This window comes from Coregonus lavaretus (genome assembly GCF_964263955.1).
Source record: "Coregonus lavaretus genome assembly, chromosome: 34".
In the NCBI taxonomy this organism is placed as follows: Eukaryota; Metazoa; Chordata; class Actinopteri; order Salmoniformes; family Salmonidae; genus Coregonus; species Coregonus lavaretus.
In genome coordinates this window covers 8,110,074-8,182,162 of record NC_140021.1, presented here as the reverse complement: position 1 = coordinate 8,182,162, position 72,089 = coordinate 8,110,074, and the positions used below count along the sequence as shown (strand labels likewise).

Sequence of the window (72,089 nt, the reverse complement as noted above, 5' to 3'; positions counted from 1 at the left end):
TGTTGTTGTAATATTTGTCGATACATTTCTCTAGCCTTATAATTTGTTTTGTGTTATTATCCAGATTTAATGTTATTACCCTTGAATATATGAAATGAGGTGATTTGTACCGCTGTGTATTCAATACGCCATCTTGTATACCTATGTTAGTAAAACATATTGTACAACGGTAATATATTGTAATGTATGTTTAGTGACAAAATCAGAATCAAAATGTCAATTCTAATACTATGTCTTGCTTGACTAGTCTCAGAACTATGGTCCACATTTTAGGAAGACTGGGATGTTTTATATGAAATCATTTTTATAAGAAAGGACTAGACCAGGGGTGTCAAACTCATTTTAGCTCAGGGGCCACATGGAGGAAAATCTATTCCCAAGTGGGCCGGACCGGTAAAATCATGGTATATATAACTTAAAAACAACAACTTCAGATTGTTTTCTTTGTTTTAATACGATCAACATAAAACATAAAGCTGGAGCCTGAGGACAGTGTGTCCAGAATAGTACAAGCACAACATCACTATTAATCATAAAACACCTCAAGTTTATTTGAAAATTCTAAAGAAAAACAATGCCTCAGTGATTCACAGAAGTATATCACAGATCACAGAACTATATCAGGGTGTCTCATGCAGCACTTTAAGTGGGGTTGCATAGTTTATTTGACTCCTGATACCTGACATCTTTTAGCTTTCACCAGCGCATCAATATCAGGCGTCACATCCTGAGTGGCAGCCAACTTCAGGATGTGATTCAAGTGCTTGTGCGTGAGCCTTGAGCGCAGCTTTGTTTTATTTATGCTCATTACAGAGAAAACTTGCTCACAAAGATATGTGGTTCTAAACATGCACAACAGTTTTGCAGCGAGGGCTGTCAAGTTGGGGTAACCTGGCAAGAGATTCTGATAAAATGTGTCCAAGCCAGCTGCGGCAAATTTGCCCTTCAAATCCGAGTCACACTGCAAGTCTATTATTTCAAGTTGGATGCTGACGGGCAGATCAGAGGCATTCACGGTGAATGGCGAGCAAAAAACTTTGAAGTCTTTCTCCTGTTCACCAAAAATCTGAAAGCGTTGCTCAAACTCCCGTAACAGTCCCGTTATTTTATCTTTGAACCCCTTCATGTCTGCCACATGTTGGGTCGCGCACACATTTTTCAGACAGGGGAAGTGAGCTGCATCACCACCGGCGAGTTGCGTCTCCCACAATGACAGCTTCAACTTGAAAGAACGTATGCTGTCATAATACTGCGTGACAACTTTGTTGCGCCCTTGCAGCTGTTTGTTCAAGTTATTCAGGTGCTCTGTAACATCCACCATAAATGCAAGGTCCTGCATCCATTCTGCGGAATGAAATTCTAACACTGGTTTGCCCTTTTCTTCCATGAACTGTTCAACTTCTTCTCGTAAATCAAAGAAACGCCTCAGCACAGCACCTCGGCTTAACCATCTTACCTCAGTGTGGTATGGCAGGCCATAGATGTGGTCTTTCTCTCTGAGAAGGCTGTCAAACTGATGGTGATTCAGGCTTCTGGATCGGATTAAATTAACAGTTTGGATGACCACCTTCATGACGTTATCCATCTTTAATGACTTGCAACACAAAGCCTCCTGGTGCAAAATACAGTGAAAAGTCCAAAAATCACATCCTCCATTTGCAGATTGCACTTTCTCTCTGAACTTTGTCACAACGCCTGCTTTTTTCCCGATCATTGAGGGTGCACCATCTGTAGCCAGGCTGACAGCGCGGGACCAGTCCACTCTGACCCTGTCCAGCGCGCCGACGAGTGCGGTGAAAATATCAGCTGCTGTCGTTGTATCTGTCATCGGCACCAACTCCACAAACTCCTCGGTGATGGTCAATGTGCCATCAACTCCGCGGATGAAAATGGCCAGTTGTGCAACATCTGTAATGTCCTGCTTTCATCAATTGCAACCGAAAACGCAATAAATGACTTTACTTTTTGCTTCAACTGGCTGTCCAAATCCACTGAAAGATCGGAAATCTTGTCTGCAACTGTGTTTCTTGTCAGGCTGATATTTGCAAAAGCCTTGCGCTTTTCAGGGCACACAATCTCCGCTGCCTTCATCATGCATGTTTTTACAAATTCACCCTCACTAAATGGTTTTGAAGCCACTGCGGTTTCATTAGCAATGAGGTAGCTAGCTTTCACTGCAGCGTCACTGATGTCTTGGCTGTGAGTAAACACAGACTGCTGTTTCTTCAGACCCGCCAACAGTTCATTCACCTTCTCTCTTCTCCGCTGTCCTTGAAAGTTGTTATATTTGTCGGCATGAAGACTCACATAGTGGCAACGAAGGTTATATTCTTTCAGCACTGCAACATGCTGTGAACACACCAAACATACAGCTTTCCCATTCAATTCCGTGAATAAATAGGAGGATGACCATTTTTCTTGGAACACTCTGCACTCTGCGTCCACTTTTCTCTTTTTTGACAGAGACATATTGGGGCAATGAGGGTGCCAAAGCACATAATGTTAAAAGTAGAAGCCGTAATAAATATCGCGGGCAAAACAAAGTATGCGGGCCTGATCCGGCCCGCGGGCCGGACGTTTGACACCCCTGGACTAGACAGTAAGGATCATTCATGTACACATGTATTTAAACTTGGTAATATTTTCTAACCATGTGCTGCAGTGATTTTAAAATCTTACTTGAACATGTCATATACTGTATAGCATGTCTGTATTGTTATCAAAGTTAATAATTGTATCGGTGTCAGTATCTTCACAAATCCATGAAAGACAACAAAAAAACAGGATAGAGGGGCTGAGTGAATGAGGTCTGGACTCTGTGGAGGAGGGTCATTGTGTCAGAGATGCTGTAGAAAGACAGAGTTCCTGCCCTGTGGTCCAGGTACACTCCTACTCCGGTGGAGCAGGGGACAGGTATGGCAGTCTGTTTATCATTTTGATAGAAGGAGCAACTAGAGACACCACACTCCAAACACTAGGCCTGATTACTGTTTCTTAACCGCTCACCAGGTCCTCTCCTGTTGATCCCTTTATATGAGACAACTATATCAACCCACCCACTCCACTCTACCTCCCAGTAGCAGGCCCCAGACAGACCCTCTCTACACAACACCTGGAGGTAGATGGTAAATCTGTCTGTATGGTCAGGATAGGACTGGACCTCATTACTCCATGTCACCTTTCTGTTCCCCTCAGACAGACACAGGTCTTTATGTGCTGTGTTGGGATCCAATGTGAACTGACAGGAATCTGAGGATGAAGAAAAAACAACTGGTGAAATGTATGTGTGCATCCAGGTGTGTGTGTGTGTGTGTGTGTGTGTGTGTGCATGTGCGTGTATGTGTGTGTGTGTGCGATTGTCTGTGTACATGCGTATGCACAGTATGTCCTTTACTCACATTCCAAGAACTCCTCTCTGGTCTTGGGTTCAGGCCTTGTCTCCTGACAGGTGGTGTCATTCCTACGTGATGGTAGTCCTCCAACTGACAGTACAGACTGAGTCCTCCCAAATGATGGAGGATAATGGGGCTCAGAAGGTGGAACAATGTGGACTTTGGTCACTATGGAGACACAGGAAATCAAATATCACTGTTCAATACTGATCATGACATAAACATAACAGAAAGTCAAAGGGCTCAGTGGTTGATTGTGTTAGTCATTCTAACTCAGATACCATATTAACATGGCATAAGTCATTACGGAATGTGTAGAATTGCAGGAAATTAGCTTTAAAACGGCAAAAAAATATCTCCTCCCTATTGCAAAATGGGTAGAATTGCAGGGAATCAGCTGTACAATCTTGCTTAAGGCCCCCAAAAATCTAGAGCCAGCCCTGCATACAACCATTTAACTGATGGGGTGCAGGTACAGTGTCTTCAGAAAGAATTCACACCCCTTGACTTTTACCACATTTTGTTGTGTTACAGCCTGAATTTAAAATTAATTAAATGTGTGTCACTGGCCTACACACAATACCCCATAATATCAAAGTGGAATTATGTTTTTCAAATTTTCAACAAATTAAGAAACAATTTAAAGATTAAATGTCTTGAGTCAATAAGTATTCAACCCTTTGTTATGGCAAGCCTAAATACGTTCAGGAGTAAAACTTTGCTAAACAAATCACATAATAAGTTACATGGCTCTGTGTCCACTAATATTGTTTAACATGATTTTTGAATGACTGCCTCATCTCTGTACCCCACACATCCAATTATCTGTAAGGTCCCTCAGTTGAGCAGTGAATTTAAATACAGATTCAACCACAAAGACCAGGGAGGTTAACCAATGCCTCGAAAAGAAGGGCACCTATTGGTAGATGGGTAAAAAAACAAACAGACATTGAATATCCCTTTGATCATGGTGAAGTTATTAATTACACTTTGGAGGGTGTATCAATACACCCAGCCACTACAAAGATACAGGCGTCCTTCCTAACTCAGTTGCCGGTGAGGAAGGAAACCGCTCAGGGATTTCACCATGAGGCCAATGGTGACTTTAAAACAGTTACAAAGTTTAATGGCTGTGATAGGATAAAACTGGGGATGGATCAACAACATTGTAGTTACTCCACAATACTAACCTAATTGACAGAGTGAAACGAAGGAACCCTGTACATAATTAAAATATTCCAAAACATGCATCCTGTTTGCAACAAGGCACTAAAGTAATCCTGGAAAACATGTGGCAAAGCAATTACCTTTTTGTCCTGAATACAAAGCGTTATGTTTGTGGCAAATAAAATATAGCACATTGCTGAGTATCACTCTCCATATTTTCAAGCATAGTGGTGGCAGCATCATGTTATGGTTATGCTTGTAATCGTTAAGGACTGGGGAGTTTATCAGAATAAAAAATTTACGGAATGGAGTTAAGCACAGGCAAAATCCTAGAGGAAAACCTGGTTCAGTTTGCTTTCCACCACACTGGGAGATGAAATCACCTATCAGAAGGAAAATATTCAATTCAGTTTCAAATCATTAAATACAAGTTAAATTAATTGATTAAAATGTTGCATTACAAATTCAAAAATATTGAATTCAAATACAATTTCTGTTGGCACTGAAATCACTCCATAGCCAAACAGTACTATTATGCACTTATAAATTACAATTTAACCAAATTCATAAGAGCAATGCAATTATGTTTTTTCAAATACACAATGTCATATACAGTTTTAGCCCATAAAGTTTGAGTGGGTGCAATTCCTGGCATATACAGTGGGGAGAACAAGTAGTTGATACACTGCCGATTTTGCAGGTTTTCCTACTTACCAAGCATGTAGAGGTCTGTCATTTTTATCATAGGTACACTTCAACTGTGAGAGACGGAATCTAAAACAAAAATCCAGAAAATCACATTGTATGATTTTTAAGTAATTAATTAGCATTTTATTGTATGACATAAGTATTTTATACATCAGAAAAGTAGAACTTAATATTTCGTACAGAAATCTTTGTTTGCAATTACAGAGATCATACGTTTCCTGTAGGTCTTGACCAGGTTTTAACACACTGCAGCAGGGATTTTGGCCCACTCCTCCATACAGACCTTCTCCAGATCCTTCAGGTTTCGGGGCTGTCGCTGGGCAATACGGACTTTCAGCTCCCTCCAAAGATGTTCTATTGGGTTCAGGTCTGGAGACAGGCTAGGCCACTCCAGGACCTTGATATGCTTCTTATGGAGCCACTCCTTAGTTGCCCTGGCTGTGTGTTTCGGGTCGTTGTCATACTGGAAGACCCAGCCATCCCCAAAGAATGATGTTTCCACCTCCATGCTTCATGGTTGGGATGGTGTTCTTGGGGTTGTACTCAACCTTCTTCTTCCTCCAAACACGGCGAGTAGAGTTTAGACCAAAAAGCTCTCTTTTTGTCTCATCAGACCACACGATCTTCTCCCATTCCTCCTCTGGATCATCCAGAAGGTCATTGGCAAACTTCAGACGGGCCTGGACATGCGCTGGCTTGAGCAGGGGGACCTTGCGTGCGCTGCAGGATTTTAATCCATGACGGCGTAGTGTGTTACTAATGGTTTTCTTTGAGACTGTGGTCCCAGCTCTCTTCAGGTCATTGACCAGGACCTGCCGTGTAGTTCTGGGCTGATCCCTCACCTTCCTCATGATCATTGATGCCCCACGAGGTGATATCTTGCATGGAGCCCCAGACCGAGGGTGATTGACCGTCATCTTGAATTTCTTCCATTTTCTAATAATTGCGCCAACAGTTGTTGCCTTCTCACCAAGCTGCTTGCTTATTGTCCTGTAGCCCATCCCAGCCTTGTGCAGGTCTACAATTTTATCCCTGATGTCCTTACACAGCTCTCTGGTCTTGGCCATTGTGGAGAGGTTGGAGTCTGTTTGATTGAGTGTGTGGACAGGTGTCTTTTATACAGGTAATGAGTTCAAACAGGTGCAGTTAATACAGGTAATGAGTGGAGAACAGGAGGGCTTCTTAAAGAAAACCTAACAGGTCTGTGAGAGCCGGAATTCTTACTGGTTGGTAGGTGATCAAATATTTATGTCATGCAATAAAATGCAAATTAATTACTTAAAAATCATACAATGTGACTTTCAGGATTTTTGTTTTAGATTCCGTCTCTCACTGTTGAAGTGTACCTATGATAAAAATGACAGACCTCTACATGCTTTGTTAGTAGGAAAACCTGCAAAATCGGCAGTGTATCAAATACTTGTTCTCCCCACTGTATGTCCGTAGTCATCTTTTCAGTTTTTCAGTAATCTGTATATTGGAGAGCCATTTAATAAGATTGGTGATTGGTATTGTCACTTCTAAACATCCATTTGAAAACACAATCTTTATTATCTTCAAGTGTCATTGGTAATACGTTCAAGATTTTATAAAAAATCTTTCCAGCCACCCTCAAGTATGTATCAAATACAACTACGCATTTAAGTGGACTGATACAAGCATGCGTTACTTGGGTGTTAATGTTACGTCATACTATGGAAAACTACATGCTTTGAACTACCCACCTGTGATTAGTAAAATCACTCAAGATCTAGACCGTTGGATGCCCCTCCCTATTTCTCTTGCAGGTCGGGTTGCTTAAGTGAAAATGAATGTCTTACAAAGATGATAGATTCATTTGTATTTTAAGAATAATGACTAAAGGATTTCACCCCAAATACAGTATAAATGTGTGAACGGTGTTAGAGTTATAATGTAGTGGCAACCCACTAACAGAGGGGGGCGGGACTAAACATTCCAGGGTGAAGGGGACTGAGAAAACGGGTTAAAAAAAGCATCCTAAAGGTGGGCGGAGCAAAGTGCCTTTGTGTGTCAAGGGGTATAAAACTGTATGTATGTTTTTTGGCGGCAGAGCTCTCCATGATTAAAAATACAGATCATTCTTGCTGGTTGTGGACCTTGAATCATTTATGATTAAAACCAGAGCCTTAAAACCCCTGGTAATGATTCAAGCTTAGGTTGAATTAGAGATATAAATTCTCATGACAAAAGACTACTTTGTCTGTTTTCAATGTTTCCTGTTCAAATTCCTGATAAAACCTTTACTCAACCTAAATACAGCAATAGGCACATTTTTATGGCAACATGAGAAGGCTTGTGTAAGTTATACAATTACTACAGCTGTCCAAAGAATTGGGTGGGCTTGGCCTTCCTAACTTTAAATCGTATTACTGGGTGGCGCAACTTCACCACATGGCATCATGGATTCAACAACCAAAGGATTTGTCAAGCTTAAAATTGAGAGTCAATATTGTGATATATAATGCCTTTACATTTTCTTCTCTTTATAGCATACCCTATTTCTATTGACAGAATTAAACAAAACCCAATTATTACTCTTACATTGAAGACATGGAGGGAAGTTCAACGCCAATATAAACTGAATAATTACATTTCTAGACACTGGCCTATATTCCACAACCCAGCCTTTCTTCCTGCTTCTGTCCCAATGATTTGGGAATGGGAAGAGAGAGGGCTTTGTAGAATCTCTCAACTATTCAAAGGCTCAATTCGTAAATCATTTCAAGAAATCCAGGAGGAATTCATTATATCCCAAACAAATATCTATAGGTACCTTCAAGTAAGGCAATTCATTGTTAAAAAAAGGATTGTTACGAAAAATGTCTGAGCCAGTTACTCCTATTGATGAGATTATTGAATTACTTTATCAAGGGGAGAACATTGGGACTGTCACAGAGCATATGAGCGGAGTGGAGCGGGAGCGAGCGTGGAGCGTGAGCGGACGGATTTTGAACAGAGCGCAGAGCGGCATTTTTAAAAGGACGGAGCGTCGCCCTATGTCCCGCTCCAATTTCGCTCGCTCACACCACGAGTCTGAAGCATGCTCAAGCCTGACCCAGAATCCATCTGTTTAATTTAATTTGTGTCGTCCATGAATTTGTATTTTATAGAGCGAGAGGAGCAGCAGCAGCAACAAGAGAAAAGGGTTGAGGAATTCAAAAGTGTATTCACTGCACGCAAAGGCCCAACCATAACAAGGGAGAGAAAAAGAGAGCTGAATGTAGCATTTTTTGAAATGATTTTCATGGACTATGAACTGCTGAGTAAAGGAGAACGCGAAGGGATGCAACACTTCGCCAGCGCAGCTCAACCGGGCTACACCCCCCCAAGAAACTATGATAAATCAGTACTTTACTTTGTCAAATTTACATCTGAGATGCCCCATTCACATGCTTCAGCTGGCGATCAAAAACGCCTTTAACGAGCACGACAACATTAATAGGCTGTTAGTGAAAGTCGGGCACCTGGTGAAAAGTGTACGCAAGAGCACAGAGGAAACCGACCAATTAGGTGTCCGCCCCACAAATGCCTGCGCCATTCGATGGAGCAGCCAGCTGCGGATGATTCAGTCGTTCATCCGGTTGTTCCAAAAAGACCCGTTATGGCAAAACAAACTCAAGTCTAATGTTGCTAACATCACCCTGAATCAAGTACGGCAGTTGACGCACCTTGTCAGTGTGCTGACACCACTAGCAGATCTCACAGACAAAATGCAGAAGGAGCTGGGGAACCTGGGGATGATCCTCCCTGCTGTCACAGAAATCAAATCCCTGCTCACCGATTACACTCACGCTGCACTTCCAATGGGCATCGCTGCTTTTGCAGAAACATTGGCAAACAACGTGTCAATTCGCTATGGAATATACTATACTGATTAACATCTCATTTTAGCGTCAGTGTTAGATCCCCGTTTCAAGACAGAATGGATAATCCGAGATGAGTCTGTATGCAACAAATTCGGGGAGATAAAGTAAGGCTGTGGTTTAAGCTAAAAGTGAAATACATGCAGATTTTGTTCCTTTTTTGGAGTGAGCGGGGGACGATTTGAGTGGAGCGTGATGCAAACTGCGTTGAGCGCTGAGCGATAATGAGCGGACTGGCCTGATGTGGCTTTGAGCGGGGGGAGCGGAGGGGTGAACAGCTCCGTGAGCGAGGAGCTGAGATTCTCACCGCTCCACTCCGCTCATATGCTCTGGACTGTCACAATATACTTAACATGCAAATATTATTTAGATAATCTTAGGAACTCATGGCAGGGTGAAGTACAGGTGCAGATATCAGAGGAGAGTATATGGAGAACACTGTATAAAGCCACTATATGTAAACGAACAAGGGAGTTTCAATTCAAAGCACTACATAGTTTTTTTTACGAGCACTGATAAACTAAATAAAATGAACAAAGGAATATCCACTATGTGTTGGAGGCAGTGTGGACAAATAGGTACTTTATCACACATGTTTTGGCAATGTCCAAAAATCCAGTATTTTTGTCCTGAAATTCTCCATGTTATAAAGGACATCATAGGTATTATTATTCAACCAGACCCATGTCATCTCCTTCTAGGTATTGTTCCTGTGGATACACTGCACTCCTCTCCACTTAAATTGATAGATTATCTTTTAGCAGCAGCAAGGAAATGTGTAACAAAATGCTGGAAAAATGAACATCCACCCTCTAAAGATATGTGGATAGGTCTATGCGGGGAACTTGCTGACATATTTAGAATTACATCAATCTTGCAACATACTGTAGGTATGAAGGTGTCTGGTCAGAGTTCCTGACACATCGTACTGGTCTTATTCTGTCATTGCCGGGGTTTTGTTGGTTTGTTTCTGTTGCTTTATCCAAATTGAATTCTTATTCAGACTCTGAAATGTTCGCTTTATACTGCCCTTAACATGTGAATCTCATTAAGCTCCCTTGTAAAGACTGCAAAGATACAGTGGGGGAAAAAAGTAATTAGTCAGCCACCAATTGTGCAAGTTCTCCCACTTAAAAAGATGAGAGAGGCCTGTAATTTTCATCATAGGTACACGTCAACCATGACAGACAAATTGAAAAAAAGAAATCCAGAAAAAACATTGTAGGATTTTTTATGAATTTATTTGCAAATTATGGTGGAAAATAAGTATTTGGTCACCTACAAACAAGCAAGATTTCTGGCTCTCACAGACCTGTAACTTCTTCTTTAAGAGGCTCCTCTGTCCTCCACTCGTTACCTGTATTAATGTCACCTGTTTGAACTTGTTACCAGTATAAAAGACACCTGTCCACAACCTCAAACAGTCACACTCCAAACTCCACTATGGCCAAGACCAAAGAGCTGTCAAAGGACACCAGAAACAAAATTGTAGACCTGCACCAGGCTGGGAAGACTGAATCTGCAATAGGTAAGCAGCTTGGTTTGAAGAAATCAACTGTGGGAGCAATTATTAGGAAATGGAAGACATACAAGACCACTGATAATCTCCCTCGATCTGGGGCTCCACGCAAGATCTCACCCCGTGGGGTCAAAATGATCACAAGAACGGTGAGCAAAAATCCCAGAACCACACGGGGGACCTAGTGAATGACCTGCAGAGAGCTGGGACCAAAGTAACAAAGCCTACCATCAGTAACACACTACACCGCCAGGGACTCAAATCCTGCAGTGCCAGACGTGTCCCCCTGCTTAAGCCAGTACATGTCCAGGCCCGTCTGAAGTTTGCTAGAGTACATTTGGATGATCCAGAAGAGGATTGGGAGAATGTCATATGGTCAGATGAAACCAAAATATAACTTTTTGGTAAAAACTCAACTTGTCGTGTTTGGAGGACAAAGAATGCTGAGTTGCATCCAAAGAACACCATACCTACTGTGAAGCATGGGGGTGGAAACATCATGCTTTGGGGCTGTTTTTCTGCAAAGGGACCAGGACGACTGATCCGTGTAAAGGAAAGAATGAATGGGGCCATGTATCGTGAGATCTTGAGTGAAAACCTCCTTCCATCAGCAAGGGCATTGAATATGAAACGTGGCTGGGTCTTTCAGCATGACAATGATCCCAAACACACCGCCCGGGCAACGAAGGAGTGGCTTCGTAAGAAGCATTTCAAGGTCCTGGAGTGGCCTAGCCAGTCTCCAGATCTCAACCCCATAGAAAATCTTTGGAGGGAGTTGAAAGTCCGTGTTGCCCAGCGACAGCCCCAAAACATCACTGCTCTAGAGGAGATCTGCATGGAGGAATGGGCCAAAAAACCAGCAACAGTGTGTGAAAACCTTGTGAAGACTTACAGAAAACGTTTGACCTGTGTCATTGCCAACAAAGGGTATACAGTAATCCCTCGTTTATCGCGGGGGTTACGTTCCGAAAATGACCCGCGATAAGTGAAATCCGCGAAATAGAAAACTTTTTTTTTTTACAATTAGCAACTATTACATGTATACAAATACAGTGACTCACGTGTAGGCCGTTTCACTGCTCTTCAGACTGGGCCGCTGCATCCTGACTGCGCTCTGCAGTGTTCTCTTCTTCTGAAGCCCGCGGTGCAGGTGTGTTTGTTCGGGAGAAGAACATAGTGATAGGCAGCTGTTGTCGCTCTTTTTTCTTCTTTGCAAAAAGATCCTTGTACACCGACATGCCACCATCGATTACGTTGGAGAACTGTAATGAACGGCTCATCAAAGGGTCCCATTCCTCACGGCTGCATAGCTTTTACCTTCCCTTAGCATGTCCAGAAGTTTAACTTTATCTGAGATAGGTAGCATCTTCCGCCGTTTGGGCCCATCCGCAGGTGCTTTTGTCGGTCCAGGCCGTTTCGTCGACATTATGGGTTTAGGAGATGTTCGAAATTACAAGATAATTTGGCCAACTTAATGTAAATTTGCCAAGCTGTTTTATGTACGTACACATAACTGCACGAGACGACAAAATGATAGCACAATTCGTAGCATGTTTTGATACAAGAAGCGGGAGTGAGTTTTTAGCGAATCAGAATGCAGAGCACAATGCACCAAAAAAAAAAAAATGCATTATGAAAATCCGCGAAATAGCGAATCCGCGATAAGTGAACCGCGAAGTGGCGAGGGATCACTGTATAACAGAGTATTGAGAAACTTTTGTTATTGACCAAATACTTATTTTCCACCATAATTTGCAAATAAATTCATAAAAAATCCTACAATGTGATTTTCTGGATTTCTTTTTCTCATTTTGTCTGTCATAGTTGACGTGTACCTATGGTGAAAATTACAGGCCTCTCTCATCTTTTTAAGTGGGAGAACTTGCACAATTGGTGGCTGACTAAATACTTTTTTTCCCCACTTTATGTATGTATTGTACATGTTATTTATGTGCTCTTTAATAAAGTGATGTACATAAAAAAAACAATGCAGCACTTAGCATTTTTTTCAAATGATCACTTTATCAACCTTAATAATAGTTTAAACCACTTATCTTTTAAAAATTAGGCTACCGGTATCTACTGTATATTACTGTTCTCAATTTATAGCAGCAATCTACTCTGCATGTTGTTTGCATGTCCCTAACTGATAATCCAATGTAGTAAATGTATATCATTACCTTTAAAATGATGAGAGATCAGATCGGGATTAGGTTTAAATCCTAGATCGGCACTTCAAAGACATTGTAACTAGGGCGCTCTCCTTACTATATTCTCGTAAACTATGCATAGTTTACCACCTGGCGGACTAAACATTCAACACAAATCTGAACTGAAATATAGGTGCAAGCAGCAACATCTTTTGAATTTAAATGACACCCTTATTGGGTGTTCTACATATATTCAATTTCTAATACATTTTTGACAACCTGGGCTTGAGATATTGGCCCCATGAGATATTGGCCCAAAATATTAGCATACATGCTAATAGTTTATGTTCACAACAGAATTGCATTCGGTTTCCATGTTTTTGAAAATATCAACATGTTTCAGAGTAAACCTTCCTTGTAGTGTCCTTAAGCCCCACAAGCAGTATCAATTGGATGGATAAAAGAGAAGTTGAGTAGTTTGGGTATAGGGTGGGGACATGTACTTTTGATGAAATTATTAGCTTTTCACAAACACAGTGGAGACTTTACTGTATCTACAGTGCATTAGGAAAGTATTCAGACCCCTTAACTCTTTCCACATTGTGTTACGTTACAGCCTTATTCTAAAATTGATTAAATGTTTGTTTTTTCCCCTCATCAATCTACACACAATACCCTATAATGAGAAAGCAAAAACAGGTTTTTGTGAATGTAGCAAATGTATATAAAAAACCCGGAAATATCACATTTACATAAGGATTCAGACCCTTTATTCAGTACTTTGTTGAAGCACCTTTTGGCAGCGATTACAGCCTCGAGTCTTCTTGGGTATGACGCTACAAGCTTGGCACACCTGTTTTGGGGGAGTTTCTCCCATTCTTCTCTGCAGATGGGGAGTGTCACTGCGCAGCTATTTTCAGGTCTCTCCAGAGATGTCAGATCGGGTTCAAATCCGGGCTCTGGCTGGGCCACTCAAGGACATTCAGAGACTTGTCCCGAAGCCACTCCTGTGTTGTCTTGGCTGTGTGCTTAGGGTCGTTGTCCTTGGAAGGTGAACCTTCACCCCAGTCTGAGGTCCTGAGTGCTCTGGAGCAGGTTTTCATCAAGGATCTCTCTGTACTTTGCCTCGTTCATCTTACCCTCGATCCTGACTAGTCTCCCAGTCCCTGCCGCTTAAAAACATACCCACAGCATGATGCTGCCAACACCATGCTTCACCGTAGGAATGGCATTGGCCAGGTGATGACCGGTGCCTGGTTTCCTCCAGACGTGACGCTTTGCATTCAGGTCAAATAGTTCAATCTTGGTTTCATCAGACCAGAGAATCATGTTTCTCATGGTCTGAGAGTCCTTTAGGTGCCTTTTGGCAAACTCCAAGTGGCCTGTCATGTGCCTTTTATTGAGGAGTGGCTTCCGTCTGGCCACTCTACCATAAAGGCCTGATTGGTGGAGTGCTGCAGCGATGGTTCTCCCATCTCCACAGAGGAACTCTGGAGCTCTGTCACAGTGACCATCGGGTTCTTGGTCACCTCCCTGACCAAGGCCCTTCTAACCGATTGCTCAGTTGAACCGGGCGGCCAGATCTAGGAATAGTCTTCGTGGTTTCAAACTTCTTCCATTTAAGAATGATGGAGGCCACTGTGTTCTTGGGGACCTTCAATGCTGCAGAAATGTTTTGGTACCCTTCTTTAAATCTCTGCCTCGACACAATCCTGTCTCGGAGCTCTACGGACAATTCCTTTGACTTCATTGGCTTGTTTTTTCGCTGACATGCACTGTCAAATGTGGGACCTTATATAGACAGGTGTGTGCCTTTCCAAATCATGTCCAATCAATTGAATTTACCACAGGTAGAATCTAAGTTGTAGAAACATCTCAAGGATGATTAGTGGAAACAGGATGCACCTGAGCTCAATTTCGAGTCTCATAGCAAACAGTCTTAGTACTTATGTAAATAAGGTATTTGTGTTTTAGTTTTTTTTCTACATTTGCACAAATGCTAAAAACCTGTTATCACTGTGTCATTATGGGGTATTGCGTGTAGACTGATGAGGGATTTTATTTTATTTAATCCATTTTAGAATAAGGCTGTAACGTAACAAAATGTGGAAAAAGGGAAGGGGTCTGAATACTTTCTGAATGCACTGTATACGTCAAACGGGGTGGCGGGGCTGAGCGTTTGAATTTAAGTGCTTATTATAGCGCCACCTATGGGCCATTCAGTTCAGGGTTTGTCCCCATAATTACTCCATTGGTGTTCTGCTTGTATGCCCATTTCTATAACTTTGACAATCTGGGCTTGAGATATTGGCCCCATGCACGGAGACTGTAACCTAAACCATAAGGTTAACAGCCACTATGTGTCTAGGGGCCTTACTTTTACAGCTCAGATTCATTGTTGCTTGTTTAAATACATTATTGTGTAAAAATCTATATTAGTAAAATATACAACAGTAATATATTGTAATGTATGTTTAGTGACAAAATCAGAATCAAAATGTCAATTCTACTACTGTCACGGTTCAGACAGACGACCAGAGGACCACAATTGCGTCACACCAGAAAGTTTATTAAAACTTAAGGGAAAAGGGAAGTAGGGAGTGAGTGAAGGCTCCAGGGGTAACAGGGATCCCGTCCAATGTGCTGGGTCTGTGCCCCCCCCCCAGTGGCAGCGATGCGTCCTATGAAGCCGGTGGTGGGTGGTCCAGAAGTCCGGGATCGAAGAGTAGTCAGGAGTCGTTATGGCAAAAAGCAGGTCTGGATCTCCTGGGGCAGAAGAGTATCCTAACATCAGGCAGGTCCGGGAACACAAAACCAGGGTGAGCCAGAAGCGCGAGCAAACAGGTTCCAGGTGTGAGCTTTGCAGACGATCTGACAAAGGAGAGCTGAAAGACAGGGCTTTAAATACTGGGAGAGGTAGTGGGTAATGCAGCGCAGCTGGCAGAGTAATTAGAGCAGAGCAGAGCAGGGACAGGTGGAGCTAGTTAGGCTGAGTAGAGAGAGTGGTGAGCAGAGTGGAAGAAAATTAAGGTGGTAACCCGGTGGAGTGAGAGGCTCATGACAGAACCCCCCCCCCAAGGGACGGCCCCAGAAGTCCCAAGAGCAACACCACGCCGGGCGGGAGGAGGGGAGCCGGAGGAGGGCTAGAACTCCTCCGAACGGTCCGAGTGAACGTCCTCATCCTCGGAGGAAGCCGGAGGGCCGTGGTCGGGAGATGGGACAGGTCCCGAGACAGGATCAGGCACAGGACAGGAAGCCGAGCGGGCAGGACGGTTAGGGACCCCTCTGGGGCGGCCCCTACGGATTGCAGGTTGATCAGGATGCCGTTGGTGGAAGGCGGTGATGAGAGTCCTATCCACAATCCGACTAGCTGGCACCCAGGTCCTTTCCTCAGGTCCATAGCCCTCCCAGTCAATGAGGTACTGGAGACCCCTACCCCTCCGTCTGGACCGAAGCAGGCGGCGGACGGTGTAAACCAGACCACCATCGACGAGCCGTGGAGGAGGAGGACAAGGCGCAGCAGGGACCAGCGGACTCTCATGAATGGGCTTAATCTTAGACACATGGAAAGTGGGGTGCACCCTCAGGGAATTAGGCAGTTGGAGCCGGACAGCAGTTGGGCTAATCACTCTTATGATAGGGAATGGGCCAATGAACCGAGGTGCCAGCTTCTGCGACTCCACCCTGAGTGGCAGGTTCTTCGATGACAACCACACCCTTTGACCAACATGGTAGGTGGGAGCAGGAATTCTCCGACGGTTGGCCCCGGTAGTGTAGCTGGCAACGGATCTGAGGAGTGTGGCTCGGGCTTGTGACCAGGTGCGGCGACATCGACGGGCAAAAGCAAGTGCAGATGGGCAAGTAACCTCCTCTTCCTGGCTGGCAAATAGAGGAGGCTGGTATCCATAAACACATTGGAAAGGGGACATACCGATGGCAGAGCAGGTCAGAGAATTGTGTGCGTACTCCACCCATGTCAATTGCTGCGACCAGGAGTGGGGGTTGCGTGAAGTCATGCATCGCAGTGCCTTCTCGAGCTCCTGATTTGCCCGCTCTGACTGCCCATTGGATTGGGGATGGAATCCGGAAGTCAGACTGACTGTGGCTCCCAGCAGGTGACAGAACTCCTTCCAAAAAGCGGAGGAGAATTGTGGACCACGGTCAGAAACTACATCCCTTGGCAGTCCGTGGATCCGGAAGACGTGTTCCAGGACCACCTGGGCGGTCTCCTTGGCGGTTGGGAGCTTGGGGAGGGGAATGAAGTGTGCCATCTTGCTGAATCGGTCAACTATGGTGAGAATGACGGTCATGCCACTTGAAGGGGGCAGCCCCGTGACAAAGTCAAGGGCGATGTGAGACCAGGGACGTCTGGGCACAGGCAGGGGCTGCAGCAATCCGGCTGGGGGCTGGCAGGACGACTTGTGTTGGTTGCAGATGGGGCAGGCTTGGACGAATTCCCGTACATCCTTTCTCAGAGAGGGCCACCAGAACCTCTGGGCGAGCAGGTTGTAAGTGCGGGTGGAGCCAGGGTGACAAGCTAGGCGGGAGTCATGTCCCCACTGAACGACCTGGGACCTCAGGTTTTCGGGGACAAAAAGGCGGTCAGCTGGGCAAGTGCTGGGACCTGGCTGGTTACGGAGAGCTTCCAGCACCTGTTCCTCAACAGCCCAGGTCAGAGCTGCTACGATGCAGGGACTTGGCAGAATCGACACAGGGTCCTTGGAGGGGGTGTCATCCTTCTGGAATTGACGGGAGAGGGCGTCTGGCTTGGTGTTGCGTGATCCAGGCCGGTATGACAGAGTGAAATTAAACCTGGTGAAGAACAGGGCCCAGCGGGACTGCCTGGAGTTCAACCGTTTGGCCGTGCGGATGTACTCCAAGTTCTTATGATCGGTCCAAACGAGAAATGGAATGGTGGACCCCTCCAGCCAGTGACGCCACTCCTCCAAGGCAAGCTTCACAGCCAGCAGCTCACGGTTCCCTATGTCGTAATTGCACTCAGAGGGGGACAACCGACGTGAGAAAAAGGCACAGGGATGGAGCTTCCTATCCTCCGCAGCCCACTGAGAAATCACAGCACCAACTCCCACATCCGAGGCGTCCACCTCCACAATGAATTGCCGGTCCACATCAGGCATCTGGAGGATGGGAGCGGAAGTGAACCTCACCTTGAGGGTACTGAAGGCTTTGTCGGCTGCTGGGGTCCAGGTGAAGGGTTGCTTGGTGCTGGTTAGAGCAGTGAGAGGGGCAGCAACGGTACTGTAGTTCCGGATAAACTTTCTATAGAAGTTAGCAAACCCCAGAAACTGTTGCAGCTTCTTTCTGTTCTCCGGAACTGGCCATGAAGTGACTGCTGATACTTTGGCAGGATCCATTTGGATACTTCCCTCTGCCACTATGTACCCCAGGAAGGCCACTGTCTTGACGTGAAACTCACATTTCTCTGCCTTGGCGTAGAGGGAATTCTCCAGAAGACGGTGAAGGACTTGCTGGACATGGCGGGTGTGTTCAGACAGGTTTCTGGAGTAGATTAAGATGTCATCCAGGTAAACGAAGACAAACTTGTTTAACATGTCCCGCAGTACATCATTCACTAGAGCCTGGAACACAGCAGGAGCATTGGTGAGGCCAAAAGGCATAACCAGATACTCGTAGTGGCCTGTTGGTGTATTGAATGCGGTTTTCCATTCATCTCCCTCCCGGATCCGCACTAGGTGGTAAGCGTTTCTGAGATCCAACTTGGTAAAAACAGTGGCTCCCTGGAGCAACTCAAAAGCAGAGGTGAGCAGAGGCAGAGGGTAACGGTTTTTCACTGTGATGTCGTTGAGTCCCCTGTAGTCGATGCAGGGGCGAAGAGATCCGTCCTTCTTCCCCACAAAGAAGAAGCCAGCACCAGCAGGAGATGAAGATGAACGGATTAATCCTGCGGACAGAGAGCCATTGATGTAGTCCTCCATGGACTTTCTTTCAGGAGCAGACAACGAATAAAGACGGCCCTTTGGAGGGGCTGTTCCAGGGAGGAGGTCGATGGCACAGTCGTACGGTCGGTGAGGGGGCAGAGATGTGGCTCTTGCTTTGTTAAACACTTCTCTGAGACCATGGTAGCATTCTGGGACATTGGAGAGGTCAGGAGCGGAGTTAGTAGGTACTGGCCGAGGGGGTAGTGCGGCAGCAAGCAGGCAGGTTCGGTGGCAGTCCTCTCCCCACTCCCTGATCACCCCGGTCACCCAGTCGAGCTGAGGGTTGTGCCGGCGGAGCCATGGGTAACCCAGGATGAGGGGTTGGCCTGGAGAGGGGAGCAGGTGAAACTGGATAGTTTCTTGATGGTTTCCGGACAGACCCATCGAGACCGGGGCCGTGACATGAGTGACCGATCCGAGTAAGTGTCCGTCCAGTGCCCGGGCAGGAATAGGAGGTGTCAAACGGAGGTTCTCCAGTCCCAGTTGGCGTGCCAGCTTGATGTCCATTATGTTGGCTTCGGCGCCAGAATCCACCAGAGCAGCCAGGGTGTGAGTTGAGTCAGAGAGGCGGAGGTGAACTTGCAGCAGGGGTTTGCGGTCGGAGGACTGGATGGTCATTGAACTCAACCGGACTCCCCCTATGCCCGGTGAGCTTCGGCCCTTTAAAGGGCAGGTTACCACACGATGTCCATCACCTCCACAATAGAGGCAGAGGTTTGAGGTGAAGCGGCGCTGGCGCTCTGCAGGAGTGAGAGAGGCTCGCCCAATCTCCATAGGCTCAGACTGATCAAGCTGACCTGGGTGAGTGGCAGTAGATGACAGGAGCCCAGTCGGATCTCTCCGAATGCCGGTAGTAGGTGGACCTTGGCGCCCCCTCTCACGACGACGGGTCTGTATCCTTCTGTCGATCCTGACAGTCAGTGCGATGGCTTCATCAAGAGTGGAAGGCAGTTCATGGGAGACCAACTCGTCCTTGATATAGTCAGCCAAACTATGGAAGAACGCGTCCACCAACGATGGTGTGTTCCAAGAACTTCGTCTAGCCAGGGTTCGGAAGTCGATGGAATGGTCTGCGACTGTACGTCTGCCTTGTCGAATACTGAACAGTTCACGAGACGCCTCTGCGGTTGGTGAATCCAGGTCAAACACCTTCAGCATCTCCTCAGCAAACAGGTCGAAGGTTGCACATGCGGGGGTTTGACGTTCGAACTCTGCTGTTCCCCAGAGTCGAGCTCGGCCCGTCAGGTGAGTGATGGCATACCCAACTTTAGCCCCCTCCGTGGCAAAGGTCCTTGGCTGCAAGGAGAACTGAAGTCGGCAGCTAGTCAGGAATGGCCGGACCTGGGTTGAATCGCCGTTGAACCGCTCGGGGTTTCCAATCTTGGGTTCCGGAGCAGCGGCTGCAATGACCGGGGCAGGTAACTCGGGGGCAGGGCTGGTGGGCAGACTGGCTGGGGTAAGGTTGGTGAGGAGTTGAATGATCATGGCGAGTTGTTGTTGCTGCTGCTGGAACTGCTGCTCATGCTCGTCGGTTTCCATGTCGGGGGAAGTGTGCGCTGAGTCCATAATGGTCAGATCGTACTGTCACGGTTCAGACAGACGACCAGAGGACCACAATTGCGTCACACCAGAAAGTTTATTAAAACTTAAGGGAAAAGGGAAGTAGGGAGTGAGTGAAGGCTCCAGGGGTAACAGGGATCCCGTCCAATGTGCTGGGTCTGTGCCCCCCCCCAGTGGCAGCGATGCGTCCTATGAAGCCGGTGGTGGGTGGTCCAGAAGTCCGGGATCGAAGAGTAGTCAGGAGTCGTTATGGCAAAAAGCAGGTCTGGATCTCCTGGGGCAGAAGAGTATCCTAACATCAGGCAGGTCCGGGAACACAAAACCAGGGTGAGCCAGAAGCGCGAGCAAACAGGTTCCAGGTGTGAGCTTTGCAGACGATCTGACAAAGGAGAGCTGAAAGACAGGGCTTTAAATACTGGGAGAGGTAGTGGGTAATGCAGCGCAGCTGGCAGAGTAATTAGAGCAGAGCAGAGCAGGGACAGGTGGAGCTAGTTAGGCTGAGTAGAGAGAGTGGTGAGCAGAGTGGAAGAAAATTAAGGTGGTAACCCGGTGGAGTGAGAGGCTCATGACAACTACTATGTCTTGCTTGACTAGTCTCAGACTATGGTCCACATTTTAGGAAGACTGGGATGTTTTATATGAAATATTTTTTATAAGAAAGTAATAGACAGTAAGGATCATTCATGTACACATTTATTTAAACTTTGTAACATTTTCTAACCATGTGCTGCAGTGATTTTAAAATCTTTCTTGAACATGACATATATAGCATGTCTATATTCTTATCAAAATTAATTTTACATTTTTAGCGGACGCTCTTATCCAGAGCGACTTACATTTAGTGAGTGCATACATTATTTTTTTATACTCGAACCCCATGGGAATCGAACCCACAACCCTGGCGTTGCAAACGCCATGCTCTACCAACTGAGCTACATCCCTGCCGGCCATTCCCTCCCCTACCCTGGACCAATTGTGCGCCGCCCCATGGGTCTCCCGGTCGCGGCCAGCTACGACAGAGCCTGGATTCGAACCAGGATCTCTAGTGGCACAGCTAGCACTGCGATGCGGTACCTTAGACCACTGTGCCACTCGGGAGGTGTATCGCTGTCATTATGTTCACAAACCCATCATCTACACTGAACCCAGGATAGAGGGGCTGAGTGAATGAGGTCTGGACTCTGTGGAGGAGGGTCATTGTGTCAGAGACACTGTAGAAAGACAGAGTTCCTGCCCTGTGGTCCAGGTACACTCCTACTCTGCTGGAGCAGGGGACAGGTATGGCAGTCTTTTTACTATCGTGATAGAAGGAACAGCTAGAGCGACAACACCTCAAACACCAGGCCTGATTACTGTTTCCAAACCATTCACAAAGTCCTTTCCTGCGGATCCCTTTATATGAGACAGCTATATTAACCTCCCACCCACTCCATTCTACCTCCCAGTAGCAGGCCCCAGACAGACCCTCTCTACACAACACCTGGGGGTAGATGGTAAACCTTTCTGCATGGTCAGGATAGGACTGGACCTCATTACTCCATGTCACCTTTCTGTTCCTCTTAGACAGACAAAGGTCTTTATTTGCTGTGTTGGGATCAAATGTGATCTGACAGGAATCTGAGGATGAAGAAAAAACAACTGGTGAAATGTATGTGTGCATCCAGGTGTGTGTGTGTGTGTGCACGTGCGTGTATGTGTGTGTGTGCGATTGTCTGTGTAAATGCGTATGCACAGTATGTCCTTTACTCACATTCCAAGAACTCCTCTCTAATCTTGGGTTCAGGCCTTGTCTCCTGACAGGTGGTGTCATTCCTACGTGATGGTAGTCCTCCAACTGACAGTACAGACTGAGTCCTCCCAAATGATGGAGGATAATGGGGCTCAGAAGGTGGAACAATGTGGACTTTGGTCACTATGGAGACACAGGAAATCAAATATCACTGTTCAATACTGATCATGACATAAACATAACAGAAAGTCAAAGGGCTCAGTGGTTGAAAGAGGTTTAGGTAATTTGTTTTAGTAATTAGTTATATCAATTACCAGATACACTCCCCTCTGTATTTATTTGGACAGTGAAGTTAAAAAGTGTGAATTTGGCTCTGTATTCCATCATTTTGGATTTGAGATAGAATGTTTTATATAAGAGGACAGTATATAATGTCACCTTTCATTTGAGGGTATTTTCATGCATATCTGTTTTACCATTTAGAAATGGAATATACATTTTTGAATACGCTTTCGGAAAAATTCACTTATAGTGCATTCAAATAGTCAAACGTTTAGTAATTGGTCCCGTATTCCCATAGCACTCAATTACAACATCAACCTAATGACTTCAAACTTGTTGGATGGTTTGTTTTGGTTGTGTTTCAGATTATGTTTTGCCCAATAGAAACTGAATGGAGAATAATGTATTGTGTCATTTTGGAATCACTTGTTTCTGAACACATTTTTAAGGGTGTTATGATCTTTGTGTAACATTTTACTTGACACGCAGTGTCATAACACATTATGACACGGTCATAAACATGTCATAACAGCTGACATAGCTTGTCATAGCCTGTCATTATCCATATATTACGTTATTTTATGGCTGGTTATGACACCTACACATTCTCTTCCTGATTCCTGCTTATAGGCAAAAACTAAAGCAGGAAGCACCAGTGACTCGGTTAATAAAAAAGTGGTCAGATGATGCAGATGCTAAGCTACAGGACTGTTTTGCTAGCACAGACTGGAATATGTTCTGGGATTCTTCCGATAGCATTGAGGAGTACACCACATCAGTCACTGGCTTCATCAATAAGTGCATCGATGACGTCGTCCCCACAGTGACCGTACGTACATACCCCAACCAGAAGCTATGGATTACAGGCAACATCCGCACTGAGCTAAAGGGTAGAGCTGCCACTTTCAAGGAGCGGGACTCTAACCCGGACGCTTATAAGAAATCCCGCTATGCCCTCCGACTAACCATCAAACAGGAAAAGAGTACAGGACTAAGATTGAATCGTACTACACCGGCTCTGACGCTCGTTGGATGTGGCAGGGCTTGAAAATTATTACAGACTACAAAGGGAAGCACAGCCGCGAGCTGCCCAGTGACACAAGCCTACCAGACGAGCTAGATCACTTCTATGCTCGCTTCGAGGCAAACAACACTGAAGCATGCATGAGAGCATCAGCTGTTCCGGATGACTATGTGATCACGCTCTCCGTAGCCGATGTGATTAAGACTTTTAAGCAGGTCAACATTCACAAGGCTGCAGGGCCAGATGGATTACCAGGACGTGTACTCCGAGCATGCGCTGACCAACTGGCAAGTGTCTTCACTGACATTTTCAACATGTCCCTGACTGAGTCTGTAATACCAACATGTTTCAAGCAGACCACCATAGTCCCTGTGCCCAAGGACACTAAGATAACCTGCCTAAATGACTACCGACCCGTAGCACTGACGTCTGTAGCATGAAGTGCTTTGAAAGGCTGGTCATGGCTCACATCAACACCATTATCCCAGAAACGCTAGACCCACTCAATTTGCATACCGCCCCAACAGATCCACAGATGATGCAATCTCTATTGCACTCCACACTGCCCTTTCCCACCTGGACAAGAGGAACACCTACGTGAGAATGCTATTCATTGACTACAGCTCAGCATTCAACACCATAGTGCCCTCAAAGCTCATCACTAAGCTAAGGACCCTGGGACTAAACACCTCCCTCTGCAACTGGATCCTGGACTTCCTGATGGGCCACCCCCAGGTGGTAAGGGTAGGTAACAACTTCATCTGCCACGCTGATCCTCAACACAGGGGCCCCTCAGGGGTGCATGCTCAGTCCACTCCTGTACTCCCTGTTCACCCATGACTACATGGCCAGACACGACTCCAACACCATCATTAAGTTTGCCGACAACACAACAGTGGTAGGCCTGATCACCGACAATGATGAGACATCCTATAGGGAGGACGTCAGAGACCTGGCCGTGTGGTGCCAGGATAACAACCTCTCCCTCAACGTGATCAAGACAAAGGAGATGATTGTGGACTACAGGAAGAAAAGGAGGACTGAGCACGCCCCCCTTCTCATCGACGGGGCTGTAGTGGAACAGGTTGAGAGCTTCTAGTTCCTTGGTGTCCACATCACCAACAAACTATCATGGTCCAAACACACCTAGACAGTCGTGAAGAGGGCACGACAAAGCCTATTCTCCCTCAGGAGACTGAAAATATATGGCATGGGTCCTCAGATCCTCAAAAGGTTATACAGCTGCACCATCGAGATCATCCTGACTGGTTGCATCACCACCTGGTATGGCAACTGCTTGGCCTCCGACCGCAAGGCACTACAGAGGGTAGTGCGTACGGCCCAGTACATCACTGGGGCAAAGCTTCCTGCCATCCAGGACCTCTATACCAGGCGGTGTCAGAGGAAGGCCCTAAGAATTGTCAAAGACTCCAGCCACCCTAGTCATAGACTGTTCTCTCTGCTACCGCACGGCAAGCGGTACCGGAGCGCCAAGTCTAAGTCCAAAAGGCTTCTCAACAGCTTCTACCCCCAAGCCATAAGACTCCTGAACAGCTAATCATGGCTACCTGGACAATTTGCACTGCACCCCCCCACCCCACCCCATCCCCCTCTTTTACGCTGCTGCTACTCTGTTTATTATTTATGCATAGTCACCTTAATTGTACATATTGCCGGTGCCCCCACACATTGACTCTGTACCGTTACCCCCCTGTATATAGCCTCCCTACTGTTATTTTATTTTACTGCTGCTCTTTAGTTATTTAAAAAAAAAAACATTACATAACACATTTTTATTTATTTTACTTTTTTCACAAAAAAAAAAAAAACTGCATTGTTGGTTAAGGGCTTGTAAGTAAGCATGTAATGTCTACACCTGTTGTATTCGGCGCATGTGGCAAATAACATTTGATTTGATTTGATTCAAATTAGTTTTTTTCCCTGCCAAGAAGTTTCCTTTCGCTTGAAAATTTGTTTCTTAAATCCTTTGTTGTTGTTATGAAATATTTACAGTAATTAGTTTTCATCAAATTACTGAGTGGTCCTCTGTAGCTCAGCTGGTAGAGCACGGCGCTTGTAACGCCAGGGTAGTGGGTTCGATACCCGGGACCACCCAAACGTACAAATGTATGCACGCATGACTGTAAGTCGCTTTGGATAAAAGCGTCTGCTAAATGGCATATTATATATTATTATCATATTTTAAATAACTTGTAGAAAATACACTTTATGACACTGCCAAGAAGCATTATGACCATATAAACCAGATAGGCCTATCACGTACAGGCCCTTATATCAGTCATCAGTCAAAAAGAGGGTGTCTTGTTGTGAGCAAAGTCCATGGTGTAAGAGAATGTTTTGCCTTAAGTGGCACGTTTTGTGGGTTTTGACACTCTTATGTAGGTGACATAACCAGCCATAAAATAACGCAATATATGTCACAACAGGTCTAACTATAAGTGTCATGACAGCGTTATGACCATATTATAACAGGTTATGACAAGTTATGTCAGCTGTTATTACATATTATGGCATGGTTATGATCATGTCATAACGTGTCATGAAACTTGGTCAGGTGTCAAGTAAAGTGTTACCGATCTTTGTTCCTCTGTGACTTTCTCACTCATCATTGTCCAGAATTCCTTCCTGATTATCCGTAAAAATCGTAGCTTCCACATTAATGTAGAAATGAAAAAATAAAAATATTCTATTCTTATTTACAATAAAAGTGACTCCAAAATGACACAATACATTATTCACCATTAATTTCTATTGGGCAAAACATAATATGAAACACAACCAAAACAAACTGCAAATGCATCCAACAAGTTTGTAGAGTCACAAGCTTGATGTAGTCATTGTGTGCTAGGAATATGGGATCAAATACTAACCTTTTGACTACTCTAAAACACTATAAGTGAATTTGTCCAAATACCTATGGAAAAAAAACGGGGGACTATATACATAAAGTGCTTGAATTTCTAATACAGATAAGTATAAAAATATTCTGAAATAAATGGTGACATTCTGAACTGTCGCCTCATAAAACATTAAATCTCAAACCCAAAATGCTGGAGTATAGAGCCAAATGTACAAATGTTAGCTTCCCTGTCCAAATAGTGTTTGTTACCAACCTTGTACAGAGATTTTGGCAATTTCCTCAGAGCAGATGTTTTCAACTTGACTTTTCAGCCCAGTGACTGATTTAACATCCTCAAATGAGATGTGTTGGTTGACAGTGATGCGGGGTAAGGCCTCAGATCCAGGAGAGACACAGAGAGACTGGAAACTCTACAGTGACAGATCAGAAAATAGGGAAAATATGTTTGTTGAGAAAGACAAATATTTCACTTTCATCAGAAACACCTGATGCTGTGGACAAAGATCCAGTGATGTCACCTGGAGGAATTGGATGTTATCCTCTGTGTGTAAGAGCTGCTCCAGCTCAGCTTCTCTCCTCCTCAGCTCAGATATCTCCTGCTCCAGTTGCTCCAGGAGTCCTTCAGCTCTGCTCACTTCAGCCTTCTCCTGGGCTCTGATCAACTCCTTCACCTCAGAGCGCCTTCTCTCAATGGAGCGGATCAGCTCAGTAAAGATCCTCTCACTGTCCTTCACTGCTGCTTGTGCAGAGTTCTGTTAAGACAAACAGAAAGGAACATGGCCCACTTCCAGTTTTACTGCAGTTTAGTTTAAGTAGAGTAAGTCACTTTAGAAAGGACTATCTCCTAAGTGAATACATATAAATGGTCAACACTCACCTTGAGAGACTTCACAGCCTGTCTCAACTCCTGTATCTCTTTCTCTCTCGTCTGGATTCTCTGTTTGGATTTCTGTTGTTTCTCCCCCAGCTGGCTCTGCAGTTAAACACATGTCGTTCCATGGTTCATTTGTACAAGTGATTCTGTCTTAGGGTTTGATCCCAGGTCTCTTTCATACCAGAAAAGTGCATTAGCCTGCTAACCCAAAGCCTACGCATTAACTGAAGGAGCCAATGCAACTCTTCATCTCTCAGTACATGTTACATGACGTGAGTGTGTATATTAGCACAGCTAGATTATTGGGTGTTAGCTGACTTCCAGGCTTTGTTTTACAGTAGTCACTAATATTCAGTAATTAATGGTATTTTCACAGTGATACTCTGAATGAGTAGCAATTACAGATTGTCCTTACCTGTCTCTCAGTCATTTCTGATTCAGATGAGACTGTATCATGGCCTTTATGTTCACCCACCACACACAGCAGACAGATAAACTGCTGATCGGTACGGCAGTACATCTCCAGTAGTTTGTCATGACGAGAGCAGATCTTCTCCTCTAGTTGTATTGAGGCTTTGACCAGCTTGTGCTTCTTAAAGGCAGGAGATTCATAGTGAGGCTGGAGGTGAGTCTCACAGTACGAGACCAGACACACCAGACAGGACTTGACAGCTTTGAGTTTTCTCTCAGTGCAGAAGTCACATGCCACATCTCCAGGTCCAGCATAACAGTGAGCAGGAGTAGCATCTTGGAGTCCTGCCTTCTTCAGATTTTCCACCAATTCAGCTAGCATGGTGCTTTTCTTCAGAACAGGCCTCGGGATGAAGGTCTGTCTACACTGGGGACAGCTGATCAGGACACCCTTCACATCATCCTGATCCCAGCTGTCCTTAATACAGCCCATACAGTAGCTGTGTCCACAGGGAATAGTCACCGGATCCTTCAGTAGATTTAGACATATTGAACAACTGATTGAATCCATGGCTGCCGCCATTTTGGTGCACACACTCACAGACTGAGATCACTTTTGTTTCTCTAGAATTGTTTGTGCTTATAAGTGGGAACATTTCCTGGTTGTGTGTGTACTCTTTCCCTGTACAGGGTGTGGCGTTGGACAGAGACCAGGAAGAGAGTGGTTGTGATTGGACAGAGGTGGTAGAGGAAGTTCCATTTATGGTATGTGTTCCATGCAAAAATGTACACTCCCCAATGGACAATTCAATAGACACAAACCACACCTCCAAGTACATAGTTATTACAAGATTTATTGAGGAAGATTGAAGTGACAATTCAGGAGAACAAAGTCAGTAGGCGGTATAATGGTAGATCAGGGGGAGACTCTGGAGTATGTGAACTGGTGTACCGGGCTGCCATTTCACTTGAAATCAGTGGTAATCCTGCATGGTCATAGACTTACTTATAGTGTGTTCAAGGGGATCGCTGTAAGCAAGGTGCTGTGAGAACATAATGTGTAGTTATTCGGGATGCAACATGATTTGTAGATCAGTGATTCTGTGCAGGGCCTTGTTCAGCCAATCCTGTCAAACGGGTTAGTTAGAAGATAGAGGGTGGAGAAAGGAGGGATGCTTCCAAGCACTGGAGACATGGGCAAAACCCTAACCTCCATACTGTAGTGTAGTGGTAATATTTATCATATAAGCATATTATATATACCTCACATGCCACCCATAATAAGACTATGCAATTAGCTAACAAAAGTGTTTATGATCAGAAAGCGAGAGCGAGAGAGAGAAGTCATAGCCTGAAAGGCCATGCCCTAAGAGTCCCTGAGGTGGAGAGAGAAAGAAAGAAAGAAAGAAAGAGAGAAAGAAAGAAAGAGAGAAAGAAAGAGAGAAAGAAAGAAAGAGAGAAAGAAAGAAAGAAAGAAAGAAAGAAGGAAAGAGAGAAAGAAAGAAAGAAAGAAAGAAAGAGAGAGAGAAAAAGAGAAAGAAAGAAAGAGAGAAAAAAAGAAAGATAGAGAGAAAGAAAGAAGGAAAGAGAAAGAAAGAAGGAAAGAGAGGGAGAGAAAGAAAGAAAGAGAGAGAGAGAGAAAGTAAGAAAGAAAGAAGGAAAGAGAAAGAAAGAAGGAAAGAGAGAGAGAAAGAGAGAGAGAGTATTTCACCAGCGCAGGTCAGGAACAAAAAAGAGAGATAACAATGAATCTAAAACCCTTTTATAATCATCTGAGTTGTTTGGATTCAAAATCTGACTTGTTGACCAATAGTATTACTGTTGAATTAACTTCCAATCAGACATCAGCCCCACATAACCATTGTTTTAAAGAGGTGACAGAATGGGGGTTGGAGAGATCAACACAGAGAAGGCTGAATTCCTGAGTAGACAGTAAACCCTCTTGCAATGTGTTGATAAGAGTCACTTCGGGGGCCGGGCCGCCCTACAGTAGTAAGTTATTTGTTGAATTTTGGTTTTGCCATCACAACACTGTGGCAATACAAATTGTGTGGGAAAGATTTGACATGTAGCTTCTTGAATGGGGCACATAACCACAAAACTGATTGGGTTCTAATCAATTACAAACCAACAGCCAGCAAATTGTTATGAATTCCCTGCTGATGACTGTTAACACCATCTCACAGCCCTCTCAAACCTCTGCAGTAGGAGCCCTCCCCCAGCTGGAGTCTGGCTGTTGATCTCTGCCCCCATTGTGTCCTGGGGCTCTGACCACTGGTTGGTTGCTAGGGGCCAGTTGTTAGGGGGCCGGACATTGCATTTACATTTTAGTCATTTAGCAGACGCGACTTACAGTTAGTGAGTGCATACATTTTTCATACTGGCCCCCCCGTGGGAATCGAACCAACAACCCTGGCGTTGCAAGCGCCATGCTCTACCAACTGAACTACAGGAGGCTACATCTGACCATCCTCCTGACTCTGCAGGTGACACACTTCTCACATTCTTCTTCAAGACGTGGCAGAGAGCAACAACACCTCTGCCCTGAACATCAACAACAGGACTTTCTTTCAATTTTTGCCTAAAATTACGTACCCATTTCTAACTTCCTGTAGCTCAGGACCTGAAGCAAGGATATGCATATTCTTAATATCATTTGAAAGGAAACACTTTGAAGTTTGTGGAAGTGTGAAATTAATGTAGGAGAATATAACACAGTGTCTGTCTGATCCCCTCAGACAGACACAGGTCTTTATTTGCTGTTTTGGGATCCGATGTGAGCTGACAGGAATCTGAGGATGAAGAAAAACCAACAGTAAGATGTGTGTGTGCATCCAGGTGTGTGTGTGTGTGTGCATCCAGGTGTGTGTGTGAGTGTGTGTGCATCCAGGTGTGTGTGTGTGTGTGTGTGTGTGTGTGTGTGTGCATCCAGGTGTGTGTGTGTGAGTGTGTGTGTGTGTGTGTGTGATTGTCTGTGTACATGCGTATGCACAGTATGTCCTTTACTCACATTCCAAGAACTCCTCTCTGGTCTTGGGTTCAGGCCTTGTCTCCTGACAGGTGGTGTCATTCCTACGTGATGGTAGTCCTCAAACTGACAGTACAGACTGAGTCCTCCCAAATGATGGAGGATAATGGGGCTCAGAAGGTGGAACAATGTGGACTTTGGTCACTATGGAGACACAGGAAATCAAATATCACTGTTCAATACTGATCATGACATAAACATAACATCATTTGTTTTAGTAATTCGTTATATTAATCACCAGATACACTCCCCCTCCATATTAATTTGGACAGTGAAGCTAAAATGTATAAATTTGGCTCTATACTCTATGAGACGACTACAGAATGTCACCTTTTATTTAAAGGTATATTCAAACATACTGTATCTCTTTTACCATTTAGAAATGAAAGCACTTTATGTATCTAGCCCCAACGTGAAAATATATATATATGTTTATAAGTATTTGGAAAAAATCTGTTATAGTATATTCAAATAGTCAAACGTTTAGTAATTGGTCCCATATTCCTAGCACGCAATGACTACATCAAGCTTGTGACTCTACAAACTTGTTGGATGAATTTGCAGTTTGTTTTGGTTGTGTTTCAGATTATGTTATGTCCAATAGGAACTCAATGGACAATAATGTGTTGTGTCCTTAATACAGCCCATACAGTAGCTGTGTCCACAGGGAATACTCACCGGATCCTTCAGTAGATTTAGACATTCCATGACTGCTGCCATTTTGGTGTCTCACACTTTGGTGCAGACTGAGAATCACTTTCATTTCTATAGAATTGTTTGTGCTTCTCAGTGGTACATGTCCTGGTTGTGTGTGTGTATTGCAGGAAGAGGGTTGTGGTTGGACAGAGATGCTTGTAGAAGTTGCATTCATGGTATGTTTGCCATGCGCTGGAGTCTTTTTTTACAAAACACTTTTATAGAAGAATCCAGCCACCAAAGTCATAGACTGTTCTATCTGCTATCGCACGGCAAGCAGTACCGATGCACCATTTTTGGAACCAAAAGGACCCTGAACAGCTTCTACTCCCAAACAATAAGTTAAATAGTTAACTTTAATAGCTACCTGCATTGACCCTTTTTGCAAGAACTTTTTTTTTACTCATCACTTACGCTGCTGCTACTGTTAATTATCTATCCTGTTGCCTAGTCACTTTATCCCTACCTACAGTATATGTACATATCTACCTAAATTACATGTACCCCTGCACATGGACTAGGTACTGGTACCCCGTGTGTATAGCCAAGTTACCGTTACTCATTGTGTATTTATTATTACTTTTATTATTACCTGTTATTACTTTTCTATAATTGCTCTATTTTCTTTCACTCCGAATTGTTGGGAAGGCCCCATAAGAAAATATTTCACTGTTAGTCTAAACCTGTTGCACAAATAACATTTGATTTGATTCGATGCAACACTCCCCAATGGACAATTCATTAGACACAGACCACACTTCCAATTACATACTGTAGTTATTACAAGATTTATTAATGTGACGATTCAGTAGGACAAAGTCACAAGATGGCACAGGATGGATGAACAGGAGGAGACTCTGGAGTATGTGAACCAGAGTCCTGTGAACATAATGAGTATGCAAAAGGACAAGATTAGTACAGTGCCTTGCTCAGCTGATCGTGTCCAACATGCTGTTACGTTTAAAGCGCAACTGAAGGCAATTAACACCTCTCTGAAAACGGCCTATGTGGCATCGATATTTGTCAGAAACATTTATTCTAGTGTCAAAATTTACTACGAAATGGAAATAGGATAATTTTGTTCATGAAGTCAGTCTCGTCCAAAACGGTTCGTCATGACTTACTTGTCAAATCAAATTGTATTTGTCACCGGCACGTGTTTAGCAGATGTTATTGCGGATGTAGCGAAATGCTTGTGGTTCTAGTTCCGACAGTGCAGTAATATCTAACAAGTAATATCTAACAATTTCACAACATACACCCAATACACACAAATCTAAATAAGGAATGGAATTTAAGAATGTATACATATATGGACAAGCAATGACAGAGCTGCATGGACTAAGATACAGTAGAATATTATAGAATACAGTATATACATATGAGATGAGTAGTGCAAGTAATGTAAACATGATTAAAGTGACTAGTGTTCCATTTCTTAAAGTGTCCAGTGATTTCAATAGGCAGCAGCAGCCTCTAATGTTCTAGTGATGGGTGTTTAACAGTCTGATGGCCTTGAGATAGAAGCTGTTTTTAATTCTCTTGGTCCCAGCTTTGATGCACCAGTACTGACCTCGCCTTCTGGATGATAGCGGGGTGAACAGGCAGTGGCTCGGGTGGTTGATGTCCTTGATGATATTTTTGGCCTTCCTGTGACATCGGGTGCTGTAGGTGTCCTGGAGGGTGGTTAGTTTGCCCCTGGTAATGCATTCGGCAGAGTGCACCACACTCTTGAGAGCCCTGCGGATGCGGGCGGTGCAGTTCCCGTACCAGGCGGTGATACAGCCCGACAGGATGCTCTCAATTGTGCATCTGTAAAGGTTTGTGAGGGTTTTAGGTACCAAGCCAAATTTCTTCAGCCTCTTGAGGTTGAAGAGACTTTGTTGTGCCTTCTTCACCACACTGTCTGCATGGGTGGACCATTTCAGTTTGTCAGTGATGTGTGCGCCAAGGAACTTGAAGCTTTCCACCTTCTCCATTGCGGTCCTGTCGATGTGGATAGGGGGGTGCACCCTCTGCTGTTTCCTGAAGTCCACGATCATCTCCTTTGTTTTGTTGACGTTGATTGAGAGGTTATTATCCTGGCACCATACTACCAGAGCCCTCACCTCCTCCCTGTAGGCTGTCTCATCATTGTTTGTAATCAAGCCTACTACTGTTGTGTCATCTGCAAACTTGATGATTGAGTTGGAGGAGTGCTTGGCCATGCAGTCATGGGTGAACAGGGTGTTCAGGAGGGTGCTGAGCATGCACCCTTTTGGAGCCCCAATGTTGAGGATCAGTGAAGTGGAGATGTTGTTTCCTGTCTTCACCACCTGGGGGCGGCTCATCAGGAAGTCCAGGACCCAGTTGCATAGGGCGGGGTTCAGACCCAGGGCCTCGAGCTTAATGATGAGCTTGGAGGGTACTAAGGTGTTGAATGTCTTACTCACGTTGGCCATGGAGAAGGAGAGGCCACAGTCCTTGGCAGTGGTGGCACTGTGTTATCCTTAAAGCGGCCGAAGAAGGTGTTTAGCTTGCATGGAAGCAAGACGTCGGTTTAGGCGACGAGGCTGGTTTTCCTATTGTAGTCCGTGATTGTCTGTAGACCCTGCCACATACGTCTTGTGTCTGAACAGTTGAATTACGACTCCACTTTGTCTCTATACTGATGTTTTGCCAGTTTAATTGCCTTGCGGAGTGAATAGCTACACTGTTTGTATTCTGCCATATTCCCAGGCACCTTGCCATGGTTAAATGCGGTGGTTCGTGCTTTCAGTTTTGTTCGAATGCTGCCATCTATCCATGGTTTCTGGTTAGTGTAGGTTTTAATAGTCTTGGTGGGCACAACATCACCTATACACTTCCTGATAAACTCAGTCACCGTTTCAGTTTATTCGTCTAAATTATTTTCGCAAGCTACCCAAAACATATCCCAAACCGCATGATCAAAACAATCTTGAAGCGTGGATTCCGATTGGTCAGACCAGCGTTGAATATTCCGTAGCACGAGCACTTCCTGTTTGAGTTTCTGCCTATAGGAAGGGAGGAGCAAAATTGATTCGTGGTCAGATTTGCCGAAAGGAGGCAGGGGATGGCCTTATCACCATCCCGGAAGTTCGAATAGCAATGGTCAAGGATTTTAGCAACCCGAGGATAACAGTCGATATGTTGATAGAACTTCGGCAGCCTAGTCCTCAAATTTGCTTTGTTAAAATCCCCGGCTACAATAAATGCAGGCTCAGGATATGTGGTTTTCAGTTTGCATAAAGTCCAATGAAGTTCTATGAGTGCCTTCGTAGTATCAACTTGAGGGGGGATTTACACATCCGTGACTATAACCGAAGAAAATTATCTTGGGAGATAATACGGTCGACATTTGATTGTGAGGTTTTCTAGGGTGAACAAAAGGACTTGAGTTCCTGTATGTTACTACAATTACACCATGAGTCGTTAATCATGAAACACACAGCTCTGCCCTTCTGCTTCCCGGAGAGATATTTATTTCTGCCTGCGCGATGAACTGAGAACCCATCTGGCTGGACTGATATCGACAGAATATCCTTGCCCTGAGCTTGTCGACCTTGTTATCCAAAGACTGAATATTAGCGAGTAGTATACTTGGAAGCGGTGGGTGGTGTCCACGCCTCCTAAGTCGAACCAGCAGGCCACTCTGAGAGCCTCTCCTCCGCCAGCGATGTTTTCGGTCAGCCGCTGGAATCAGTTCAATTGCCCTGGGGAGAGCAAACAAAGGATCTGTTTCGGGAAAGTCGTATTCCTGGTCGTAATGCTGGTGAGTTACCGCCACTCTGATACCAATCAATTTTCAAGGCTGTATGTAATGATACAAAACACTTTCTGAGCTAATAATGTAAAACATTCTACATAAAAAAAACAAAATACCTCAAAGTTTCCTAAGAGCCCATCTTTGTCGGCGCCAAGATCACGTGTAGGTAGGGTTGTGAGTTCCACAATGCTCACTTGCCCACTAACACAGGATACACATCTGCGGTGATGGGGCTCTATCCAATCCTACCGCAGAACACACAGACAGTGAGACAGACCTGCCCAGCAGCGCAGTGGATCTGACTGTTTACATAAAACACCACATCTCATATTTTTTACTTGAGAAATACTGCATCAAACACCTTAGCTAGATGTAAAATTGCGCGACTAAAACCTCCTCTGGAAAAATGTCAAAATTAACTACAGATTTTTTGGAGTTATCTTAGATTCATTCTGATTATTTTGAGGAAGTAATACTAGCTTTGTTCCTATGGTGTCTCATGGGGGACAAACATCAGTAACTCCCACATTGAACCACACCCTCAAGACTAAAATCTTGTTTTTCTTAATGCTACAATATGTAACTTTTTGGGCTACCAAATTCACATACTGTAGGAATGTAAGATATAGATCTGTTATTCTCATTAAAAGCAAGTCTAAGAAGTGGTAGAGCTATTCTATGTGCGCTATTTCTATGTTTCCCGGTCTTAAGATTTGTTTTTGCACTTCACCCTCATTGTCATTGTATCCTTTCAAACTCAAAGTGCTAGAGTACAGAACAAAAATAACAAAAAAATGGTCACTGTCCAATGAATTATGGAGCTCACTGTATAAAATTAAATCAGCCTGTATATAGTAGGCATATATAACATTAAACCAGCCTGTATATAGCAGGCATATATAACATTAAACCAGCCTGTATATAGTAGGCATATATAACATTAAACCAGCCTGTATATAGTAGGCATATATAACATTAAACCAGCCTGTATATAGTAGGCATATATAACATTAAACCAGCCTATATATAGTAGGCATATATAACATTAAACCAGCCTGTATATAGTAGGCATATATAACATTAAACCAGCCTGTATATAGTAGGCATATATAACATTAAACCAGCCTGTATACAGTAGGCATATACAGTGGGGAAAAAAAGTATTTAGTCAGCCACCAATTGTGCAAGTTCTCCCACTTAAAAAGATGAGAGAGGCCTGTCATTTTCATCATAGGTACACGTCAACTATGACAGACAAATTGAGAAAAAAAATTCCAGAAAATCACATTGTAGGATTTTTAATGAATTTATTTGCAAATTATGGTGGAAAATAAGTATTTGGTCACCTACAAACAAGCAAGATTTCTGGCTCTCACAGACCTGTAACTTCTTCTTTAAGAGGCTCCTCTGTCCTCCACTCGTTACCTGTATTAATGGCACCTGTTTGAACTTGTTATCAGTATAAAAGACACCTGTCCACAACCTCAAACAGTCACACTCCAAACTCCACTATGGTCAAGACCAAAGAGCTGTCAAAGGACACCAGAAACAAAATTGTAGACCTGCACCAGGCTGGGAAGACTGAATCTGCAATAGGTAAGCAGCTTGGTTTGAAGAAATCAACTGTGGGAGCAATTATTAGGAAATGGAAGACATACAAGACCACTGATAATCTCCCTCGATCTGGGGCTCCACGCAAGATCTCACCCCGTGGGGTCAAAATGATCACAAGAACGGTGAGCAAAAATCCCAGAACCACACGGGGGGACCTAGTGAATGACCTGCAGAGAGCTGGGACCAAAGTAACAAAGCCTACCATCAGTAACACACTACTCCGCCAGGGACTCAAATCCTGCATTGCCAGACTGCTTAAGCCAGTACATGTCCAGGCCCGTCTGAAGTTTGCTAGAGTGCATTTGGATGATCCAGAAGAGGATTGGGAGAATGTCATATGTGTCAGGACCCGGTGCGAGAAACAGTCACTAATAATTGTCAGAACCCAGAAGATGAGGCAGACACAGCAGTACTAGAGATGGTGGTTTAATAAAGAACAAAATCCTCAGGCAAAGAAACTAAATCCACAATGTCCAAAAATAAAGCCAAGAGGCACAAAGAGGAAAACCTCCAAAAAAACAAAGAAACTCCAAAAAGTGGTAAAAATCCCACCAGAGAAATATCCATATAACACAAGGCTTGGGCTGGGGCTGGGTGCTAACTTACAAACACTGAGCAAGGAACTGAGGAACACACAGGGTTTAAATACTAACAAGGGAATGACCTACAGGTGCAAACAATAATTAGATCAAGAAAAAACAAAAAGGTACAAAAAAGGTGCAATGGGGACATCTAGTGACCAAAACCCGAACAGTCATGGCCAAAACCTGACAGAATCCCCCTCCTAGGAACGGCTCCTGACGTTCCTACCAGCCTTCTCAGGGTGGAGGGCCCTGAACTGACGAATGAGGTCAGGGTCCAGTATGTCCTTGGCAGGAACCCAGGAGCGCTCCTCGGGACCGTAGCCTTCCCAGTCCACCAGATACTGCCAGGACCGCTGCACCCGGCGGGAATCCAGTATCCGGTGGACGGTATAAGCCGACTGGCCACCGATGACACGGGGCGGAGGGGGAGGTCTGCCTGCCGGAATAAGGGGAGAAAAAACAACAGGTTTTAATAAAGAAATGTGAAATGTTGGATTGATCTTAAGGGATCTGGGTAAGTGCAGGCGAAAAGTAACGGGATTGACTCTCCTGGCAATCTTAAAGGGACCGATGAACCTCTGGGACAGCTTGCGAGACTCCACCCGTAGCGGTAGGTTCTTAGTTGAGAGCCATACTCTCTGGCCGGGGTACAGGGTAGGACCGGGACGGCGACCTCTGTTGGCTTGTCGTTGGTACTGCTGAGAGGAACGCAGAAGATTAAGACGTGCCTTCTTCCACGTAAGCCGACAGCGTCTGATGAACCTCGAGGCTGAAGGCACTCTGACTTCTGCCTCCTGGTCCGGGAACAATAGAGGTGCATAGCCAAACTGACACTCATGCGGGGACATACCAGTGGAGGAGGAGCACAAGGTGTTGTGCGCGTACTCGGCCCAAACAATGAAGGATGACCAAGTGGACGGGTTGTTGGAAACCATGCATCTGAGGGTGGTTTCCAGCTCCTGATTCATCCTCTCAGTTTGGCCATTGGACTCCGGATGGTACCCGGAAGATAAACTGGCCGTGGCCCCTATGAGTTGGCAGAAGGCCTTCCAAAACCTTGAGGCGAACTGGGGACCTCTGTCGGAAACCATATCTTGCGGGATCCCAAAGACTCGGAACACATGGTTAATCACCAACTCAGCTGTTTCCTTGGCAGAAGGTAATTTGGTCAAAGGAACAAACCTGGCCGCCTTAGAAAACCTGTCGATGATGACTAGGATCGTAGTATTACCATGGGACGGAGGAAGGCCAGTAATAAAGTCCAATGAGATATGGGACCAGGGTCGGTGGGGAATAGATAGAGGGTGAAGGAGTCCTTGAGGGCGAAGGTGAGAAGATTTGCCCTGGCAGCACACGGAACAGGCCTTGATGAAAGTGGCAACGTCTTCCTTCATGGTGGGCCACCAGAACTTACGCTGGATGAACTCCAAGGTGCGGCCTATGCCCGGGTGACAGGTGAGGCGAGAGGAGTGCCCCCACCGAAGGACTTGGGACCTTGCTGCCTTGGGAACAAACAACCGATTAGCAGGACCTCCACCAGGACCCGGTTCGATGGCTTGAGCTTGTTTCACGGTATCCTCCACTTGCCACGAGATCGGAGCCACGATCTTAGCGGCCGGAAGGACAGTCATGTCAGTATCTTCTCGAATGGCAGGAGAGTAGATTCGTGACAAGGCGTCCGGTTTGAGATTCTTCGACCCGGGTCTATAGGTGAGGATAAACTGAAATCGGCTGAAGAAAAGAGACCATCGAGCTTGTCTGGCGTTCAACCGCTTCGCCTGCTGGATATACTCCAGATTCTTGTGGTCCGTAAGCACTTGAAACGGTTGAGAAGCCCCCTCGAGCCAGTGTCTCCATTCCTTCAATGCCATCTTAACCGCTAGGAGTTCACGGTCCCCCACATCGTAATTCCTCTCGGCCGGGGTAAGCCGGTGAGAGAAGAAGGCGCAAGGATGAAGCTTCTTGTCTTCACCCCTCTGAGACAGGACAGCTCCAACCCCAACCTCTGATGCGTCTACCTCCACCACAAAAGGTTCCTCCGCCGTGGGTAGTGTCAGGATGGGAGCAGAGAGGATGCGCTGCTTGAGTCCTTGGAAGGCCGTCTCAGCTTCTCTTCCCCACAGAAACCTTGTGTTGCCACCCTTGGTTACCGCCGAGAGAGGGGCTGCCACCGAGCTGAAGTTCTTGATGAACTTGCGGTAAAAGTTGGTGAAGCCCAGGAAACGTTGAACTTCCTTAACGGACTTGGGGGTGGGCCAATCCGCTACCGCCTCTACCTTCTTGGGGTCCATCTGGACTCGTCCGGGTTCCACTATAAATCCCAGGAATTGTACTCGAGAGGAATGGAATTCACACTTCTCCGGCTTAACGTACAAATGGCTGTCTAGGAGGCGTTTGAGCACTTGTCTGACATGCTTAGTGTGTTCTTGAAGGGAGCTCGAAAAGATGAGGATGTCATCCAAGTACACAAACACGAAGATGTTAAGCATATCCCTAAGCACATCGTTTATGAGCGCTTGGAACACAGCCGGAGCGTTGGTCAGGCCGAAGGGCATCACCGAGTATTCGTAGTGACCAGTAGGCGTGTTGAAAGCGGTCTTCCACTCGTCCCCGGGTTTGATCCGCACAAGATGGTATGCGTTCCGCAGGTCAAGCTTAGTGAAGACAACTGCTTCCTGGAGCAGCTCAAAGGCTGTGGCCATAAGAGGTAGCGGGTAGCGGTTACGGACGGTTATGGCATTGAGTCCCCGGTAGTCGATGCAAGGTCGTAATCCGCCGTCTTTCTTGGCCACAAAGAAAAACCCTGCTCCCGCCGGCGAGGTAGATGGACGCATGAGGCCTGCTGTCAGAGCGTCCTTGATGTAGGTATCCATAGCAGCTCGTTCGGGAGGAGAAAGGGAAAAGATCCGACCCCTGGGAGGGCAGGTCCCCGGCAACAGGTCGATGGTGCAATCGTAAGGTCTATGGGGTGGTAGTTTGGTGGCCCTCTGTTTGCTAAATACCAGTTTGAGGTCATGGTAACACTCGGGAACTCGGGACAAATCGATGGATTCTAGAGACTCGGAAGGAGAACTCTGGGAACTCGGGAAGATACAAGTGGCTTGGCACGTGGGACCCCACTGCTTGATAGTGCCCACAGACCAGTCGATGTGAGGGTTATGGCTGTGAAGCCAGGGATAGCCAAGGACGAGAGGAAACTCGGAACAGGCGATCAGATGAAAGTTCATCACTTCCTTGTGTTGGGAAACTGAAAGTCGTAAGGGGGTAGTGGCACGAGTGACAAGTCCAGATCCCAAAGGACTTCTATCCAACGTAGTAACCCTTATGGGGTCACTTAGAGGTTCAGAAGGAACGCCATTCTCCTTCGCCCAGATCCCATCCATGAAGTTACCTGCGGCTCCAGAGTCTACCAAGGCTTGAAGAGAAACCTCGTGGTCGTCCCAGGAAAGGGTAACAGGAATGAGCAGGCGGGAGTTGGATGGATGGGAGGAGGTTATGTTTCCCGTTACAGTCCTCCCAGGCCTGCACGGGAGAGTGCGTTTCCCTGGAGCCCGGGACACGTGGAGCGGAAATGACCCGGTTTGCCGCAATATAGACAGCATCGCTCCCTCATCCGGCGGTCTCTCTCAGCCTGGGAGATGCGTCCAACCTGCATGGGTTCTGGTGGAGCCAGCGAGGATAAAGGTGGAGACTCGGAGTTGGAACCGATAGGAACTAGGGTGAGCGGTCTATGGTTTTGTTCTCTCTCTCTCAGACGCTGGTCTATGCGTGAAGCCAACTTGATAAGGGACTCGAGGTTGTCCGGTGGTTCCCGAGTGGCCAGTTCATCTTGGATGGTGTCAGAAAGACCCTTCAAAAAACACACTGTGAGCGCCTCGTCGTTCCAGCCACTTGCTGCTGCCACAGTGCGGAACTGGATGGCATAGTCCGTCACGCTGCGCCGACCTTGGCGGAGAGTCAGGAGCTGTTTGGCTGAGTCAGGGCCGTTGGTAGGACCTTGAAACACTCGCTTGAATTCTTCAGCAAAGGTAGAGTAGCTGGCACAGCAGGGACTTTGGGCATCCCACACAGCAGTAGCCCAGGCTAGGGCCTTTTCCGACAGCAGGGTGATGATATATGCTATCTTGGACCGGTCGGTGGGAAACGACGATGGTTGCAGCTCAAAGGAGAGAGAACATTGGGTGAAAAACCCCTTACAAACACTTGGGTCCCCTGAGAACCGTTGAGGAGGCGGCAGACGAGGTTCCGCCAGGGGATTAACTGCCAGGAGCCCTTGAATCGGATGAACTGGAGCAGAAGCGGTTGCCGGGGAAAGTCGATCCGAAATCTGCTTTATGGAAGTCAGCATCTCTGACAGAAGTTGAGAATGTCTAGCCATTAAGGCCTCTTGCTGAACCAGAGCAGCTTCGTGGCGTTGGACAGTCCCCTCATGGTGGGACAGCATGGAAAAAAAATCCTGGGTACTGGCTGCCTCTGGGTTCATAATAATGGCTCAGTGTTTCTGTCAGGACCCGGTGCGAGAAACAGTCACTAATAATTGTCAGAACCCAGAAGATGAGGCAGACACAGCAGTACTAGAGATGGTGGTTTAATAAAGAACAAAATCCTCAGGCAAAGAAACTAAATCCACAATGTCCAAAAATAAAGCCAAGAGGCACAAAGAGGAAAACCTCCAAAAAAACAAAGAAACTCCAAAAAGTGGTAAAAATCCCACCAGAGAAATATCCATATAACACAAGGCTTGGGCTGGGGCTGGGTGCTAACTTACAAACACTGAGCAAGGAACTGAGGAACACACAGGGTTTAAATACTAACAAGGGAATGACCTACAGGTGCAAACAATAATTAGATCAAGAAAAAACAAAAAGGTACAAAAAAGGTGCAATGGGGACATCTAGTGACCAAAACCCGAACAGTCATGGCCAAAACCTGACAATATGGTCAGATGAAACCAAAATATAACTTTTTGGTAAAAACTCAACTCATCGTGTTTGGAGGACAAAGAATGCTGAGTTGCATCCAAAGAACACCATACCTACTGTGAAGCATGGGGGTGGAAACTTCATGCTTTGGGGCTGTTTTTCTGCAAAGGGACCAGGACGACTGATCCGTGTAAAGGAAAGAATGAATGGGGCCATGTATCGTGAGATTTTGAGTGAAAACCTCCTTCCATCAGCAAGGGCATTGAAGATGAAACGTGGCTCGGTCTTTTAGCATGACAATGATCCCAAACACACCTCCCGGGCAACGAAGGAGTGGCTTCGTAAGAAGCATTTCAAGGTCCTGGAGTGGCCTAGCCAGTCTCCAGATCTCAACCCCATAGAAAATCTTTGGAGGGAGTTGAAAGTCCGTGTTGCCCAGCGATAGCCCCAAAACATCACTGCTCTAGAGGAGATCTGCATGGAGGAATGGGCCAAAATACCAGCAACAGTGTGTGAAAACCTTGTGAAGACTTACAGAAAACGTTTGACCTGTGTCATTGCCAACAAGGGGTATATAACAAAGTATTGAGAAACTTTTGTTATTGACCAAATACTTATTTTCCACCATAATTTGCAAATAAATTCATAAAAAATCCTACAATGTGATTTTCTGGAATTTATTTTCTAATTTTGTCTGTCATAGTTGACATGTACCTATGATGAAAATTACAGGCCTCTCTCATCTTTTTAAGTGGGAGAACTTGCACAATTGGTGGCTGACTAAATACTTTTTTTCCCCAATGTATAACATTAAACCGTGGCGTGACAATGAGGAAAGAGAGATAACAAGTTGAGCTGTCTGTGTACTGTATGTGTGTGTGTGTGTTTGTGTGTCTGTGTGATTGTGTGTGTGTGTTTGTGTGTGTGTGTGTGAGTTTGTGTGTGTGTGTGTGTGAGCGTGTTTGTGAGCGTAGGTGTGTGACAGTGTGTAATATAGAGTGTGAAAGACAAATTGATAGTCTATGTACTTGATTAGATTAGATTGTTTCCTTATTTGCTCTTCATGGATCATACAGAAGGGTACCTTTGTATTTTACATATGTGGGCAAAGAAAAGCATTCTGAAGTCCAATAGTGGGCATAATGATGTGGTTGTCATAGCCTAACAGAGATGATGAGCTTGGTGGCTAGAGGACAACAGACTCCCTTAAACCAGGACATGCATTTTTCTTCTACTCAATTAATTCTGGCCCACCCTCGCCATCTTGAGGCTCATTCATGCACATGTCTGTCACATTCATCTATACAGTAGGTGAGAATAATGTAACCTAAACCATAAGGTTACCAGCCACTTTGTGTCTAGGAGCCTTAATTATACCGCTCAGATTCATTGTTGCTTGTTTAAATACATACATGTGTAAAAATCTATATTAGTAAAATATACAACAGTAATACCGTATATTGTAATGTATGTTTAGTGACAAAATCAGAATCAAAATGTCAATTCTACTACTATAACAATATGACATTTAGCAGACGCTTTTATCCAAAGCGACTTACAGTCATGTGTGCATACATTTTTACATATGGGTGGTCCCGGGGATCGAACCCACTACCCTGGTGTTACAAGCGCCATGCTCTACCAATTGAGCTACAGAGGACCACATGTCTTGCATGACTGGTCTCAGAGTCTATGGTCCACATTTTAGGAGGACTTGGATGTTTTATATGAAATCAGAGGAAGAGGAAGGCCCTAACAATTGTCAAAGACTCCAGTCACCCAAGTCATAGACTGTTCTCTAATGCTACCGCACGGCAAGCGGTACCGGAGCGCCAATTCTAGGTCCAAAAGGCTCCTTAACAGCTTCTACCCCCCAAGCCATATCACTGCTGAACGGTTATTCAAATGGCTGCCCGGACTATTTGCATTGCCCCCACCCCTCTGTTACGCTGCTGCTACTCTCTGTTTATTATCTATCCATAGTCACTTTAATAACTCTACCTACATGTACATATTACCCCAATGACCTTAACTAACCTGTGCCCCCGCACAATGACTCGGTACCGCTACACCCTGTATATAGCCACGTTATTGTTATTTTATTGTGTTACTTTTTATTTTATATTTTACTTTAGTTTATTTAGTAAATATTTTCTGAACTCTATTTCTTGAACTGCATTTTTGGTTAAGGGCTTGTAAGTAAGCATTTCACGGGTCACATGTGACTAATAAAATCTGATTGATTGAAATCATTTTTGAAAGAAAGGTCAGTAAGGATCATTCATGTACACATTTATTTAACTGCAGTGATTTTAAAATCTTACTTGAACATAATAATATATACCATGTCTGTGTTCTTAACAAAGTGAATTACTGGGTCGGTGTCAGTATGTTCACAAATCCATGAGAGACATAAAACCCAGGATAGAGCGGTTGACTGAATGTGGTCTGGACTCTGTGGAGGAGGGTCATTGTGTCAGAGATGCTGTAGAAAGACAGAGTTCCTGCCCTGTGGTCCAGGTACACTCCTACTCTGGTGGAGCAGGGGACAGGTATGGCAGTCTTTTCACTATCGTGATAGAAGGCGCAACTAGAGACACCACACACCAAACACCAGGCCTGATTACTGCTGATAAACCACTCATCAGGTTCTCTCCTGTTGATCCCTTTATATGAGACTGCAATATCAACCCACCCGCTCCACTCTACCTCCCAGTAGCAGGCCCCAGACAGACCCTCTCTACACAACACCTGGTTGTCGGTGGTAAATCTGTCTGTATGGTCAGGATAGGACTGGACCTTATGACTCCATGTCACCTTTCTGTTCCCCTCAGACAGACACAGGTTTTTATGTGCTGTGTTGGGATCCAATGTGAGCTGACAGGAATCTGAGGATGAAGAAAAACCAACAGTAAGATGTGTGTGTGTGCATCCAGGTGTGTGTGTGTGAGTGTGTACATGCGTATGCACAAATATGTCCTTTACTCACATTCCAAGAACTCCTCTCTGGTCTTGGGTTCAGGCCTTGTCTCCTGACAGGTGGTGTCATTCCTACGTGATGGTAGTCCTCCAACTGACAGTACAGACTGAGTCCTCCCAAATGATGGAGGATAATGGGGCTCAGAAGGTGGAACAATGTGGACTTTGGTCACTATGGAGACACAGGAAATCAAATATCACTGTTCAATACTGATCATGACATAAACATAACAGAAAGTCAAAGGGCTCAGTGGTTGAAAGAGGTTTAGGTAATTTGTTTTAGTAATTAGTTATATCAAGCATTTTGGATTTGTGATCAAATGTTTCATATGAGGCGACAATATAGAATGACACCTTTTATTTGAGGGTATTTTCATACATATCTGTTTTACCATTTAGAAATGAAAGCACTTCATATATCTAGTCCCCCCAATTGAACATATATATTTGGACAAATTCACTTATAGTGTATTCAAGTAGTCAAAAGTTTAGTATTTGGTCCCATATTCCTAGCACGCAATGACTACATCAAGCTTGTGACTCTACAAACTTGTTGGATGCATTTGCAGTTTGTTTTGGTTGTGTTTCAGATTACTTTTTGCCCAATAGGAACTGAATGGAGAATAATGTATTTTGTCATTTTGGAGTCACTTGTTTTGGGTATGATCTTTGTTCCTCTGTACAGTACCTTTCTCACTCATTATTATTCACTGTTCATTCATGATTATCCACATTAATGTAGATGTGAAAACAGAAACATCTTCTCTTCCTATTTACAATAAAAGTGATTCCAAAATGACACAATACATTATTCACCATCAATTTCCATTTTGCATAACATAATCTGAAACACAACCAAAGAAAACTACAAATGCATCCAACAAGTTTATAGAGTCATAGCATGATGTGATCATTGCGTGCTAGGAATATGGGACCAAAAAATAAACTTTAGACTACTCTAATACACTATAAGTGAATTTGTCCAAATACTTATGAAAAAATATATATATTCAAATGGGGGACTATATACATAAACTGCTTTCATTTCTAAAACATATACATTTATGTATGAAAATATCCTCACATAAATGGTGACATTCTGAACTGTTACCTCATAAAATGTTTAATATCAAACCAAAATGCTGGAGTATAGAGCCAAAATCCCAAATTGCTGGAGTAAAGAGCCAAATGTACAAATGTTAGCTTAACTGTCCAAATAGTGTTTGTTACCAACCTTGTACAGAGATTTTGGCAATTTCCTCAGAGCAGATGTTTTCAACTTGACTTTTCAGCCCAGTGACTGATTTAACATCCTCAAATGAGATGTGTTGGTTGACAGTGATGCGGGGTAAGGCCTCAGATCCAGGAGAGACACAGAGAGACTGGAAACTCTACAGTGACAGATAAGAAAATAGGGAAAAGATGCTTGTTGAGAAAGACAAACGTTTCACTTTCATCAGTGTTATGATGAGTTTCTGGTATTGAGAAGTTCAGGATGCAAGAGAGCAGTCGACACTCAGCTGGAGAGTTGATTCATATTTATTTCAGTACTGGATTCAATGACAGGCGGTATGGACGTTAACATACATTAATACATCCTGTGTCAAAAGTCGTTATATCAATCAGCGTCTCTCCTCCTCAGCTCAGACATCTCCTGCTCCAGCTGCTCCAGGAGTATTTCAGCTCGACTCACTTCAGCCTTCTCCTGGGCTCTGATCTGCTCCTTGCTCTAGCACTACACAGCTGATTCAAATAACTAACTCATCATCCAGCTATGATTATTTCAATCCGCTGTGTAGTGCTAGGGCAAAAACCAAAACGTACACCTGGGGGGCCAGGACCGAGTTTGGGAAACCCTGTGCTAAGTGAATACATATAAATGGTCAACACTCACCTTGAGTGATTTCACAGCCTCTCCCACCTCCTGTATCTCTTTCTCTCTCGTCTGGATTCTCTGTTTGGATTTCTGTTGTTTCTCCCCCAGCTGGCTCTGCAGTTAAACACATGTCGTTCCATGGTTCATTTGTACAAGTGATTCTGTCTTAGGGTTTGATCCCAGGTCTCTTTCATACCAGAAAAGTGCATTAGCCTGCTAACCCAAAGCCTACGCATTAACTGAAGGAGCCAATGCAACTCTTCAGCTCTCAGTACATGTTACATGACGTGAGTGTGTATGTTAGCACAGCTAGATTATTGGGTGTTAGCTGACTTCCAGGCTTTGTTTTACAGTAGTCACTAATATTCAGTAATTAATGGTATTTTCACAGTGATACTCTGAATGAGTAGCAATTACAGATTGTCCTTACCTTTCTCTCAGTCATTTCTGATTCAGATGAGACTGTATCATGGCCTTTATGTTCACCCACCACACACAGCAGACAGATAAATTGCTGATCGGTACGGCAGTACATCTCCAGTAGTTTGTCATGACGAGAGCAGATCTTCTCCTCTGGTTGTATGGAGGCTTTGACCAGCTTGTGCTTCTTAAAGGCAGGAGATTCATAGTGAGGCTGGAGGTGAGTCTCACAGTACGAGACCAGACACACAAGACAGGATTTGACAGCTTTGAGTTTTCTCTCAGTGCAGAAGTCACACGCCACATCTCCAGGTCCAGCATAACAGTGAGCAGGAGTAGCATCTTGGAGTCCTGCCTTCTTCAGATTCTCCACCAATTCAGCTAGCATGGTGCTTTTCTTCAGAACAGGCCTCGGGATGAAGGTCTGTCTACACTGGGGACAGCTGATCAGGACACCCTTCACATCATCCTGATCCCAGCTGTCCTTAATACAGCCCATACAGTAGCTGTGTCCACAGGGAATAGTCACCGGATCCTTCAGTAGATTTAGACATATTGAACAACGTATTGAATCCATGGCTGCCGCCATTTTGGTGCACACACTCACAGACTGAGATCACTTTTGTTTCTCTAGAATTGTTTGTGCTTATAAGTGGGAACATTTCCTGGTTGTGTGTGTACTCTTTCCCTGTACAGGGAGTGGCGTTGGACAGAGACCAGGAAGAGAGTGGTTGTGATTGGACAGAGGTGGTAGAGGAAGTTCCATTTATGGTATGTGTTCCATGCAAAAATGTACACTCCCCAATGGACAATTCAATAGACACAAACCACACCTCCAAGTACATAGTTATTACAAGATTTATTGAGGAAGATTGAAGTGACAATTCAGGAGAACAAAGTCAGTAGGCGGTATAATGGTAGATCAGGGGGAGACTCTGGAGTATGTGAACTGGTGTATCGGGCTGCCATTTCACTTGAAATCAATGGTAATCCTGCATGGTCATAGACTTACTTATAGTGTGTTCAAGGGGATCGCTGTAAGCAAGGTGCTGTGAGAACATAATGTGTAGTTATTCGGGATGCAACATGATTTGTAGATCAGTGATTCTGTGCAGGGCCTTGTTCAGCCAATCCTGTCAAACGGGTTAGTTAGAAGATAGAGGGTGGAGAAAGGAGGGGTGCTTCCAAGCACTGGAGACATGGGCAAAACCCTAACCTCCATACTGTAGTGTAGTGGTAATATTTATCATATAAGCATATTATACACTGCTCAAAAAAATAAAGGGAACACTTAAACAACAAATCCTAGATCTGAATGAATGAAATAATCTTATTAAATACTTTTTTCTTTACATAGTTGAATGTGCTGACAACAAAATCACACAAAAATTATCAATGGAAATCAAATGTATCAACCCATGGAGGTCTGGATTTGGAGTCACCCTCAAAATTAAAGTGGAAAACCACACTACAGGCTGATCCAACTTTGATGTAAAGTCCTTAAAACAAGTCTAAATGAGGCTCAGTAGTGTGTGTGGCCTCCACGTGCCTGTATGACCTCCCTACAATGCCTGGGCATGCTCCTGATGAGGTGGCGGATGGTCTCCTGAGGGATCTCCTCCCAGACCTGGACTAAAGCATCCGCCAACTCCTGGACAGTCTGTGGTGCAAAGTGGCGTTGGTGGATGGAGCGAGACATGATGTCCCAGATGTGCTCAATTGGATTCAGGTCTGGGGAACAGGCGGGCCAGTCCATAGCATCAATGCCTTCCTCTTGCAGGAACTGCTGACACACTCCAGCCACATGAGGTCTAGCATTGTCTTGCATTAGGAGGAACCCAGGGCCAACCGCACCAGCATATGGTCTCACAAGGGGTCTGAGGATCTCATCTCAGTACCTAATGGCAGTCAGGCTACCTCTGGCGAGCACATAGAGGGCTGTGCGGCGCCCCAAAGAAATGCCACCCCACACCATGACTGACCCACCGCCAAACCGGTCATGCTGGAGGATGTTGCAGGCAGCAGAACGTTCTCCACGGCGTCTCCAGACTCTGTCACGTCTGTCACATGTGCTCAGTGTGAACCTGCTTTCATCTGTGAAGAGCACAGGGCGCCAGTGGCGAATTTGCCAATCTTGGTGTTCTCTGGCAAATGCCAAACATCCTGCACGGTGTTGGGCTGTAAGCACAACCCCCACCTGTGGACGTCGGGCCCTCATACCACCCTCATGGAGTCTGTTTCTGACTGTTTGAGCAGACACATGCACTTTTGTGGCCTGCTGGAGGTCATTTTGCAGGGCTCTGGCAGTGCTCCTCCTGCTCCTCCTTGCACAAAGGCGGAGGTAGCGGTCCTGCTGCTGGGTTGTTGCCCTCCTACGGCCTCCTCCACGTCTCCTGATGTACTGGCCTGTCTCCTGGTAGCACCTCCATGCTCTGGACACTACGCTGACAGACACAGCAAACCTTCTTGCCACAGCTCGCATTGATGTGCCATCCTGGATGAGCTGCACTACCTGAGCCACTTGTGTGGGTTGTAGACTCCGTCTCATGCTACCACTAGAGTGAAAGCACCGCCAGCATTCAAAAGTGACCAAAACATCAGCCGGGAAGCATAGGAACTGAGAAGTGGTCTGTGGTCACCACCTGCAGAACCACTTCTTTATTGGGGGTGTCTTGCTAATTGCCTATAATATCCACCTGTTGTCTATTCCATTTGCACAACAGCATGTGCAATTTATTGTCAATCAGTGTTGCTTCCTAAGTGGACAGTTTGATTTCACAGAAGTGTGATTGATTTGGGAGTTACATTGTGTTGTTTAAGTGTTCCCTTTATTTTTTTGAGCAGTGTATATACCTCACATGCCACCCATAATAAGACTATGCAATTAGCCAACGAAAGTGTTTATCTGACTCCAAAAAGTTAATTAAAATATGCAAGCAATCATTAGGCAATGAGTTGACATTGACTATAAAGAATTTGTCTGAGAATTGTCTCTATCAAAGGCTGATATTTAATTACAATGAATGAAATCACATACCATGCATAAAGTTAAACATTATTAAGCATTACAAGGCATTATTCTAAGCATGATCAGAAAGCAAGAGCGAGAGAGAGAAGTCATAGCCTGAAAGGCCATGCCCCAAGAGTCCCTGAGGTGGAGAGAGAAAGAAAGAAAGAAAGAAAGAGAGAAAGAAAGAGAGAAAGAAAGAAGGAAAGAGAAAGAAATAAGGAAAGAAAGAGAGAAAGAGAGAGAGAAAGAGAGAGAGAAAGAAAGAAAGAGAGAAAGTAAGAAAGAAAGAAGGAAAGAGATCGAGAAAGAGAGAGAGAAAGAGAGAGAGAAAGAGAGAAAGAGAGAAAGAAAGAAAGAAAGAAAGAAAGAGAGAAAGAGAGAAAGAAAGAAAGAAAGAAAGAAAGAAAGAAAGAAAGAAAGAGAAAGAAAGAAAGAAAGAAAGAAAGAAAGAAGGAAAGAGAGAAAGAAAGAAAGAAGGAAAGAGAGAGAGAAAGAAAGAAAGAAAGAGAGAAAGAGAGAGAGAAAGAGAGAGAGAAAGAAAGAGAGAAAGAGAGAAAGAAAGAAAGAAAGAAGGAAAGAGAAAGAGAGAGAGAAAGAGAGAGAGAAAAAGAGAAAGAAAGAAAGAGATAAAAAAAGAAAGAGAGAGAAAGAGAAAGAAAGAAGGAAAGAGAAAGAAAGAAGGAAAGAGAGAGAAAGAAAGAAAGAGAGAAAGAGAGAAAGTAAGAAAGAAAGAAGGAAAGAGAAAGAAAGAAGGAAAGAGAGAGAGAAAGAGAGAGAGAGAGTATCTCACCAGCGCAGGTCAGGAACAAAAAAGAGAGATAACAATGAATCTAAAACCCTTTTATAATCATCTGAGTTGTTTGGATTCAAAATCTGACTTGTTGACCAATACACAAGTTTTTGAGCCGTTTCCGCTCTACTTCCTGAACTCCTCCCGTCGATGCAATCCACTTCCGTTCTGCCGGGCTGGGTTTGTTTTGCTAACTAGCTCCGTTGTGCCGACAAAGCACTGATATCGCAGTGACAAAGAGGATATCAAAATTACAATTACAACATGAAGAAAAGTGGTTCGGGAACGACGTGTGCGGTAGTTGGTTGCAAAAACTCGAGAAAGCACCTGAACGAGTGGTTAGATAGAGAGTGCTACGACCACAAACCAGCTACGAAGAGGCAATGTCCATGCGCTCCATTGTTTACATTTTTTTGCAAGCTTGATACCGACTCGGAATCAAGGACCTGGCTGAAGGCATTGAATCTAAAGAAACCACCCCTCAACGTTTTTGTTTGTTCCTATCACTTTGTTGACCAAAAACCTACCAAGGATAATCCTTTCCCAGAGTTGTGGTTGGGATACAATCGCCCTCCCCAGCCAAAGAGGCGTCAACTCACCCAGCGGACCACTGCCTCCCCCCAGATAAAGAAACGCAGACTTAAATCTGAGGGTAAATTCAGCAACTTTAGCTATGAAGCTGACAATACTGTTAATTATGAAGAAGTTGTCATACATTAACATTGCTACCGGTATTTTGCTAAGGCAGTTGATTGTTTTGGAGATGGGACAAACAATGCCCACGATAGCTACATCATTAATTGTGTGTGTGTGTGTGTGTGTGTGTGTGTGTGTGTGCCTGCCTGCGTGTGCCTTAGTCTACATCATAAATACAATGCAAGGTGGCAGGCTGTTGTGATGATGATTGTGTGTGTGCGTGTGAGTGCAATGTTGTAGTACACATTTTTCCATTGTGATGTTTGTAGTGAGAGGACTCTATGCCTGCATTAATTTTGCTCCATCCATGTTTTCTCTTCCCCTTTTTAGATGCTCCAGAAACCTGTCAGCCTGTCTGTGAGGCCGAGCCTGCTACACCAAAATTTCGAGATGCCCAGACCCAATGGGAGGATCCGTCACATATTGATCACATTTACTGTTCAACAACACAGTCTGTTAAAGTAGACAAGGCCACACAGTGCGAGGCAGAAATGGGTCCTACTGTGACCAGCACCACGGTCATTGATGATGCTAGGTCCCGGCTGTATACAGGAGTGCTTATGGTTCAATTCTTCACCCTGGTGACGGTGTTGTTGCCTTTCAGTAAGCCATCAATTACCCTTCCTGTTGTTGACCAAATACTTATGACGTTGATGAAACTAAAACTAAACCTTATATTAGGAGATATTGCTCACCGCTTCAATGTGTCTACATCCATGGCAAGCATTGTGATTAGTCACTGGATTGACGTGATGGGTGAACAGTTCAAAGTCCTGATCCCCTGGCTTCCAAGAGAGACCATTCGTGCCACCATGCCCTTGTCGTTTCAGAGGAACTACCCTCGAACCACCTGCATCATTGACTGTGCCGAAAGTGCCATGCAGAGAGCCACAAACCACGACTCAAGGAGTGACACTTTCAGCCAGTATAAATCACGCAACACTGTGAAATATCTCGTCACTGTGGCCCCTAATGGGCTAATCATGTTTATATCTGATGCCTATGCTGGCAGAAGCAGCGATAAGTTTATCACCATGGACAGTGGGTTCCTAGACTATCTGAGGGCTGGTGATGAGGTCATGGCGGACCGTGGGTTCACCATTCGAGACTTGCTTGATGAGAGAAGGGTCAGTTTGAACATCCCTGCTTTCACCTACAGGCGCAATCAGTTGACCAATGAGGAGACGACACGCACCAGGCGAGTAGCCAATGTCCGCATACATGTGGAAAGAGCAATCCAGAGACTGAAGGTGTTTAAGATTTTATCCCAGAATGTTCCCATCAGCATGGAACCGAAACTGGACAACATCTTAACCATCTGTGCTGGCCTAGTTAACCTGAAGAGTCCACTGATCAGTGAGGTTTAGAATCTTGCCCTGTGTGTCACGATCGTTGAACGGAGTAGACCAAGGCGCAGCGTGATGAACGAACATACTTTATTATCTTTAGTGATAACACAAACAAAACAATAAACGATGACGTGACGTCCTAGGTTAAACAACCAACACGGAACAAACCAAACGGAACAAGATCCCACAACTACTGTGGGTAAACTGGCAGTTTAAATGTGGTTCCCAATCAGAGACAACCAGCCACAGCTGACACTCGTTGCCTCTGATTGAGAACCACACTGGCCAACATAGAAATAGAACCCATAGAATTACACCATAGAACCTAAACACATATAATTTACACACCCTGGCTCAACATATAGAGTCCCCAGAGCCAAGGTGTGACAGTACCCCCCCCCCAAAGGCGCGGACTGCGACCGCGCCTCCACATAAACCAAACAGGGGAGGGCTGGGTGGGCATTCCTCCTCGGAGGCGGTTCCGGCTCCGGGCTTGCCCACCACCCTCCAATAATCCCCCCGTAGCGCCCCTGGTCCGGTCTGGCCCCGCTGGCTGGAGCTGGACTGGACATCGTAGGAGCGGATTGCTTAAGCTCCGGTGTGGAGCAGCTGACCGGTACCTGACCAGGCACCGGTGACCCAGGCATGGGTTGTGCCGAACTGACGACGCGCACCCCTGGCTTGGTGCGTGGAGCAGGAACGGACCGGACCGGGCTGACGATGCGCACCCCAGGCTTGGTGCGTGGAGCAGCAACGGGCCGGACCGGGCTGACGATGCGCACCCCTGGCTTGGTGCGTGGAGCAGGAACGGGCCGGACCGGGCTGACGATGCGCACCCCTGGCTTGGTGCGTGGAGCCGGAACGGGCCGTACCGGGCTGACGATGCGCACCCCTGGCTTGGTGCGTGGAGCAGGAACGGGCCTTACCGGGCTGACGACTCGCACCCCTGGCTTGGTGCGAGTGGCAGGAACAGGCCGGGCCGGGCTGGCGACACGCACCGTAGGCTTGGTGCGAGTGGCAGGAACAGGCCGGGCCGGGCTGGCGACGCGCACCATAGGCTTGGTGCGAGTGGCAGGACAGGCCGGGCCCGGCTGGCGACGCGCACCGTAGGCTTGGTGCGAGTGGCAGGAACAGGCCGGGCCGGGCTGGCGACGCGCACCGTAGGCTTGGTGCGAGTGGCAGGAACAGGCCGGGCCGGGCTGGCGACGCGCACCGTAGGCTTGGTGCGAGTGGCAGGAACAGGCCGGGCCGGGCTGGCGACGCGCACCGTAGGCTTGGTGCGAGTGGCAGGAACAGGCCGGGCCGGGCTGGCGACGCGCACCGTAGGCTTGGTGCGTGGAGCAGGAACAGGCCGGGCCGGGCTGGCGACGCTCACCGTAGGCTTGGTGCGTGGAGCAGGAACAGGCCGAGCCGGGCTGGCGACGCGCACCGTAGACTTGGTGCGAGTGGCAGGAACAGGCCGGGCCGGCCTGGCGACGCGCACCGTAGGCTTGGTGCGATTGGCAGGAACACGCAGGGCCGGGCTGGCGACGCGCACTGTAGGCTTGGTGCGAGTGGCAGGAACAGGCCGGGCCGGGCTGGCGACGCGCACCGTAGACTTGGTGCGAGTGGCAGGAACAGGCCGGGCCGGGCTGGCGACGCGCACCGTAGGCTTGGTGCGTGGAGCAGGAACAGGCCGGGCCGGGCTGGCGACGCGCACCGTAGGCTTGGTGCGTGGAGCAGGAACAGGCCGGGCCGGGCTGGCGACGCGCACCGTAGACTTGGTGCGAGTGGCAGGAACAGGCCGGGCCGGGCTGGCGACGCGCACCGTAGGCTTGGTGCGGGGAGCAGGAACAGGTCGGGCCGGGCTGGCGACGCGCACCGTAGGCTTGGTGCGAGGGGCAGGAACAGGCCGGGCCGGACTGGCGACGCGCACCATTAACTTAGTGCGGGGAGCAGGAACGGGCCGGACCGGACTGGTGACGCACACCACTTGCTTGGTGTGAGGAGCGGGACTGGGTTTCGTCATAACCCTCCGCTCCCTCAGCTGCCTACCCAGTTCCTCTCGCCGTGCCTCTATTCTCACCTTCTCCCTTATCGCCTCCAGTAGCTCCACCCTCTGCACCACTAACTCCTGCTCCCTCTGCACCAATAGCCCCCTTAACCTGGTGGCCTCCTCACCTAACCTCCTAATACGCCCTGTAGCTGCCTCCTGCTGCCCCGTCGCCCATGCCGTGTGCCCCCCCCTAAAAATGTTTTGGGGTTGCCTCTCGTCCGTCCGACGACGACACTGTTGACGCCGTTGCTCCTCTCTCCGTCGTGCCTCTACCGTCTCCTTCCATGGACGGCGATCCGTCCCGGCCTGGATTTCCTCCCAGGTCCAGGTCCCCTGCCCGTCCAAGATCTGCTCCCACGTCCAGGCTGCCTGCTCCTGGACACGCTGCTTGGTCCTGGTATAGTGGGATCTTCTGTCACGATCGTTCGAGGGAGTAGACCAAGGCGCAGCATGAAGAACGAACATTCTTTATTATCTTTAGTGATAATACAACAAAACAATAAACGATGACGTGACGTCCTAGGTTAAACAACCAACACGGAACAAACCAAACGGAACAAGATCCCACAACTACTGTGGGTAAACTGGCAGTTTAAATGTGGTTCCCAATCAGAGACAACCAGCCACAGCTGACACTCGTTGCCTCTGATTGAGAACCACACTGGCCAACATAGAAATAGAACCCATAGAATTACACCATAGAACCTAAACACATAGAATTTACACACCCTGGCTCAACATATAGAGTCCCCAGAGCCAGGGTGTGACACTGTGTCCCTGTCTACCAACACCCAGCCATGTTGTTCATTAAATACAGATAAACACAACAAATACTGCGTGCATTGTATTTTTTAATATTATATATGAATATTTTCATAGTGATGTAATTGTGTGGGCTGCTTTTGTATTTTACTTTTTAATACCTGTTAAGATTAAACACGCAATCTTTCTTGTTGAAGCCATTTGTTTAGTTTCCTCAAAACAATTAATTAATCCAGTGTTATTTATGTACAGTATGAGCTTACTATGAATTATGAACTGTGTTAAAATAAATTGTAGCACTCTAAGGATTGAAATTACATCAAACTTTATTTTCACTCAAACAGTAGGCACACTGATATATTGCACAGCATAAAGAGATCATGTAAACAATGGACATCTGTTGGCTCCTGTGGGCATGACCTAAATAAGGCAGTTTATTTTGGTTTTAAAATGCTGAGATATTTACTGCAGAACTGTAACCTTCCCTCAACAAAATCATCAACAATTTTCGGGAGCATGTGGGCAAAGTAGAATGTGCGCAGCCTTATGATATGCCCCTGGACAAAGCCTTGGTCGTAGGGTACTTCGATTTCTAGGTGCTCAGTTTTGTTCCAGATCACCAACTTGGAGTGCTGAAGCCCTGTGCAGTGCATCCCAATTTGTACCTGCATGTAGTAGCCTTTTGGACCATTGCAGGCAATATGGTAATCTACCCTATCTCCGTTTGCCACAGTTGGGATTTCGCAGTTCTTTGTTGCCAAAAATTCTGCAAGTGACTTGTTTCCCATCACAGGTGATTTGATCTCCAACAGAATGTCGTTGTTTATCACTCCATCGGGAGATGCTGCAAGCCACGGTTCCTTTTCGCACACCACTAAGCCTTTGGTTTCAATGCTGTTGCCCAGAGTTTCCAAATAGTCCCTTGCAAGTTCCTCCCCCTCCGCTCCTTGACGGGTTGCGGCATTACCACGGAAGGATGGGTGTAAGTGTTCTGACAAAAACTTGTCAGGCGCCGTGGTTGAGCGAATGGGCACCTTTCTAGCTGTAGTAGTAGTAGAACCGTGTTCCCAAGCTAGCGTCGACATCGCTGTGTTTACACCGGCAGACGTTGTGCAAACAACTTCCGGCGGAAATGAAATGCATTTGTGTAGAGTTATGGCGCCACCCGGGATACAGCGCGTAAACTTGTGTATAGTATTACTGTTGAATTAACTTCCAATCAGACATCAGCCCCACATAACCATTGTTTTAAAGAGGTGACAGAATGGGGGTTGGAGAGATCAACACAGAGAAGGCTGAATTCCTGAGTAGACAGTAAACCCTCTTGCAATGTGTTGATAAGAGTCACTTCGGGGGCCGGGCCGCCCTACAGTAGTAAGTTATTTGTTGAATTTTGGTTTTGCCATCACAACACTGTGGCAATACAAATTGTGTGGGAAAGATTTGACAAGTAGCTTCTTGAATGGGGCACATAACCACAAAACTGATTGGCTTCTCATCTATTACAAACCAACAGCCAGCAAATTGTTATGAATTCCCTGCTGATGACTGTTAACACCATCTCACAGCCCTCTCAAACCTCTGCAGTAGGAGCCCTCCCCCGGCTGGAGTCTGCCTGTTGATCTCTGCCCCCATTGTGTCCTGGGGCTCTGACCACTGGTTGGTTGCTAGGGGCCAGTTGTTAGGGGGCCGGACATTGCATTTACATTTTAGTCATTTAGCAGACGCGACTTACAGTTAGTGAGTGAATACATTTTACATACTGGCCCCCGTGGGAATCGAACCAACAACCCTGGCGTTGCAAGCGCCATGCTCTACCAACTGAACTACAGGAGGCTACATCTGACCATCCTCCTGACTCTGCAGGTGACACACTTCTCACATTCTTCTTCAAGACGTGGCAGAGAGCAGCAACACCTCTGCCCTGAACATCAACAACAGGACTTTATCTTTCTGGACATGTGAAGCGGTGTGCGTGCACAAAGTGAGTTGTGTGACGTGTATATTGTTCTTCATAGTTAGTTACTACTATTGTCTATTGTATGTTGTCTCTCTGGGTCTACTGTGTTGTAATGTGTGATACTCTGCAGGTAGCATATACATTTATCCAGTCCTTCCTTTGTTAACATCTAAAGGATCAGACCCTTTTTTTCAATTCTCGCATAAAATTACGTACCCATTTCTAACTTCCTGTAGCTCAGGACCTGAAGCAAGGATATGCATATTCTTGATACCATTTGAAAGGAAGTGTGAAATTAATGTAGGAGAATATAACACAGTGTCTGTCTGATCCCATCAGACAATCACAGGTCTTTATTTGCTGTTTTGGGATCCGATGTGAGCTGACAGGAATCTGAGGATGAAGAAAAACCAACAGTAAGATGTGTGTGTGCATCCAGGTGTGTGTGTGTGTGTGTGTGTGCATCCAGGTGTGTGTGCGTGCGTGTGCATCCAGGTGTGTGTGTGAGTGTGTGTGCATCCAGGTGTGTGTGTGTGAGTGTGTGTGTGTGTGTGTGTGTGTGATTGTCTGTGTACATGAGTATGCACAGTATGTCCTTTACTCACATTCCAAGAACTCCTCTCTGGTCTTGGGTTCAGGCCTTGTCTCCTGACAGGTGGTGTCATTCCTACGTGATGGTAGTCCTCAAACTGACAGTACAGACTGAGTCCTCCCAAATGATGGAGGATAATGGGGCTCAGAAGGTGGAACAATGTGGACTTTGGTCACTATGGAGACACAGGAAATCAAATATCACTGTTCAATACTGATCATGACATAAACATAACATCATTTGTTTTAGTAATTCGTTATATTAATCACCAGATACACTCCCCTCCATATTAATTTGGACAGTGAAGCTAAAATGTATAAATTTGGCTCTATACTCTATGAGACGACTACAGAATGTCACCTTTTATTTAAAGGTATATTCAAACATACTGTATCTCTTTTACCATTTAGAAATGAAAGCACTTTATGTATCTAGCCCCAACGTGAAAATATATATATATGTTTATAAGTATTTGGAAAAAATCAGTTATAGTATATTCAAATAGTCAAACGTTTAGTAATTGGTCCCATATTCCTAGCACGCAATGACTACATCAAGCTTGTGACTCTACAAACTTGTTGGATGAATTTGCAGTTTGTTTTGGTTGTGTTTCAGATTATGTTATGTCCAATAGGAACTCAATGGACAATAATGTGTTGTGTCCTTAATACAGCCCATACAGTAGCTGTGTCCACAGGGAATACTCACCGGATCCTTCAGTAGATTTAGACATTCCATTACTGCTGCCATTTTGGTGTCTCACACTTTGGTGCAGACTGAGAATCACTTTCATTTCTATAGAATTGTTTGTGCTTCTCAGTGGTACATTTCCTGGTTGTGTGTGTGTATTGCAGGAAGAGGGTTGTGGTTGGACAGAGATGCTTGTAGAAGTTGCATTCATGGTATGTTTGCCATGCGCTGGAGTCTTTTTTTACAAAACACTTTTATAGAAGAATCCAGCCACCAAAGTCATAGACTGTTCTATCTGCTATCGCACGGCAAGCGCTACCGATGCACCATGTTTGGAACCAAAAGGAACCTGAACAGCTTCTACTCCCAAACAATAAGTTAAATAGTTAACTTTAATAGCTACCTGCATTGACCCTTTTTGCACTAACTTTTTTTTTACTCATCACTTACGCTGCTGCTACTGTTAATTATCTATCCTGTTGCCTAGTCACTTTATCCCTACCTACAGTATATGTACATATCTACCTAAATTACATGTACCCCTGCACATGGACTAGGTACTGGTACCCCGTGTATATAGCCAAGTTATCGTTAATCATTGTGTATTTATTATTACTTTTATTATTACTTGTTATTACTTTTCTATTATTGCTCTATTTTCTTTCACTCCGAATTGTTGGGAAGGCCCCCTAAGAAAATATTTCACTGTTAGTCTAAACCTGTTGCACAAATAACATTTGATTTGATTCGATGCAACACTCCCCAATGGACAATTCATTAGACACAGACCACACTTCCAATTACATACTGTAGTTATTACAAGATTTATTAATGTGACGATTCAGTAGGACAAAGTCACAAGATGGCACAGGATGGATGAACAGGAGGAGACTCTGGAGTATGTGAACCAGAGTCCTGTGAACATAATGAGTATGCAAAAGGACAAGATTAGTACAGTGCCTTGCTCAGCTGATCGTGTCCGACATGCTGTTACGTTTAAAGCGCAACTGAAGGCAATTAACACCTCTCTGAAAACGGCCTATGTGGCATCGATATTTGTCAGAAACATTTATTCTAGTGTCAAAATTTGCTACGAAATGGAAATAGGATTATTTTGTTCATGAAGGCAGTCTCGTCCAAAACGGTTTGTCATGACTTACTTGTCAAATCAAATTGTATTTGTCACCGGCACGTGTTTAGCAGATGTTATTGCGGATGTAGCGAAATGCTTGTGCTTCTAGTTCCGACAGTGCAGTAATATCTAACAAGTTCACAACATATACCCAATACACACAAATCTATTTAAGGAATGGAATTTAAGTATATATACATATATGGACAAGCAATGACAGAGCTGCATGGACTAAGATACAGTAGAATATTATAGAATACAGTATATACATATGAGATGAGTAGTGCAAGTAATGCAAACATAATTAAAGTGACTACCGTTCCATTTCTTAAAGTGTCCAGTGATTTCAATAGGCAGCAGCAGCCTCTAATGTTCTAGTGATGGCTATTTAACAGTCTGATGGCCTTGAGATAGAAGCTGTTTTTCATTCTCTCGGTCCCAGCTTTGATGCACCTGTACTGACCTTGCCTTCTGGATGATAGAGGGGTGAACAGGCAGTGGCTCGGGTGGTTGATGTCCTTGATGATCTTTTTGGCCTTCTTGTGACATCGGGTGTTGTATGTGTCTTGGAGGGCGGGTAGTTTGCCCCCGGTAATGCGTTCGGCAGACCGCACCACACTCTTGAAAGCCCTGCGGATGCGGGTGGTGCAGTTCCCGTACCAGGCGGTGATACAGCCCGACAGGATGCTCTCAATTGTGCATCTGTAAAAGTTTGTGAGGGTTTTATGTGCCAAGCCAAATTTCTTCAGCCTCTTCAGGTTGAAGAGACTCTGTTGTGCCTTCTTCAACACACTGTCTGCATGGGTGGACCATTTCAGTTTGTCAGTGATGTGTATGCCAAGGAACTTGAAGCTTTCCACATTCTCCACTGCGGTCCTGTCGATGTGGATAAGGGGGGTGCACCCTCTGCTGTTTCCTGAAGTCCACGATCATTTCCTTTATTTTGTTGACGTTGAGTGAGAGGTTATTTTCCTGGCACCACACTCCCAGGGCCCTCACCTCCTCCCTGTAGGCTGTCTCGTCATTGTTCATAATCAAGCCTACTACTGTTGTGTCATCTGCAAACTTGATGATTGAGTTGAAGGCGTGCTTGGCCACGCAGTCATGGGTGAACAGGGTGTACAGGAGGGTGCTGAGCATGCACCCTTGTGGGGCCCCAGTGTTGAGGATCAGTGAAGTGGAAATGTTGTTTCCTGCCTTCACCACCTGGGGGCGGCCCGTCAGGAAGTCCAGGACCCAGTTGCATAGGGCGGGGTTCAGACCCAGGGCCTCGAGCTTAATGATGAGCTTGGAGGGTACTATGGTGTTGAATGTCTTACTCACGTCGGCCATGGAGAAGGAGAGGCCACAGTCCTTGGCAGTGGTGGCACTGTGTTATCCTTAAAGCGGGCAAAGAAGGTGTTTAGCTTGTCTGGAAGCAAAACGTCGGTGTAGGCGACGAGGCTGGTTTTCCTTTTGTAGTCCGTGATTGTCTGTAGACCCTGTCACATATGTCTTGTGTCTGAACAGTTGAATTACGACTCCACTTTGTCTCTATACTGATGTTTTGCCAGTTTAATTGCCTTGCGGAGTGAATAGCTACACTGTGTCTATTCTGCCATATTCCCAGTCACCTTGCCATGGTTAAATGCGGTGGTTCGTGCTTTCAGTTTTGTTCGAATGCTGCCATCTATCCACGGTTTCTGGTTAGTGTAGGTTTTAATGGTCACAGTGGGCACAACATCACCTATACACTTCCTGATAAACTCAGTCACTGTTTCAGTGTATTCGTCAAAATTATTTTCGCAAGCTACCCAAAACATATCCCAGTCCGCATGATCAAAACAATCTTGAAGCGTGGATTCCGATTGGTCAGACCAGCGTTGAATAGTCCTTAGCATGGGTACTTCCTGTTTGAGTTTCAGCCTATAGGAAGGGAGGAGCAAAATGGAGTCGTGGTCAGATTTGCCGAAAGGAGGGGGCGGGGGAGGGCCTTATCACCATCACGGAAGTTCGAATAGCAATGGTCGAGGATTTTAGCAGCCCGAGTACAACAGTCGATATGTTGATAGAACTTCGGCAGCCTAGTCCTCAAATTTGCTTTGTTAAAATCCCCGGCTACAATAAATGCAGCCTCAGGATATGTTTTTTCCAGTTTGCATAACGTCCAGTGAAGTTCTTTGAGGGCCTTCGTAGTATCGACTTGAGGTGGGATATACACGTCCGTGACTATAACCAAATAAAACTATCTTGGGAGATTATACGGTCGGCATTTGATTGTGAGGTATTCTAGGGTGAACAAAAGGACTTGAGTTCCTGTATGTTACTACAATTACACCATGAGTCGTTAATCATGAAACACACAGCTCTGCCCTTCTGCTTCCCGGAAATATATTTATCTCTGTCTGCGCAATGAACTGAGAACCCATCTGGCTGGACCGATATCGACAGAATATCCCCAAAGAAATCCTTGCCCTGAGCTCGTCGACCTTGTTATCCAAAGACTGAATATTAGCGAGTAGTATACTTGGAAGCGGTAGGTGGTGTCCACGCCTCCTAAGTCGAACCAGCAGGCTACTCCGAGAGCCTCTCCTCCGCCAGCGATGTTTTGGGTCAGCCGCTGGAATCAGTTCAATTGCCCTGGGTAGAGAAAACAAAGGATCTGCTTTGGGAAAGTCGTATTCCTGGTCGTAATGCTGATGAGTTACCGCCACTCTGATACCAATCGTTTTTCAAGGCTGTATGTAATGATACAAAACACTTTCTGAGCTAATAATGTACAAAATTATACATAAAAAAACAAATACCGCAAAGTTTCCTAAGAGCTAGTCGCAAGGCCGCCATCTTTGTCGGCGCCAAGATCACGTGTAGGTAGGGTTGTGAGTTCCACAATGCTCACTTGTCCACTAACACAGGATACACATCTGCGGTGATGGGGCTCTATCCAATCCTACCGCAGAACACACAGACAGTGAGACAGACCTGCCCAGCAGCGCAGTGGATCTGACTGTAAACATAAGACAACATATCGCATATTTTTTATTTGAGAAATACTGCACCAAACACCTTAGCTAGATGTAAAATTGCGCGACTAAAACTTCCTCTGGAAAAATGTCAAAATTAACTACAGATTTTTTGGAGATTCATTCTGACTATTTTGAGGAAGTAATACTAGCTTTGTTCCTATGGTGTCTCATGTGGGACAAACAGTAACTCCCACATTGAACCATACCCTCAAGACTCAAATCTTGTTTTTCTTAAAGCTGCAATATGTAACTTTTTGGGCGACTCGACCAAATTCACATACTGTAGGAATGTAAGATATAGATCTGTTATTCTCATTGAAAGCAAGTCTAAGAAGTGGTAGAGCTATTCTATGTGCGCTATTTATATGTTTCCCGGTCTTATGATTTGTTTTTGCGTCTTTTACTTTAGGTTTTGTACACCAGCTTCGACAAGCTGAAATTACGTTATTTTTGGTTATGGAAAAGATGATTCACAGTGGTTTAGATTGTACAGTTGTGGTCAAAAGTTTTGAGAATGACACAAATACTAATTTTCACAAAGTCTGCTGCCTCAGTTTTGATGATGCCAATTTGCATATACTCCAGAATGTCATGAAGAGTGATCAGATGAATTGCAATTAATTGCAAAGTCCCTCTTTGCCATGAAAATGAACTTAATTCCCAAAAAACATTTCCACTACATTTCAGCCCTGCCACAAAAATGACCAGCTGCCATCATGTCAGTGATTCCCTCGTTATCACAGGTGAGAGTGTTGACGAGGACAAGGCTGGAGATCACTCTGTCATGCTGATTGAGTTAGAATAACAGACTGGAAGCTTTAAAAGGAGGGTGGTGCTTGAAATCATTGTTCTTCCTCTGTTAACCATGGTTACCTGCAAGGAAACACGTGCTGTCATCATTGCTTTGCACAAAAAGGGCTTCACAGGCAAGGATATTGCTGCTTGTAAGATTGCACCTAAATCTACCATTTATCGGATCATCAAGAACTTCAAGGAGAGAGGTTCAATTGTTGTGAAGAAGGCGTCAAGGCACCCAAGAAAGTCCAGCAAGCGTCAGGACCGTCTCTTAAAGTTGATTCAGCTGCGGGATCGGGGCACCACCAGTGCAGAGCTTGCTCAGAAATGGCAGCAGTGAGGCGAAAACTTTTGGAGGATGGCCTTGTGTCAAGAAGGGCAGCAAAGAAGCCACTTCTCTCCAGGAAAAACATCAGGGACAGACTGATATTCTGCAAAAGGTACAGGGATTGGACTGCTGAGGACTGGGGTAAAGTAATTTTCTCTGATGAATCCCCTTTCCGATTGTTTGGGGCATCTGGAAAACACCTTGTCCGGAGAAGAAAAGGTGAGCGCTACCATCAGTCCTGTGTCATGCCAACAGTAAAGCATCCTGAGACCATTCATGTGTGGGGTTGCTTCTCAGCCAAGGGAGTGGGCTCACTCACAATTTTGCCTAAGAACACAGCCATGAATAAAGAATTGTACCAACACATCCTTCCGAGAGCAACTTCTCCCAACCATCCAAGAACAGTTTGGTGACGAACAATGCCTTTTCCAGCATGATGGAGCACCTTGCCATAAGGCAAAAGTGATAACTAAGTGGCTCGGGAACAAAACATCGAAATGTTGGGTCCATGGCCAGGAAACTCCCCATACCTTAATCCCATTGAGAACTTGTGGTCGATCTTCAAGAGGCTGGTGGACAAACAAAAACCCACAAATTCTGACAAACTCCAAGCATTGATTATGCAAGAATGGGCTGCCATCAGTCAGGATGTGGCCCAGAAGTTAATTGACAGCATGCCAGGGCGGATTGCAGAGGTCTTGAAAAAGAAGGGTCAACACTGCAAATATTGACTCTTTGCATAAACTTAATGTAATTGTCAAAGAAAGCCTTTGACACTTATGTAATGCTTGTAATTATACTTCAGTATACCATAGTAACATCTGACAAAAATATCTCATAACACTGAAGCAGCGATCATTGTGAAAACCAATACTTGTGTCATTCTCCGAACTTTTGACCACGACTGTATAAATATTCTCTACACTATACTTGCTTGTTTTGTCACATAACCTGAAATTAGGCAAACTATTAGAATTATAGGAACCAGGAAATGGTGGAGCGATTTCTGCATAGTGCATCTTTAATGAGCAACAGAGAAACACATGAGGAATCGGTGCGTTCAGTCGCTCTTTAAGTTAGGTTAGATAGATATATATACTGTAGCATAGAGAGGGAATTATTTGTTGAATTATGATTGTTGCCAACACAACACTTTGGCAACATTTTAACATACAAGTATTGTGTGAGAAAGTTATGAAAAGCCTATTGACTTGGGCACATCACCACATATCTGATGAGGTGCAGACATATCTGCAAACATTCAAGCTCTTCTTTTACAAACCAACGGCCATGAATCAGCAGTTCCTTAGTGATGCAGCCCTCTCCATAGAGGATTACATTTTGCTGCACTGGGCAATGCACTTAACTGCCTACTCCCTCTATTTCAGCTGTTGTGTGTAATTGCGGAGTATTCTTTGGGTGCTGAAAAACATTTAATAAACAATGTTAATCTTACCAACAATGGCCTCCAGTCTTCTTATGTCGAGGGCCACCTTGTTAACAGGTAGAATGGGTAAGTATACCAATATGAACATACAGTACATTTGCATACAAACACACATACTTACAGTATTAGCTAGCATGCGGAAAACAAAGGCTACATAGACACATTTCAATGGGGCTAGCAAACAGCTAGGCTAAACACAATACCATTTTGGCATGCAATCTTTTTGATCAGGTAAAGAGTTATATAAAGGTCTTAACAACGACATGAAAGTATTCATAAAACATAAAGGAAAGTTAAACTTACAGATGGTGCCAGCATAAGGGCTATGAAAGACAGGATGAAGATGGATGGAAGATCACAATGATTACGTTCCAGATTGTCAAAAACAGTTGCTAGTTAACAACAACCAACTACTTCCTGTTTTGCCTTCTTCTGTGGTCGCGAAAAGCCGGTGTAGTCTAGCTGTAGTTTTGTGGCTACTTACTGTATTTACTACCTACATCAAGTAGTAAAAATCTCTACCTGATTACTACTGGAAACAGTACTGTTTTCCTAGTGAGCACTACAAATATCATACCTGATTACTACTCGAAACACTACTGTTTTCCTACAAATCTCTTCTTGTGTATCTTGAGTAGGGCATAAATTACATATTTACAACACAATCCCCACAAGTCTCTACATAGTCACTACTGCACCAATAGGTTTAGTGTAGTAATTCAGTAGTACTTTTTCATGAGCGTAGTCCAGCTGGGAAGAAAGTGTTAAGGCTGGAGCTGTGGTGAATATCACCGTCATGTCTTTTCACAGCTTTGAACAAACTTAGGAGCACAGTGGCCAAAAGATTGGAACAAGCCATTCTGTATAGACTTTTAATGTGAAGGGAGGTGTTGTAAATATTTCTAAAGAGCAGTAGTACTGTACGTGATCATAGCAGCTGATCACGAGAGAAGCACAGCAGAGCAAACAATCTCATCGTAACAAGTTCTCTATCAACGTTCACATTAGGAGTGTCCAGCTGTTTTAAATCTTCCTCCTTGAAAACATAGAAAGTTCCTCTTAATACCTGAATGATTCCCTTAACCCCCCCAAGAACCCTGATTGATGCTCACCAGCATTGACAGTAGGCAGTAGTGCATGGTGTAATCCATTCTGTGTTTACCCCGCAGTCAGTACACCTGAAGAGATGAACGTGTGAGTGGAATATTTTATAACTAACCAACAGTTGTGCCGTGCTGTAGACTAGCAAACAGCCACCATCCAGACTTTGTCGATTCCTATTAGTCCATCAGGCCAGCCATCCAACTGGCAAACTGTGACAGCAGTGGAACGCAGCACAGGGCCATTCATCATGCTCACTGGAGCTGTCCGCGCCACACTTGAGATTCACAGGCGTTTGCCGTGGAGGTATGACCTGGTTCACTGGCATCAGGGTTTATTGAAATTCCAGTGTTGGCCTGTATATATATTAGTAGGCATATATAACATTAAACCAGCCTTGATATAGTAGGCATATATAACATTAAACCAGCCTGTATATAGTAGTCATATATAACATTAAACCAGCCTGTATATAGTAGGCATATATAACATTAAACCAGCCTGTATATAGTAGGCATATATAACATTAAACCAGCCTGTATATAGTAGGCATATATAACATTAAACCAGCCTGTATATAGTAGTCATATATAACATTAAACCAGCCTGTATATAGTAGTCATATATAACATTAAATCAGCCTGTATACAGTAAGCATATATAACATTAAACCAGCCTGTATATAGTAGGCATATATAACATTAAACCAGCCTGTATATAGTAGGCATATATAACATTAAACCAGCCTGTATATAGTAGGCATATATAACATTAAACCAGCCTGTATATAGTAGTCATATATAACATTAAACCAGCCTGTATATAGTAGGCATATATAACATTAAACCAGCCTGTATATAGTAGTCATATATAACATTAAACCAGCCTGTATATAGTAGGCATATATAACATTAAACCAGCCTGTATATAGTAGGCATATATAACATTAAACCAGCCTGTATATAGTAGGCATATATAACATTAAACCAGCCTGTATATAGTAGGCATATATAACATTAAACCAGCCTGTATATAGTAGGCATATATAACATTAAACCAGCCTGTATATAGTTAGCATATATAACATTAAACCAGCCTGTATATAATAGGCATATATAACATTAAACCAGCCTGTATATAGTAGGCATATATAACATTAAACCAGCCTGTATATAGTAGGCATATATAACATTAAACCAGCCTGTATAAAGTAGGCATATATAACATTAAACCAGTCTGTATATCGTACACATATATAACATTAAACCGTGACGTGACAATGAGGAAAGAGAGAGAACACGTTGAGCTGTCTGTGACCCTGACAAGGACTCAACTGGAGTAAAGGATGTGTGTGTATGGAGTGTGCGCATCAGCAGGGTTGATTGAAATTCCAGTGTTGGCCTGTATATATATTAGTAGGCATATATAACATTAAACCAGCCTGTATATAGTACGCATATATAACATTAAACCAGCCTGTATATAGTATGCATATACAAGGTGTGTGTACTGTATGCGTGTGTGAGTGAGAGTGTGTGTTTGTGTGTGTGAGTTTGTGTGTGTGTGTGTGTGAGCGTGTGTGTGAGCGTAGGTGTGTGACAGTGTGTAATGTAGAGTGTGAAAGACAAATTGATAGTCTATGTACTTGTTTAATTAGATTAGATTGTTTCCTTATTTGCTCTTCATGGATCTTACAGAAAGGTACCTTTGTATTTTATATATGTGGGCAAAGAAAAGCATTCTGAAGTCCAATAGTGGGCATAATGATGTGGTTGTCATAGCCTAACAGAGATGATGAGCTTGGTGGCTAGAGGACAACAGACTCCCTTAAACCAGGACATGCCTTTTTCTACTACTCAATTAATTCTGGCCCACCCTCGCCATCTTGAGGCTCATTCATGCACATGTCTGTCACATTCATCTATACAGTAGGTGAGAAGTGAGAGGGTAAGAATGTGATTGATTTTAGGAAGAAAAATCTAGAGGTCAATGTCATGACTGAATTTTTTCTAATATTTACATATTTGATAATGATCCCCAGAAAAGTGAGGACACAAACCATCTACGTTGTTTACTGTTTAAGTCCAATGATTTATCTCTGCCATGACTATCACTCCCATTCAAATAAAGTACAATATCTATAACAAAGTATATAATACAGTATAAAAACATTACATATATTAAGATTTCATACAAATATTAGGATCCATGGCCCCTGAATTTCTTTGTAACAGTTTGTTGGTTGGTAGTCCACTGTAGCTCAGCATGGCGCTTGCAACGCCAGGGTTGTAGGTTTGTTTCCCACAGGGGGGCCAGTATGAAAATGTATGCACTCACTAACTGTAAGTCGCTCTGGATAAAAGCGTCTGCTAAATGACGTGTATGTGTGTGTGTGTATGTGTGCTCCACAACCAGAGAAGTAATCTGCACCTAATTCCACGAATGTATTGACTTTCATGTTTGTTTTCCAGTGGATAAATGATGGTATGAAGAACTGTGCACTAACAACAGCACAAATGAATGACACTTACTTGCTGCTCAGAGCGTCTGCTAAATGACTAAAATGTAAAATGTACATTGATGAATTTAATCTGTGCCTCTCAGATCCACCACTAGATGGCAATAAAGTATTTCCAGTTGTCTTTTTTACCCCTCAGTACAGTCGTGGTCAAAAGTTCTGAGAATGACACAAGTATTGGTCTTCACAATGTTCACTGCTTCAGTGTTATGAGATATTTTTGTCAGATGTTACTATGGTATACTGAAGTATAATTACAAGCATTACATAAGTGTCAAAGGTTTTCTTTGACAATTACATTAAGTTTATGCAATGAGTCAATATTTGCAGTGTTGACCCTTCTTTTTCAAGACCTCTGCAATCCGCCCTGGCATGCTGTCAATTAACTTCTGGGCCACATCCTGACTGATGGCAGCCCATTCTTGCATAATCAATGCTTGGAGTTTGTCAGAATTTGTGGGTTTTTGTTTGTCCACCCGCCTCTTGAGGATTGACCACATGTTCTCAATGGGATTAAGGTCTGGGGAGTTTCCTGGCCATGGACCCAAAATGTCGATGTTTTGTTCCCCGAGCCACTTAGTTATCACTTTTGCCTTATGGCAAGGTGCTCCATCATGCTGGAAAAGGCATTGTTCGTCACCAAACTGTTCTTGGATGGTTGGGAGAAGTTGCTCTCGGAAGGATGTGTTGGTACAATTCTTTATTCATGGCTGTGTTCTTAGGCAAAATTGTGAGTGAGCCCACTCCCTTGGCTGAGAAGCAACCCCACACATGAATGGTCTCAGGATGCTTTACTGTTGGCATGACACAGGACTGATGGTAGCGCTCACCTTGTCTTCTCCGGACAAGGTGTTTTCCGGATGCCCCAAACAATCGGAAAGGGGATTCATCAGAGAAAATTACTTTACCCCAGTCCTCAGCAGTCCAATCCCTGTACCTTTTGCAGAATATCAGTCTGTCCCTGATGTTTTTCCTGGAGAGAAGTGGCTTCTTTGCTGCCCTTCTTGACACAAGGCCATCCTCCAAAAGTCTTTGCCTCACTGTGCGTGCAGATGCACTCACACCTGCCTGCTGCCATTCCTGAACAAGCTCTGCACTGGTGGTTCCCCGATCCCGCAGCTGAATCAACTTTAGGAGACGGTCCTGGCGCTTGCTGGACTTTCTTGGGCGCCCTGACGCCTTTTTCACAACAATTGAACCTCTCTCCTTGAAGTTCTTGATGATCCGATAAATGGTTGATTTAGGTGCAATCTTACAAGCAGCAATATCCTTGCCTGTGAAGTCCTTTGTGAAAATTAGTGTTTGTGTCATTCTCAAAACTTTTGACCACGACTGTACATTGATGGAGCATATCATGGTTAGAGCGTTGTGCCAGTAATCGAAAGGTGGTGGTTCGAATACCCAAGGTGAAAAATCTGTCGATGTGCCCTTGAGCAAGGCATTTAACCCTAATTTGCTACAAGGGTGCCGTATTACTATGGCTGACCCTGTAAGACAGCGCATTTCACTGCAGCTATCCGTTTTACGTGACAATAAAACCTTCAATCCACACTGTCATAACTCATCAGTGGTAATGCCTCTCTCACAGTTATGCGTGTCAGTCCCATGATTGTGATGTCACTTACATAACATTCTAAACATAATATAAAACAGATTTCAGATTTCCTCACCTTCTAGAATGTGCCTATATAGACACCATGATGAGAAATTCAAATCTCATACGATGAACCTGTCCATATTGCCATGATATTTTAATATGGATGTTATTATATGAGTTATGTGACTGTGATATATCAACATTCAATAAAGCAATGCACATTTGTCTTCATTGAAGCAAACATTCATAACCGAGAATTGAATTTGTCTCGGTGAGGCATGCTATGAGCAGTAAATTATTACATATTGGATTCATTGATTCTGAATTAGTAAAGGAATGTAAAGTAAACAAGTTGGTCATTTCATCATGATTCACGGCCGTCTCATTAGAACGTCGGAACGGAATATTTTATTTTTGAAACGCATTTGCACTCCTGATTAATTGTACTCATTTGCCAACTTCATTAAGCATCTATGTACTCCAAAAAAATCATTTAATCACTTTTAAAAAATAACCAACTAGACTCTTTTCCAGATCATTTTTCATCCCAACGATCAAACTTTCTTTATCCGCCCACTTTGGAAAGTGCTAAAACAGACAGGACAGAAAAGTTGTCATTTGTTATTGAGTGTTGTCATCGTTCTTCATTACACAACCGTTGCATATTTGACCAAGACAAAATGGCGGTTGAGACAGTTCTATCTGAGCAGCAAGTAAGTGTCATTCATTTGTGCTGTTGTTAGTGCACAGTTCTTCATACCATCATTTATCCATTGGAAAACAAACATGAAAGTCAATACATTCGTGGAATTAGGTGCAGATTACTTCTCTGGTTGTGGAGCACACATACACACAC

The 72,089-nt window shown here is 44.7% G+C and overlaps 1 protein-coding gene across 1 annotated transcript; it reads right to left on the bottom strand.

The window, feature by feature from the left end:
- Window positions 1-21,015: 21,015 nt before the first annotated feature.
- LOC311109262 (E3 ubiquitin/ISG15 ligase TRIM25-like) lies at window positions 21,016-48,074 on the bottom strand. The gene is made up of 11 exons (XM_084152098.1): window positions 47,437-48,074; window positions 47,025-47,120; window positions 46,365-46,521; window positions 45,141-45,302; window positions 44,526-45,039; window positions 27,546-28,137; window positions 27,134-27,229; window positions 26,775-27,008; window positions 26,510-26,666; window positions 22,091-22,252; window positions 21,016-21,957 (listed from the first exon to the last, which is right to left on the bottom strand). The coding sequence occupies exons 1-11, from the start codon at window positions 48,013-48,015 to the stop codon at window positions 21,416-21,418; spliced, it is 3,291 nt and encodes a 1,096-aa protein (XP_084008224.1). The 5' UTR covers window positions 48,016-48,074; the 3' UTR covers window positions 21,016-21,415.
- Between the last annotated feature and the right edge of the window lie 24,015 nt (window positions 48,075-72,089).

What these genes read in the sequence shown, in the direction of transcription:
- LOC311109262 (XM_084152098.1), bottom strand. Translation starts at nt 48,015, where the DNA reads ATGGCGGCAGCCATGGATTCAATACGTTGTTCAATATGTCTAAATCTA. An exon ending in CAGAGAGGAGTTCTTGGAAT is followed by an intron (nt 45,040 to 45,140) that starts GTGAGTAAAGGA and finishes CTTCATCCTCAG; the next exon opens with ATTCCTGTCAGCTCACATTG. An exon ending in AACATACTGACACCGACCCA is followed by an intron (nt 28,138 to 44,525) that starts GTAATTCACTTT and finishes TCAGTCTGTGAG; the next exon opens with TGTGTGCACCAAAATGGCGG.